Here is a 72,089-nt window from a genome sequence, read left to right as displayed (position 1 = left end):
GAAATTAAATTCCCCAGCTGCCATGGTGGGATTTGAACTCATGTCTCCAGATCATTAGTCCAGGCCTCTGGATTACTAGTCCAGCAACATAACCACGATGCTACCGCTCCCTCATATGACATTGATATGTGGTTGATCCTGATGTATCTTCTAAGGTTGGCCCTAAATAGTTATTCACTGCAAGCTCCTGGTTCATAATTCACCATCATATGGAGGCTTTAGAGTTGGGTGGAGTTGGTGACATGCGTATTGCCTTTGAATGTTTACCATATTACAGCAGGGCTGCAACTTATCATTGAAACTATTGGTACACTGACATCTTAAAAGCCCTTCAAACATAAAATCTAGCTATATCATGTATGATCAAGGAGCCTTTTTGATTACTTTTTGTATCTGTGCACTACATTTTAGTCAATTGTCTACATGGACATCACAATCCCTTTGCTCCTCCACAGCTCTTAGTCTCATACTATAAAGAAAATATTCTAATTTGTCTTTCTCAGTGGATCCAAACTGGATAGCCTGACACTTCCCTATATTGAACTTCATCTGCCACAGTTTTGCCCACTTACTTAGTCTATGTCCTTTTGTGACATTCTACTCCTATCCAAACAACTTACCGTGCCTCATAACTTAGTACCATCTGAAAACTTGGATATACAACTCTTTATTCCTTCATCCAAATCATTAATATATATCTTCTCTTCTTAGGCAATCCCTCGGAGTTGAGGATGACTTGCTTCCACACTAATATGAGTTCTCAGGTGGCTGCTGAGTCCAATGCAGGACCTACAGTCTCTGTCACAGGTGGGGCAGACGGTGGTTGAAGGGATGGATGGGTGGGGTGCTTGGGTTGTCGTATGCTCCTTCTGCTGTTTGTGCTTGGTTTCCACATACTCCCGGTGAAGAGACTTGAGGTGTTTGGCGCCTTCCCAGATGCTTCTCCTCTGTTTTGAACGGTCTTTAGTTAGGGATTCCCAGGTGTCAGCGGGGATGTTGCACTTTTTCCAAGGAGGCTTTGAGGGTGTCCTTGAAGTGTTTCCTCTGCCCACCTGGGGCTAGCTTGCTGTGTTGAAGCTCTGAGTAGAGCACGTGTTTTGGGAGTCTAGTGTCGGGCATGTGGACAATGTTGTCCATCAGAGCTGATCGAGCATGGTCAGCTTTGATGCTGGGGATGTTGGCATGAGTGAGAACACTGACGTTGATGCGCCTATCCTGTAAATGGATTTGCAAGACCTTGCGGAGGCAGCGTTGATGGTACTTTTCCAGTGCTTTGTGGTGTCTGCTGTACATAGTCCATAGCAGGGCGGGTATCACTACTGCTCTGTAGACCATGTCCTTGTTTCTGGGTTTGAGCTCCTGGTCTTTAAACACCCACTTCCTCAGGCGACCGAAGGCTGCACTGGCACACTGAAGGCGGTGTTGGACTTCAGCATCGATGTCTGCTCTTGTTGACAGTAGGCTCCCAAGCTATGGAAAATGGTCTACGTTGTCCAAGGCCTCGTCATGGATCTTGATAATCGGGGGGGCAGTACTGTGTGGTGGGGGCAGGTTGGTAGAGAATCTTTGTCTTACGAATGTTTAGTGTAAGGCCCATGCTCTCGTACTCTTCGATGAAGGTATTGATGATGGTTTGGACTTCAACCTTTGTGTGTGCACAAATGCAAGCATCGTCTGCACACAGTAATTCAATGACAGAGGATGGGATGACCTTGGATCTGTACTGGAGGCGATGGAGGTTGATCAGTTTCCCGTTTGTTCTGTAGATTAGCTCCACTCCAGCAAGGAACTTATTGAAGTTGAGATGGAACATTGCAGCAAGGAAGATCGAGAAGGACGTTGGTGCGGTGACACAGCCTTGCTTGACCCCAGTCTGCACGTGTATTGGGTCTGTGGTGGATCTGTTGGTCAGGATCACGGCTTGCATGTCATCGTGAAGCAGGTGAAGGATCGTGACGAACGTTTGAAGGCAGCTGAATTTGAGGAGGACACTCCATAATCCTTCTCGGTTGTCAGTGTTGAAGGCCTTTGTGAGGTCAAAGAAGCCATGTACAGAGGTTGGTGCTGCTCCCTGCATTTTTCTTGAATTTGACTTGCGATGAAGATTATGTACATTGTGCCCCTTAGTGGTCCGAATCTGCATTGGGAAACTGGGGAGGAGCTCTTCAGTCACAGGGAGAAGGCGATTGAGGAAGATTCTTGCGATGACTTTCCCTGTGGCAGACAGCAGGGAAATCCTCTGTAGTTACCACAGTTGGACTTGTCACCTTCTTTGAGATGGTCACGATTACAGCTTCTCTGAGATCCCCTGGCATGCTCCCCTCCTTCCAAATAAGAGACATTTGTTCATGGATTCATGCCAATGGTGCTTCTCCGCCTGTTTAGTGCTTCGACGGGGATTCCATCTGCTCCTGAGGGTGACCTTTTCAACCTCATGCCGGGCTGAGGTTGTGCTGAGGTGGTGGCGGGTGGCATGCTGTGGGATGGAGTCGAGGACACTCCTGTCGAAGACAGAGTCTCGGTTAAGGAGATCTTATTATATATGGTGAACAGGTGAAGACCCAGTACAGATCCATGGGGAACACCACTTGTCACATCCTCCATACCCCCCCAATCAGAGAACAAACCCATTATTCCTAATCTCTGTCTCCTACCTCCCAAGCAATTACAGACCCCTACCCACCCTGCTGGTGATCTAAAAAAATTCAATTAGATCAGTCAGATATGACCTACCCTTCATAAATCCACACCCATTCTCATTATCAGCTGATTCCTTTCTAGGTGCTGAGTCACTCACTGAGAGATTGCAGTACCTTCTCCACAATTCATGTTAAACTGACAGGTCTGCAGTTACCTGAGTTCTCCCTCGTTCCCTTCTTAAACAATGGAGTGACATTCAGACTTTTCCATTCCAAAGGCACGATTCCTGAATTTAGAGAGCTTTGGAAAATTATAACTGATGCATCTGCAATTTCCTCACCTATCTCTTTAAATACCTTCAGATAGAAACCATCAGATCCTGGAGCTTTGTTGAGTCCCACTATTTTCTCCATTATCATTGAAAAAAAACTTATATTAAATCCATTAAGTTCCTCCCCTTAACTTATTTTTAGGTTCACTTGTGTTGTTTGTATTTTGTCCGACAAAACAACAGTGATTAATATAAAGAGACAACGGTAGCTTAGTGTCAATGGCAAAACCTGAGGGGCGGAAGTTGGGGGGGGGGGGTCTGCGGAGTAACCGTTGCGATGATGTCGTCACGGTGCTGTGTCACCACGGCTCCCCTACACTTAAAGGGGAGAGCCTTTGCGTTTTTAAAACTTCGGCCCACTGCACCACCAGGGAGGGTTTCGACCGGGCCAGCGGCCTGGCACCCGGGGGAGTGCCAGGGTTCCTGTTGGCGGCCCGGCCAAACTCGGGGGCATAATTGTCTGGCCGACCTGGCAGTCAGCCGACAAAAAAAAAACATGGTGGCCGCGACAGTGTGCCCTTCCCTCCACCGTCATTGCAGAAGGCCACAGCCTCACTGGACCACCGGCAAAAAACAGGTTTTGGCACCGCCGGGCAGCCGAAGATTTTCAGAGGGGAATGTCGCCATCGGGGGTCGTGGGGGGGGCGGGGGGGGGTTGGTAGATCAGCTGTGCGCGCGGTGATAACGCTTAACACGAATCGGCAGCAGCGAAGCGGTAGGACGGGGATTGGGGCACCGTCGGGAAACCTCGGGAGGGCAATCGGGCTATCAACGGCTGTTCCACGAAAAGTCAGCAGCCACTCCACTCCGCAGCATGGCCGCAGGTTTGCGGTGGGAACGGGCTTTAAGGAGAGGGGCAATTTTGGCCCGCTGAAGTTTGTAGGGTGATGGCAAGACTGAATTCCAGTTCTGAGGTGCAGGGGATGAATGAATTACAACATGCTACAGCGAGCCGTGTATCAATGCAGTGAGTATTCACAGAGCAGTAAGAGTGCATGGAATATATTGATATTGCTGATGCACAATGATGTTCTTGTCCGTCTCTATTGTAAGTGATTGTCTGAGCTTTCAAATCTTACATTGCATGTTTGTTTTTTAAAAAGTTAAACTGCATCAATCAAAATAGCTTGAATAAGACTTGGTAGCAAGACGGGTACAGTGTGAATCTCTCTCTCTCTTAGGCGGTCCCTCGTATCGAGGATGACTTGCTTCCACGCCAAAAAAGGATGAGTTCACAGGTGTTTCAATGAAGGACCTAATGTTCCAGGTCCTGAACTACATGTTGAAGGGTGGAAGATGCCTGTGCGTAGATTTTTTTAACGTGTGGTGACCGTTGCACACCAGCCATCACACAGGCTTGACAGAGCTAGGTCTTGGTCCAGTGGCAAGGGTTAACCAAGACAACTGGAGACCAGCTCTGCTGCACGGACCTAGTGCGCGCACATATCGCAGTGTGGGCTGGCCCGTGCTGCCCCTGGGCCCTGACCTCTTCTGGGCCCCGAACTTGCGCCTCTCCTAGGCCCCAATCATGTTGCTTTACAATCTCTCGCTGCTTCTTCGTCCCGACCTCGCCGCTCCTTCGCCAATCTCGCCGCTCCTGCTGTACCTGCCCATGCTCCAATCAGCGGCCTGGATTTTGGTGACGTCCAATCCAGCCGCCCTCTTCACATCCGTCGCCCTGACCTTACAGTGGCGTGCTGCTCCTTTTATAGCCCCGACCTGCCGCATCCACAAATAGAAACAATGTTTGATGTACTCAAATCAAAAGTTTGCCTTCAGGCCTGCAACAGCTTTTTCCTCCGCACAGAAGGATATGGTAAAACATTTGAAGTAAAATTGCTTCAGGGTTGTTTTGTTGCACAAGTCTGAGTTGTTGATTCGCCAGGGTTTATTCGGGAGATAGATGGCGGTCACCTTGCAAATAATTACTGCAGAAATTCACTGATGTTATTATGCTAATGATCAGCAAATGAACAGCAATAATCGTGACTGTGTGGATATAACAGACCATTTATCAATTCAGGGTTTTGGCTTTCTGAATATAATTTTAGCTGTTTACTGAGTACTTTCTCAATGTTTATTACAGCAGTGACTGTTGCTTAGTCTGTGCTAGATTGTAATTGCCACTGTTTTATTGAGCACTTGTTAATGATGTGAAGCATATTGAGAAGTGCATATTTGAGAGAGTAACTCTTTCATATGCATGAGGAGGATGGTGAGTTTTGATATCATGCTTCTAAAACATGGCCAAGAGGCAACCCAAGGCATGAAAGCTACCATGGCAGAAGAAGACAGGTTATTTCTGACACACAGGAAGGACTGTCTGGCTTTTCAATACATAAACCAAGAGGCCAATGTATTATCAGGATGCTTCTCAGCACTTTACAGCCCCAGGAGGGCAGAGAAAACTCTTCAAGGACGTCCTCAAAACCTCCCTGAAAAAATGTAACATCCCCACCGACTCTTGGGAATCCCTGGCCCAAAATTGCTCAAAGTGGAGGAGAAGCATTCGAGAATGCTTCGAATACTTCAAGTCTCTTTGCAGGGAGAACGTGTTAGTCAAGTACAAACAGCGGAAGGAGCGTACAACAAACCAAGCACCCCACTCACCCATCCCTCCAACCACCGTCTGCCCCACCTGTGACAGAGTCTGTAGATCCCGCATTGGACTCTTCAGTCACACCTGAGAACTCATGTTAGTGTGGAAGCAAGTTATCCTCGACTCTGAGGGACTGCCTAAGAAGAGAAGACACCTAGTAGCAGTGTAGGTGAAAGAACATGGTTTCCTGTGTGCACATTGTACAAGGAGACAGTGTAGTGGCCAATGACTTAAAGCCTATTGCAAACATGCATTGTTAATAAAAGCAATTGCTCAGAGATATAAATATTGCTCTCATTACTTTTTAATATAGAATTACTTCTGTACAGAAAAGCTATACTTCACCTTATACAAAAAAAACAAAAAACTCAGCAATGTTAGTTAACATGCTTTACAAAGCCCCATTTTCTATTTGAGGAAAAGGCCATATGTGGGCCTGGAGGGAAAAATAGCTGTTGCGTGCCCATTGAGGCCATCACGGGTATGCACCAGGGCGCTCGTGTTTCCATCTGTCCTCTTCCTTGGACTGGCTCGTTGCAGTTGATCTTTCAATGGCACAATTGTAGCAACCAAGGAGCCATCCTTGCATTCTGTCTTCACTTTTAAAGTTGGGGAACCTTTGGGCTGGATTTTGTGGGGATCAGCAGGCTCAATCAGTAGCGGGCCGGGTAGGAAAGTGTTTGTTCCCAGCGGGTCGGGACCCTGCTGTGAACCTGCCACCATGGGCCTTTCCCAAATGTCGGGTCAGTCAGCGCTGAGCAGACCTGACACACAGCGGCGGAGGAGGCAATTAAAATCATTAGTGGCTCGTTTACAGCCACTTAACAATTCTTTTTTTCCCAGCTTTTTAGATTTGACAGGTCGCCCACCGGTTTCCCGCTGCATGTAGACCTCGTCTGTGAAGCTGAGGCGGGAGGTCACTTGCCATTGTTTCAGCTGATGAGTTGACAGCTTCAAATGTCAAGTCAAAGCTCCCTGCTGATTGAGAAATGATCCCTTAGTCACTAGCTTCTCTAAACTGCTCTTCCACTACAGATTGAGGATGCTGCAAGTCTTTACACGTCTCTATCCAGTCTGAGCACATTACCTCTCCCACTATTGACAGATTGCTTTTGTCATCTCTACTTCACCTGCCATCTATTCCTTTAGCATGGGTGCACTTGAAACTCTCTCACCTTGATCTTCAGAATCCCACCATGATCAGCCCCAACACCAGCAGCACCAGGCATCACTAGCAGCAACAGCAACCTTCTCCACAATCAGCTGATGCTGCACAGGACACAGGGCATCAGCACCCAACCACTTTGCTGCCCACGATGCCAGGGATGACCTCACCATGGTCAGATTTACTTCTCTTGACGCTGCACACCCTGGCTGCCACATGATGCACCAGGTTGGCACCACCCCACACCAACACCATAAAGCATCCCTGCAATGCCCAAGCCATTCCTTTCACACTCATCACTATTGCGGGGGATACCGTTATGTTTCACCATTCACTACAACTCACTCAGCCACTTCCAAAGGTGCACACAAATCTGTCCAAGAACGCAAAATGTTGAAAATAAAGGTTTCAATGTTTGACGCCACATTAACAGAAACTTTACATGAACATTGCAAAAAACACAAGTTGGTAAATTAGTGTGAGTAAGGATGTGCAGGAGTAGGGTAGGGAAGGTAGAGTGATGGGGTTGAGAGGCACAGCAGGATGAGGTTGAGTGTAACTTTGCAGTAACGTTTCGTGATCATTGAAACATTTGCGGCACTGCAGCCAGGTCCTCCTGACCACATCCCCTGATTGTGCCCTTCTGTGTGCTCTGACCCCCTCCATAAGCATCTGGAGGGAGTCGTGGAAGAGCCTGGGATCAGCCTTACACTTCTGTGCAGTGCTTGTCAGTGTTTGTAGCACCTCAATACTGTATAACACTGACAGCACAATTGTCAAACTGAATGTGGGCATGGTACCTGTAAGGAAACCAGCTGATGACGCATGATGTCACCAGACCCGCTTTCTCTAATTGGCCGGGAAGCGCGCTGGGCGGGCTTAACAAGCCCAATCATGGGAAATTCATTTCAGAGGCCAGGATGGGGCCAACAGCGAGGTTGGGACCCGCCTCTGACATCGCCCACCATGGACCCTCCGAGGTAAATAAAATCCAGCCCTTTGATTCCCTCAAGATGTGTGCATCATGAGCATTCCATAAAAATAAAGCAATTAACTTGCAGAATTTTACTGGTGGTTTTGTGCCATCTGAATATTGAGGGAGCTGTTGATAAGGGGAGGACATTGCCCGTAGGTGCATGAATGCCGGGGAACAGTTTTCGCTTGTGGTGGGCATTGCCTGTTCCTGATGGTCAGCTGGGCCGTCCGTATCAAGGGCCCCACCAAACTGGTGGCTACCTGAATGTCAGCGGGAGTGGAGTGGGTAAGTGTTGAGCCATGAGTTTTAATGCACTGCTGCTTTGATCCTGCCCAGCAGAGGGGGTGATCTGTGATGTCAGTGCCATCAATAGTGTCATGCACTCAAGGAATGCTGTGCAACTGAAAAACATAATAGGCCTGGCTTTCCAGCTGGTATTGCATGGTGGTACAGGACTTAATACCTGTAGAGACATTGTGAAAAAGGGCACCTGTTACTTCCATAAGGCAATAGTTGTAATGCATCCACCTGTGAGTATGCTCCCTCTATTTATTGGGGACTTGGCCTGGAGGGTGGTGCATAGAGCAGTCCCGTGCAATAAGTTTTTAAGTCGTTTCACGGACTCCCAGGCCGCCTGCAATTTCTGCAGTCTGGAGGAGTCCATGTTCCACGTTTTCCAATATTTGAAGGGGTTGCTCCTCAAATTCTGATTGCGCTTCAGTCCCACACGTCTGATCTTTGAGCACCCGGTGCGGAGGGGAGCGGGCAGGTCGGAAGTCCTCCTCGTAGGACTGCTCCTTGGCATGACCAAGGGGGCCATCAGCCGGTCCAGGCAGCGGGCGGTCGAGGGGGTCGTTCAGCTCGACTGCCTGCCTCTGTTCCACAGTTACATCTGAGCCAGGGTGTCCCTGGAGATGGAGCATACGGTGTCCACCGGTACGCTCGCGGCCTTCCACGAGAGGTGGGCACCGGAGGGACTGGAGTGCATCATCACCCCCGGCAACCCAATTTCAATTTGATCCTTAATGTCTAAAGTTTAATTTGTTTAAGTTTGTCAGTTTTAGTGCCCCTTTAATAAGGAGGCACTTGTATTAATGTTTCAACTTAAAATAGTTGTAGAGCTGTTGAGTTGGGAGTGGCTTACGTGATGTTCACAAATCTCAATAAAACCCCAGCCAGTTGGGTTCAGGGGATCCACGATGAGGCAGGTGGTTGTGAGCCTGGTGGATGAACCGGTAATGTGTAGTGTGATTGTTAAAGTTTTGCTAATAAACCAACGAGTTCTTAATAGCCATGTGTTGCTATGAATTCTTAAGCAAAGAACCCATGAAGCACATATATTACAATAGTGAATTGCATACTGACTGCTCTGAATGGTTTCTTGCTGGTGCCTGAAAGAATCGAGTGTATACAAGTTTAGTGCAGTGTTATTTTCAATTCCATTGAGAGGGCTGTCCATATGTTGCTTCTTAACTGCATATCTGGTTCCAGAAGCAAATTTAGGCCATAAATCACATCCCTGTTGAGGCACAATCTGGTTACGCGCTCTCCCTTACTGAGAAAGGTAGGTATGTCTGCAGTACTATCATTGAGCGGGTTGCCCTCTAATGCTCTTCAACCTCCTGGACTGTGATCTGCTCCCGCTCCTTCAAAGATTCTAGCAAAAAGACTTGATGCAAAACCCACACTACTGAGCTCGCTGAAAGATACTCTTTCATTAATTGTTCCATAAACTACCTCCTGCTTTACCCACTCCTCGAACTCTGCCCGCTCTCTGTACTACTTCCAACTTCAATTCAGTGAAATCATTATGATGTGCAAGTCAAGTAAATCCGATACAAATAGTGCACATTTCCCAGTAATTGTTAATTAACAAACAAAAACGATGTTAATGCTGGATTAATGGCCCCAAGTTTCACCATGATTTGCTCCTGATTTTTAGGAGCAACTGGTGTAGAACGGAGTATCTTAGAAATCGGAATTCTCGACATTTAGTTTGCTCCAGTTCTAGTCAGTTAGAACAGTTTCACTTTGGAATAGAATTTTTTCTTCAAAAGGGGGCGTGTCCGGCCACTTGCGCCTGTTTTCAAAGTTTCGTCAGTGAAAACTTACTCCAAACTAACTTAGAATGGAGTAAGTGAAGATTTTTGTACGCTCGAAAAAACCTTGTCTACACTTTAGAAAATCAGGCGTAGGTTACAAATTAGGCGTAGGGAACGAGGTGGGAGGGGGGGAGGGGGGGAAGGGAAGTCATTAAATTCTACAATCAATCCTTAGTTATACTTATACAAATATTATACAAATAAATCAAACCTGAATAAAAATGTATAAGCAAAGAAAATATGAAATAAACCATCTTCCTACCTGTGTGAAACAGCAGCAGCATTCGAGCTGTTGTGCTTCAGGCAGGCCTTTCATGTTGGAGACAGGCCGGGGTGTGGCGTCAGTGTCTCGACGGCAGCGGTAGGCGGGAAGCAGCCTTCGAGCTGAGCTGCGGTGCTTGAGGCAGGCCTTCACTCCCCGCGAAGATGCAGCACCCGGACGGACTTGAGGCCATTCGGCCATGGGATTGCAGCGGCGTCAGTGGCTGGCCGGGAGCCGAAGAATGAACACAGGACACACGCAGCTGATTAAGATTCTTTAGGCCGTTCGGCCACGCTTATGGGGCGGCGTCAGTGGCTCGAAGGCAGCCGAAGAATCAGGAGCGGAAGGACGGACGTGAGGCGATTCGGCCATGAGATAGCAGCGGCGTCAGTGGCTGGCCGGGAGCTGAAGAAAGAACACAGGGCACATGCAGCTGATTAAGATTCTTTAGGCCGTTCGGCCACGCTTATGGGGCAGCGTCAGTGGGTCCAAGAAACAAATCTTCACTTTTTCTGCAGTCCTTTTAAAAATGGCCGAGTGCCAATGTTTGTTTGAGACTGCGCGTGCGTGCACGCTCCAACACGCACGCGCAGGGTTGCCGGCACCACGAAGGCTAATTTAAATTGTACCCGCCCCCTGCTACTTAGAAAATCGGCGCGAGTGTTAGGCTCCGCCCCCTGCTGCAAAGAGCGCGCCGCGCCAAGCAGACATCGAGCTCCAAGGAGCTCGAGAATATCGGACTTTTTTTTAAGCGCAGTTTTCGGCGCGACAAACAGGCGCCCAGCTCAGAGGTGCGCCGTTTTCACCGCGGGACGAAACTTGGGGCCAATAAGTTACATGTAGTTATTCACAGGAAAAATATTTGGAGCTATGAACCCTACCCAGTCTATTAATGCTAACTAATAAAATTATTATATCTTAATGCACAATTAGCATGTGTAATAACTCTAACATTCACAGCAAATTAAACCTTCTTATCTCCAGAATCACTTGAAGTATGTTCGTTTTGGATTTGTGCTGGCTCGTTTCACGCACAGAATAGCCTGCTTACATCTATGATATCAATTTCAGACCATAACCTCTGCCCATGTTCTTTTCCCTTTCCACTTTTTTTTTACAAACCCCTCCTTTTCTCTGTTTCCCATGGCAACTGCTGATGATACCGCCATTCACATCCTATCTCGACTCATCTTCTGTTTCCCAACTTGTGCCATTACCATCTCCTTTTGCCCATCATCCCTTTTGTCTCTCTAATCTCTCCTGCCATAGACCCTATCACAGACCTTCCCTTTTGTTCTTTCCTTCCCTCCCCCTTTCCCTGCCCCGGCATTTGTTTAAGAATCTGTTACATCTCGAACTTTCCGGTTCTGACAAAGGCTCACAGACCCGAAACGTTAACTCTGTTTCTCTCTCCACAGATCCTGCCTGACCTGCTGAGATTTCCAGCATTTTCTGTTTTTATCTATAATATCAATACTGTTCAGCGGTTGATGATTGTTTTTGGTGAAGGGAGATTATATGCCATCAAGAGGTAGTCAACAGCGTTTTACCGCTTTAAACGTATTATGGGTAATAAGTCAGGCAACAGAGGGCACAGCACGACTTGCTGCAAAACATTCTGGGAATTTCTGGACTCACCAGGTGAAGTGGAAGCTGCTGCTCAAATACTACAGAAAATAATTTGCAGAAAAGCAGTGAAAATACTGGTTTCTGAGCAGATCCGATTGATGATAAATTGTCTGCCACAACAAAATTATTTGATCTAGTCATAAGGGGTGTTGGGGTGCGCGGACACTGTCATTTTGACATCTCTACTCAGTCCGTGTCTAACTGAATTTAACAATACCTGATAGCATAGCACCTTGAGGGAGTGATGCACTGTCAGAGGTGCCGTCTCTCAGGTGGATCCCATGGCACTATCTCGAAGAGAGCAGGGGAGTTCTCACCTGGCCAATATTTGCCCTTCAACCAGCACCGAAAAGCAGATTGGCCCAAATTTTATGGTAAGTGCTCAGAACGGCCCCACAAGTTCCGGGGTTCCATGTGCACTGTACATGCGTGAAACCCCGCAACCTGAGACCTGCCAAATTTCACATTGACAGATCCTTCGTATCCGCTGCAAGATCACCTCGCTGGCACAGAGTTAGAAACATAGAAACATAGAAAATAGGTGCAGGAGTAGGCCATTCGGCCCTTCGAGCCTGCACCGCCATTCAATGAGTTCATGGTTGAACATGCAACTTCAGTACCCCATTCCTTCTTTCTCGCCATACCCCTTGATCCCCCAAGTAGTAAAGACTACATCTAACTCCTTTTTGAATATATTTAGTGAATTGGCCTCAACAACTTTCTGTGGTAGAGAATTCCACAGGTTCACCACTCTCTGGGTGAAGAAGTTTCTCCTCATCTCGGTCCTAAATGGCTTACCCCTTATCCTTAGACTGTGAGCCCTGGTTCTGGACTTCCCCAACATTGGGAACATTCTTCCTGCATCTAACCTGTCTAAACCCGTCAGAATTTTAAACATTTCTATGAGATCCCCTCTCATTCTTCTGAACTCCAGTGAATACAAGCCCAGTTGATCCAGTCTTTCTTGATAGGTCAGTCCCACCATCCCGGGAATCAGTCTGGTGAACCTTCGCTGCTCTCCCTCAATAGCAAGAATGTCCCTCCTCAAGTTAGGAGACCAAAACTGTACACAATACTCCAGGTGTGGCCTCACTAAGGCCCTGTACAACTGTAGTAACACCTCCCTGCCCCTGTACTCAAATCCCCTCGCTATGAAGGCCAACATGCCATTTGCTTTCTTAACTGCCTGCATGCCAACCTTCAATGACTGATGTACCATGACACCCAGGTCTCGTTGCACCTCCCCTTTTCCTAATCTGTCACCATTCAGATAATAGTCTGTCTCTCTGTTTTTACCACCAAAGTGGATAACCTCACATTTATCCACATTATACTTCATCTGCCATGCATTTGCCCACTCACCTAACCTATCCAAGTCACTCTGCAGCATCCTCCTCGCTGCTCACACTGCCACCCAACTTAGTGTCATCCGCAAATTTGGAGATACTACATTTAATCCCCTTGTCCAAATCATTAATGTACAATGTAAACAGCTGGGGCCCCAGCACAGAACCTTGCGGTACCCCACTAGTCACTGCCTGCCATTCTGAAAAGTACCCACTTACTCCTACTCTTTGCTTCCTGTCTGCCAACCAGTTCTCTATCCACGTCAGCACACTACCCCCAATCCCATGTGCCTTAACTTTGCACATTAATCTCTTGTGTGGGACCTTGTCGAAAGCCTTCTGAAAGTCCAAATACACCACATCAACTGGTTCTCCCTTGTCCACTCTGCTAATTACATCCTCAAAAAATTCCAGAAGATTTGTCAAGCATGATTTCCCTTTCACAAATCCAGGCTGACTTGGACCTATCATGTCACCTCTTTCCAAATGCGCTGCTACGACATCCATAATAATTGATTCCATCATTTTACCTACTACCGTTGTCAAGCTGACTGGTCTATAATTCCCTGTTTTCTCTCTCCCTCCTTTCTTAAAAAGTGGGGCTACATTGGCTACCCTCCACTCCATAGGAACTGATCCAGAGTCTATGGATTGTTGGAAAATAACTGTCAATGCATCCGCTGTTTCCAAGGCCACCTTGTTAAGTACTCTGGGATGCAGACTATCAGGCCCTGGGGATTTATCGGCCTTCAATCCCATCACTTTCCCCAACACAATTTCCCGACTAATAAGGATTTCCCTCAGTTCTTCCTTCTTACTAGACCTTCTGACCCCTTTTATATCCGGAAGGTTGTTTGTGTCCTCCTTCGTGAATACCGAACCAAAGTACTTGTTCAATTGGTCTGCCATTTCTTTGTTCCCCGGTATGACTTCCCCTGATTCTGACTGCAGGGGACCTACGTTTGTCTTTACTAACCTTTTTCTCTTTACATAGCTATAGAAACTTTTGCAGTCCGTCTTAATGTTCCCTGAAAGCTTCCTCTCGTACTCTATTTTCCCTGCCCTAATCAAACCCTTTGTCCTCCTCTGCTGAGTTCTAAATTTCTCCCAGTCCTTGGGTTCGCTGCTATTCCTGGCCAATTTGTATGCCACAAATGTGCTATTTGCCCAACTACTGCCCGTTGCCGCTAGTTTGCGGCGGATTCAAGTGGCCGCTGATTTCTGGTCGAATGGCCGCCGCAAGCTATATTCAGCTCGGGGGTTTTTCTGGTGGTCCCCTCCGTCTCCTTCTGCCCCGCCGCTGCTGACCAGCCATTCGTGCACCGCCTGGACTCTCCACCTCCTGCAAAATTTAGTGAGCAAAATCTTATTGACGCCGATCGGTGTCCTTGACAACTTCTTCTGTCGGTGCACCGTGTATGCTCTCTCTCTCTGCCCTGGCTGTGCTGCGGCCATTAAAGGCGAGGGCCCAATGCCGCGGCCGCCACTTTATTTTTTTTTTGCCGGCCGACTTCCATGACGGCCGGACTATTGTGCCTGCAGGTTCAGCTGGGCCACCAACGGGCAGCCTGGCACCCCCTCTTGGGTGCCAGGCCGCTGGCCCGGCCGAAACTCTCCCTGGTGGCCCAGTGCCCGATCGCGACTGATGGACGATTCTCTCCCCTTTAACGGAGGCGAGAGACGTGGTGACGCAGACGCGCAGTGACGTCACCACCGCCCCGCCGCTGAGTGACAGCGGAGGAGAATCCGGCCCGCCTCCACACCCGCCCCTCATCGGCACTTACCGCCGCACTTCCGCCCCCTTTATGACCGACTTCCTGGCCACTTCAAAAAAAAGACAAAGAGGTGGATTTCGCAAAAGAGGGGACCTCTTCCGAAATGGCGGTTAAAACTCTTAAGAAAAGGTAGGTGCGCCAGCTTTCCAGCCGGACTGAATTGGTCCCCCATGTTTCGTCTGCAACAATGGGACGCGACAGAGAAGATTGCTCAATGGGTGTTATACCATGCAGTTAATGAAGCAACAATAAGTCTCAAGGGACTGCCTATTGCCTTGGTTAAAGTCGAACAGTGTTGTCATAAAGATTCTTCTCCATTTCAAGTTAATGATTCTCTCGGTGAATTTGCTGGCTCCTATTAGTTTTCAATATTGGTTATATATTGACAAATTGGACATGTTAAGTTCAATGAAAAAAGTACTTTAACTGAAGGAAATCATCTTTAGTAGCTCACTGTTCCATTAACTAAACCATTGGAGGTATCAACAATACCCAATACACCTCCCTTATCCGGCACCCTCGAGACCTAGCCTGTGCCGAATTAGACATTTTGCCTGATAAAGGGTCAGCCCGAGGGGAGGGGGCCTGAGGTCGGGGAAGGGGGGTAGGTCAATGCCCCCGACGGGCTGAGTGTCGACGGGCACCAAAGTCGGGGTGGAGGTCGGCCGCATTCTGCGCATGCGCCCCCGGCCACCAGAATCATGCCGGATGAGGGGTGGTGCCGGATAAGGGAGTCCCGGATAAGGGAGGGCCAACCTGTATCCTTGTGAGCCAGGCATTGAAAGGTCTTCCTTGGTCAACAGTGCTTGGTGTATTCCAATGACATTGACTGTGTAATTCAAGGAGTCTGGGAGATGTCTGGCAAATTTCACCAAGCTGAATTTGATATCCAATTTATATTGCAGAACCGCTTCCAGTTGGGCTACTCTGACATTAAATATGCAATAATATAGCATCTTTCATGATGTCCCAAAGCACTTTACCACCAATGAAGTATTTGCAACAGTGAGTACACTTTAAATGTAGAGAGATGCAGCAGCCAATTTATGCACAGTAAGGTTCCACAAACAGCAATGAGATTTATTTGGGTAGCCCGTGTCTCTGAGCAGCCACCCTCAGGTTCGGCATGGTGACTGGAAGATTGCTGGCACAGTGGACTGGCCCAGGGTGAAGGCATCATGACTGCTGCCAGGAAACCGGGCATTCACCATCATGATGTGCTGGGCGTGGTTGCACACCAACTGCACATTAAGAGAGTGGTCTTTGTAGTTATGGTACATCTCAGCATTGATGTGTGGCACCCACAAAGCCACGTGTGTGCAGTTGATGGTGCCCTGCGCTATGGGGAAGCCCAATATCCTGGCAAAGCCACATGTGTGTTCCTCCTGCTTCTCTCTGTTTAGAGAGAAAACAATGAAGTCCCTTCTCTTGGAGTACAGAGCCTCTGTGACCTCCTAGATGCAGCGATGGATGGCGAACTGTGAGATGTTAGCTATGTTGCCTTTTCAGCCTGTAAGGATCCAGTGGCAACAAGATTCAGGGCCACGGTGACCTTGAGGGCCAGTGGCAGAGCCTCGTCACCCTGCTCTGAGTCTGCAGACCTGGTTCCAAGAGGTGGCAGAGTGTGTGACCATGTCCTTGGTGAAGTGGAGCCTCCTAATACACTGCTCCTGGCTTAGGTGCAGATAGGATAAGTGCTTCCTGAAGTCCCTAGATGGGTAAGGCCTCCTTCACAGAGCCCTCATCCTCTTCCTCCTCGCTCTGTGAGCAGCTTGGCTTTGCTGCCTCTGCTCCATCTCCTTTTCATGCTGCAGCATGAGGGCGAGGGCAGGTAGAGCCCCTGTGACCTTCCAGTTGCAGCCAATGCCCTCCCAATGTCCAGCAGCACTCCCTCACACTTTAACAACGTTATAAATGTCCTCCAGCAAACCAGTATTGCTATCGACTCTTCAAGAGCCAGTACGAGAAAAATAATCAACTTACCTGCAAGTTGGATGTATCCCTTTAAATAGCGCTGGTTGGCGGGGGGGGAGGGGCGGTGGGGATGACCTCCCTCACATCCCTGGTGTGTGACCTCCCTCCTCGATTGTTCTTGTTGCTTCTACCCTGGGCTGTTATTCGCTGGTTTCCCAGCACTGGCTGGTTTTAAGCTGCTCATTGTGCAGTTTGTCGACTTATGAATTGTTTGAGAGATGAAACAACGAGGACATTCTTGAATCATAAAATTCCCGAACAGACTAGAACAAAATTCTGGAAAGCATTTTTGACCGTTGTGTTTCAACGAAAACATTGATATGACAAAAAAATTTGGGAAACAAATAAACTACAATTAGGACTAAATTCCTGATGAAGAATGCTAGGGTCATTTAGAACCAAAGAGCAGTAGAAGTTTACAGCAGAGAAAGAGATTGTTAAGCCTATCATGTCTGTTATGGCTCTTTGCTGGACTAATACAGTTCCCCACGCTCTACCCATTGTCCTGCATCTGTATACAGTGTCAATTGTGACTCAGTGATTAGCACACTCAGCTCTGAGTCAGAAGGTTGTGGGTTCAAGTCCCACTCCAGGGATGTGAGCACATAAATCTAGGCTGACACTCCCAGTGCAGTGCTGAGGGAGTGTCCCGTCTGCTCTCTCACGTGGACGTAAAAGATCCCGTGGCACTATTGCAAGGTAGAGCAGGGGAGTTATCCCCGGTGTCCTGGCCAAGAGTTATCCCTCAATCAACAGATTATCTGGTCATTATCACATTGCTGTTTGTGGGAGCTTGCTGTGTTCAAATTGGCTGCTGCGTTTCTCACATTACAACAGTGACTATGTTTCAAAAATATTTCATTGGCTGTAAAGCGCTTTGAGACGTCCGGTGGTTGTGAAAGGTGCTATATAAATCCAAGTCTTTCTTTCTTTTTCTTTTCTTCCTCTGCTTTAAATATTTATCCATTTATCTTAAAAGATGCAATGCTGACTGCCTCAGGCAGTCCCTGTGGCGAAGCATTCCATGCTCCAACAAGTGTCTGCATAAAGACATTCCTCAAATGTACTGCCTGCAGGAAACGATCCAGTCCAGGTGGAAGAATTTGCAAAACTACCCTTTATAAATAAAATAGGACCATAGGGATTGCCAGAGGTTAAGGAAGGGCCACTGTGACCTTGATAACCAGAGGCAGTGTGCGTGTATCCAAGTGCGAGGCTCGTGTTGTGACTGCAACAGGTGATCTAACTTGGTGATGGCCTCCTTGGAGAAGTGAAGGCACCTTGTAAAGTTAATGTAGAGGTGCTCCTTGAAGAACCTCAGTGGGTATGGCCTCCTACGTAGTGCGCCCTCCTCCGTCTCTGCTGGCAGCTGATCCTGCTCTATGGTGCTTTCCCTTCTCCCTCCAGCCCCGAAGGCAGCCCGAAGAGACAACCCACGACTGCAGCCAAACTATTTCTCAGGCAGCCATAAACAGCGCAACACCAGCAAAATCTTTCTTTGTTTTGACAAAGTAAACATTCCAGAGCGATAAAACACACCAATAGGTGTCCAGAAATTAACCAGTTAGCCTGAAATGATAAAGCAGCAACTAACCTGCAAATTCTGCACAATGGCTTTAAATAGCACTGGTGAGCGGTTCTTCCTGTCGGTTAGCATCATATTGTGCTGTGTAAGTTTAGCACAAGGTGAGTGAAACACTGGGCAATCAAGTATGGAAAATGATTCTGCTTTTTAAATATTCCCGACGGGCGTTCCTGCCGCCAGTGCATCTACCTTATCCAATATGGCGGGTGATGCACTTCTGGCCATAGGTCTATGCGCACTTCCTGCCTGCCATATTGGGTCCTTAGTAGCCCGGTTATGCGACCGAATTTCTCGGATGTTATCTGGTCATTTAACTCATTGCTGTTTGTAAGACCTTGTAGGTTGAAAATTGGCTGCCACGTTTCCCTACATTATAACAGTGATTGCACTTCAAAAGTGTCATGTATGTACTTTAGGGATGACTAGCCACTAGATGGCATCACTGTTGGAGGCCATTGGGCTGCACGCAAGTGTGTGCAGCCCAAGTATAAAAGGCCAGCCATTTTGTATATTAGTCACTTTGAGCCTTAAAAAAGCAGAGGCAAGGTTATACCTCTTGGAGTTAAACAGTGCTCAGTCTACCAGTTATTGCATACACAACAAAAAGTACTTCCATTGGCTATGAAGCACTTTGGGATGTCCCAAGGTTGTGAAAGGCGCTATATAAATGCATCCTCCTCCAGTTCTGCCACCTCCAGTGTGATCCCACCACCAAACACATCATCCCCTCCCCTCCGTTTTCAGCGTTCCCTCCGTGACAACCTGGTCCACTCCTCAATCACCCCAACACCCACTCCCTTTATCACAGCACCTTCCCATTCATGCACAAGTGAAGCAGCACCTGCCTTTCTACTTCCTCCCTTCACACTGTCCAGGGCCACTATGCTGTTCCAACAGATGTAAGTTCGAGGAACAGCACTTCATCTTTTTATTAGGAACTTTTCAGCCTTCTGGACTCAACATTGAGTTTAACCATTTTAGATCATATAATCATAGAATGGTTATAGTATGGAGTAAGGCCATTCAGCCCATCGAGCCCGTTCTGGCTCTTACCTAGTCCCACTCCCCTGCCCTTTCTCTGCAGCCCTGCATACTTTTTCCCTTATATATTATGGGGAAAATTGCGGTCGGAGGCTTCCTTTGTACGAACGTCTCCGACCTGAAAAAAATCTACGAAAGTACCTGCCGGTCCCGGAGGAACGTAGAATCCTGGTCAGAGGCCTAGATTCGCTGCGCAGCGCACGGGGAGATATCTTCAAGGTCCGTACATACAAGCTGGAGTCACGTGGGCCTGGACCACCAATCACAATGCAGTATTCTCATTGATAAAAATGCGAGCTCTGTTTGTACGGATTCCTATTACTATCAATGAGAAAACCCCATAAACACCGAAACACAGCATAATAAATAAATAAAACACCTCACATATTTAAAATTAATTGAAATTAAATGTAATTAAATGTTTTAGAAAACATAAATACTGTTTAAAAAATTTTTTTCATGTACTTTATTAGTGTTAAAAAAAAAGCTTACCTTAATGGACAGGGTTTTTAATATAAAAATGAGTGATTAAATTTTATTTTTATATGTTTTAAAAGTGTTTTGCTGGTAAAAGTAAGCCATGCGCCTGCCTTTACCAAGTGTAAAAATTTGAAGGATATTTGCTGGGCATGAGTTGGGCAAATAGCCCAATCTCTCCCGCGCGGATGTCCTTCTCCCGGGGATGGGGAGAATCTGTCTGGAAAAATTTTGACAGATCGGAAAAACCGGCTTTTGCTGCATGCACATCTCATCCCGAAAACCGGCTTTTGCGAGGGCCTTGCCGGGAATGTGCGCACTTCGTACGCACCCGGCGAGGACGGAATTGGCCTGCCCATTACTTCTGCTCCTACTTTATTCAGATGGCAGCTCTGGATGATTCTGCCATTCTCATTTACACCTCGCCTTCAGTTTCTTCAGTTGTCCTATTATCATCTCCTTTTGCCTTGTACAATCATACCTTTTGTCATTTAATCTCTCCTGCCCTCCACCCTATCACAGACCTTCCCTTTTCTTCTTTCCACCCCTCCCCCGTTTCCTTGCCTCTGCATTTGCTTAAATGCCTGTTACATCTCTAACCTCTTCCAGTTCTGACCAAAGGTCATCAATCTGAAACATTAACTCTGTTTCTCTCTCCACAGATGCTGCCTGGCCTGCTGAGCATTTCCAGCATTTTCTGTTTTTATATAAATGCAAGTTCTTTCCTTAGTTACATTTATCCAAATAACATCAATCACTGCACGTCAAAGTAATTTACTTCATGTGACGCACTTTTCTGAGGGGTCGTGAGCAACTATATAGATACAAATTGCAGTTGCTAAGAAAATTGTAACGGTTTTTGGATGCTTTTACAATTTCACTAGAAATATAGGGCTAAAATCTCCACTTTTTTGCATGCTTAACGCCCACTAAACGCCCATTTTACAGCTGAAATGACGTATAACGCCCATTTATCGCCCATTTAGCCACAAAATGGAAACTGACGGGCATTTTTCGGAAACTTATCGCTGAACGTTACTTTCCCCAGGTGCTTAACGCCAAGCTACAATAATACCACCCGCCCACTTTTTTGGGGCGGAATCATCAGAATGGGCGAAATCAACGTTCATAATATCACCCAAAGTTACTTTCCGCACTGATTTAACACCGAGATTCAATAATACTGCCCACCCACTTTTTTTTGTTGTAAAGTGCATATTTACCAAAACTAGCGGCCCAGCATCACTTTCACCACCTCGCACACATATCGGCCACAATATCTCTCGCCCCAAAAAACGCTCAGAGAAAGTGGGACTAACCGGAACTAATCACAGCGTTATGGACACCATGTTCTACATCACATGTCGCAACCTTTAAAAGGTGGTTGCTGTGCTTCAACCTCGGGGGAGTTCAGATGTACTCTGGAGGTTGTTGGAGTTGATGTGAACATCTGTACAAACATCTTGACCATACTGTGGAATTGAATAGGTGTCTTCGTTGGGACATTCATTCTTTGTGACCAATCGATGGAAAACAGAGAGCTACTGCAATGGGGCCTGTCCTTTCTCACCCTCTCTTGATGACCAATTACATGCAGCAGACTAGAGATCGCTGAAGGTATGCTCCACAGCATTATGTGCCCAATGTAAGACGTGCCAGACTGATGAGGGGGACCAGATGATACACCCCCCGCAAGTACAGGGAGAAGCAGTCTTATCTCGACTTGCCTGACACCACCTGCCTTCGGAGCCTGCGCTTCCACAAAGAGGTTATCACTGAGGTATGCCAGCTAATAAGGGGAGATCTGCAGCCTGCCAGCACCAACAGTACTGTAATGTCTGTCGAGGTCAAAGTCACCGCAGCACTGTTGTTCTACGCCTCGGGTTCTTTTCAGGCCACAGCTGGCAACATTTGCGGACTTTCTCAGCATGCCACATATTGCTGCATTAGACAGGTCACTGAAGCCCTGTACGCATGCAGGAGGGATGTGATCAGCTTCCCTATGACCAGGGAGGCACAGAGTGACAGGACGCTAAGATTCTTCAGAGTTGCAAACTTCCCCAAGGTGCAGGGAGCAATAGACTGTAAGCGCATCGCAATGCGGGCACCTTTTCAGGATGCTGAGGTTTTCAGGAACCGCAAGGGATTCCACTCCCTGAATATCCAATTGGTTGTCGACCATCAGCAAATTATACTGGCAGTGAATGTTCAATTTCTGGGCAGCATCCATAATGCTCACATCCTGCGTGTGAGCACTGTATCTAACTTGTTTAACAATAAGCCACAAGGTCAATGCTGGATGCTTGGGGACAAAGGATATAGCCTCGCCACCTGCCTGATGACCACCCTGTGTGACACCCACACCGAAGATGAGAGGCGATACAACGAGAGCCACAGAGCCACTTGCAATATCGTGGAGAAAACCATTGGAGTATTTAAGCAGCACTCAGGAGGCGAGCTCCAATACTACCCTGAGCAGGTAGCTCAATTCGTGGTGGTGTGCTCCATGCTGCACAACTTGGCTATCAGGAGGGGACAAGAATTGCCTGATGAGTCTGACAGTCCACCTCACCAGAGAGAGGAAGAGGAGGACGTGGAGGCGGACGCTAACATCGGCCCAGACAATCAGGCTGACGCTGAAGCCATGCCCCAGCCCCTCTGTAGACCACATGAAAGAGCCGGTGGTGGCATGATAACTGCAAGAGCCTTACGTCAGGAGCTCATTAATGATCGCTCTGCCTGAAAGAACGTTGGTGTTATTTACAAAGCTGACACACTGCTGGGTGTGCAGATGATACATCAATGGTGGGCATCACCTTGGTGACAGTTAAAGTTTAAGTTGATTGAAATTAAGTGTAATTATACCCTTTGATGTTAAGGAATCACCAGCGTGTAACGGTGCAACTCTTTGAGCCAATGCGTAACAAGGTTTTGTTAAATAAAAAACATTTAAACCGAACATTTGTCTGAAATCATCAGTATTTCTGTAAAAACCAATCCTTCCCCACCCCCCCCCCCCACCACTTCTCTTCCCCACCTCTACCCCTTTAACCCCTCCTGACTCCAAGCCGCCTGGCCGAGGAGCTCCTCAGGCGATGCTTCATTGGGCGGGGGGAGGGGCGGGGGGGCGATGACGGCCGAACCGCTGCTTGGACGGATACGGGAGAGGACGGTCCCGAGGTGGGAATGTGCTCCGAGCAGTGCCGCGCTCCGGGACCACTGGGAGCCCTCTGCCACCTGTGTTCCTGGCTACCAGCTCCAGGGCCTCCTCCATCCCGTCCATGTTATATCTTATTTGTTGGACAAAAACTCGGTGCCAACTATGTTCTTGGTGCTTAGTGGGCTTTTTTCTGCTGGTGAATCTCCCTCATGCCTCCCACAACAGCCAGACAAGCACACACCACAGCCACACACACCTTCAGTGCCTCTGAGCTCCCTCTCTCTCTGTCTCCTCTTCTGCGCATGTCATGATGACCCTTGACCTCTTGAATCACGAGAATCGAGCGTTGCCATGCCGTTGCTAAGGGCGACACTTTACGGCAGAAGGTCAGCGAGATTTAACGCTACCGCCCATTTCATGTCGCTCGCGGTAACACCCATTTTCAAAAATGGAGACTAGGTGCTTTGAGAATGGGCGAGAAGCCGGCGATCTGAAAACCCTTTTTTACTGCCCACACCAGAAATAACGTCCATTTTTGGGTGATAAGCTCAAATATGGAAAATCTAGCCCATAGAATGCAGAAAACATCTTCCGGCCACATTTATAATATTACTAACACAGAGTGACCAAATAAGGGGGCCGAAATTCAGTTACGCCAGAACACTGGCACACCTATGAGTTTTTACCTGGTTTTAATAAGGTGGTCGGATGATCGATTTTCAGGATTTTGAAATTTTTTCAAAGTCCCACCGGAAGTCAGTCATAGTGAGGGTGGGAGATCGAAAGGAAGGGGCTGAAGTTGGGGCGGGACCGGGACTCCACCGCTGTCAATCAGCGCGTGTGCGTCACCACACTGTCTTCTCTCCGTTAAAGGGGAGAGAATCTGTCATTCCAGATCTTCGGCCAGTGGACAACCAGGGAAGGTTTTGGTCGGGCCAGTGGGCTGGCACCCAAGAGGAGGTACCAGACTGCCCGTTGGCGGCCCGGCCGAACCCGTAGGCACTACCTTGCCGACGGATCGGGAAGATGGCCGGCAAAAATAAAGACATGGCAGCTGCGGCAGTGGGCCCTCCCCTTGAACGGCCACCGCGCTGCCAGGCCGCACACACTCCGGATAAAGAGCACCGACAGAAATAGTTGTCGGGGGCACCGAGCGGCGGGGCATCGATTTTTTGAGCTGAATTTCGCTCGGTGTCCTTTTAAGTTGAGGGAGAGCGACGGTGTGCATTCTGATGATGCACTTGCGGCGGTCATCAGCATCAGGGCAGAATTGGGTCCAGGCCGAAAAATCCCCGACCTGAATTTGGTAGGAGCGGCCATTTGACCATAATGCGGTGGCCACGGGCTGCGCATGGCCGCTGCAAACGGGCAGTAATGGGTCTTTCTGAGACCCTGAATTTCAGCTCCAAGGTCTTCCCAACATCATCCCCCATCTCATGGCTCTCTTTTACTTGTTTTCCTGTCTGGTTGGTTGACGTAATTCATAAGAACATAAGAACATAAGAAATAGCAGCAGGAGTAGGCCATACGGCCCCTCGAGCCTGCTCTGCTATTCAATAAGATCATGGCTGATCTGATCATGGACTCAGCTCCACTTCCCTGCCCACTCCCCATAACCCCTTATCCCCTTATCCCCTTATCGTTTAAGAAACTCTATTTCTGTTTTAAATTTATTCAGTGTCCCAGCTTCTACAGCTCTCTGAGGCAGCCAATTCCACAGATTTACAACCCTCTAAGAGAAGAAATTTCTCCTCATCTCTGTTTTAAATGGGCGGCCCCTTATTCTAAGATCATGCCCTCTAGTTCGAGTCTCCCCCATCAGTGGAAACATTCTCTCTGCATCCACTTTGTCAACCCCCTCATAATCTTATACGTTTCAATAAGATCACCTCTCATTCTTCTGAATTCCAATGAGTCGAGGCTCAACCAACTCAACCTTTCCTCATAAGTCAACCCCATCCCCAGAATCAACTTAGTGAACCTTCTCTGAACTGCCTCTAAAGCAAGTATATCCTTTTGTAAATATGGAAACCAAAACTGCACGCAGTACTCCAGGTGTGGCCTCACCTATACCTTATATAACTGTAGTAAGACTTTCCTGCTTTTATACTCCATCCCCTTTGCAATAAAGGCCAAGATACCATTGGCCTTCCTGATCACTTGCTGTACCTGCATCCTTTTGTGTTTTATGCACAAGTACCCCCAGGTCTCGCTGTACTGCGGCACTTTGCAATCATACGATGCTAAAAGTTAACTCTGCGATCAATGTTTCAAAAGTTATGTGGAAAATTGAATTATTAATGATCCTTTGATCCCACTGTTAATCCCCTGTAAACACGGATTCACAGTCAATGCACAGGAGACCATTTCTTTTTTTGGTTGACACAACGATTTAGGATTTGCTTTTATCATAGTTTTAGCAAGGCCTGAGAGGACACGCTGGTCCAAATCTGGTTATGAATCGCTGCGTAAAAGCCCTGCATAATTTATTCATGAAAAACTTGGCTTGAAAATTTACCTTCCACAATGATAATACACAGTAAAAGATTAATACTAATTGCAGTGCTGCTCAATCACTTTTAACCATCTATCGAGGTATCTGGGACACAACACTTTGAACTAAATGCCAGAAAATCACAATTGAACATTCTTAAACGAAATAAACACAGAAAATGCTGAAAACCTCAATGGTCAAGGCAGCGTCTGTGGAGAGAAACAGAGTTAACGTTTCAAGTCAGTGACCCTTCGTCAGAACTGGAAAAAGTTTGAGATGTAACAGATTCTTCAGGAAGTGCAAGGACAGTGAGAGGGGGAGGGGAGGAAAGAACAAATGGGAAGGTCTGTGATAGGGTGGAAGGCAGGAGAGATTAGAGAGACAAAAGGGATGATGGGCAAAAATGTTTTGCTTTTTGCCTATCATTCCTTTTGCCTCTTTGTCACTTCTACCTTCCACACACCCTATCACGCTCCTTGAAACCCATCTCTTTGACCAAGCTTTTGGTTATCTGCCCTAATATCTCCTTATGTGGCTCAGTGTCAAATTTTGTTTAATATTGCTCCTGTGAAGCACTTTGGACATTTTACTGTGTTAAAGGCACTATATATTTGCAATTTGTTGTTGCTATGTTTTTAAAGCGGTTAGATGGTGCGGCCTTAAAGGAACAGGCCAGATTAAATATCGTGCTTTGCACATTAAAATGCTCCTCTCCTTGTAAAACAGCATATCCTCGACTATATTATGATCAATGATTGGTGAAAATGAATCTGCTATGGTTAAAATTAAAGGTAGTATTTTTTATGTGGGAGAACACTATTTTGCAAAGTACACTGTGCAATCTGTTTCTCTCGCCAAGCACACAGTCACGACCCATGTCATCAATTGCACGTCAGAGCAATGTAGTTGGTTGTGTGAAAGACTGAGGTGCTGAGCAAGGACACTGCACACTGGGGATGATTTGCTAGTTCCAAGGATGCAACATGAGATGGGATAGGAGCCGATAGTCACTGGGGGAATGAAGGGATTGGAATAAGATTCTCCAGCCTCGTTCAACTGGGGGGATTGTACTTTCTTTGTTTTAGTTCATTTCAACCTTCGATCTTCCAATGCGAATAATCTTGCCTACTTCAATATAAATGAGCTCAGTCTGGGATTCATTTTTAATCTCCTCTCTTCTCTAATCAGTAATTCTGATCTGTAATCCTGCAATAGCTTCTTGGAACAGATGCTGACCCGTAAATTAAGTGAAACTCTTTAGTAAGTATTTAATTAACTGGCCACAGGTCGGTGAAAATGTAAATGCCACACTGAGTGCATGTATTAAATGATTCTTTCTCCAAGCCACAGCAGTCTTACTTACTGTACTGTTTTAATTTTACATTTAACTTTAAATTTGACTAGCTTTGTTGATTTGTTATTTCCAACAGGGATGTGTGTTTAACGGACCACTCTTTTATCTTTCCTCCACTCCCAGACAACCCATGTTTTTCTTTACCGAGCCTCAAGAGTTCAATTATCTGAGCTTCATGGCTGTTTGTCGAGAACTGGCGAGGCAGAAAGTTAGCTGGTACAGACTTCCCGTGGTTCAGTTGCTGAGTACTCGCATATCGCAGTGTGGGCTGGCCCGTGCTGCCCCTGGGCCCTCGGCTCTTCTGGGCCCTGTACCCTCATTTGCCGCACCTCCTCCACGATCTCTCGCCTCTCCTCCGCCACGATCTCCCACCACTCCTCCGCCATGATCTCTCGCCGTTCCTCCGCCATCATCTCTCGTCGCTCCTCCGCCATCATCTCTCGTCGCTCCTCCATCACACACATTCACCGCTCCTCCGCCACGATCTCTCGCCGATCCTCCACCACAAAATCCACACACAGGCATCTTCCACCCCTTCAGTTAGAGTTCAGGACTGGAATATCGGGTCCTTCATTAAAACATCTGTGAACTCGCGTGGAAGTAAGTCATCCTCGTTCGAGCGACCGCCAATGAAGATGATGACTCTGTCCACTGCGGCACTTAAGCTATTCGGACAATCGTTTCTCCGGTTTCAGCCCTGGTCTTTGCTCAGTTAGTTGATTTCAGTAGGGTTTCTATAACTGGCCCAAGCATTTATGGGTTGAGCTCAAGAAGAGAAAAATTAGCCAGGGCTCCTGCTTCTTACTGCTGTCCAAGGACTTTGCTGAAAAATATAAGTGTATGGACAACAAGCAAGAACAAGATCAAATTTGACTGAATTTTGCATGATCAATTAGCTAACATTACAAGCTAAGTGTTCTTTTAGGTTCAACTTCACCTATAAACAGATTCAGTGGGTGAAATTGTCCTGCGGCCGATTGGGGGGCGGTACTTCCTGCCCCGGCTGCTGAATTGAACTTAAAGTCCCTCAGAGGAAGTGAGCACAATCTCGCACGCTCCACTTTCTGTAGGGGTGGGGCCAGCGGCGATAACGGAGCGCGATCGGCAGCGCGATGCAAATACTCCGTATACTTTTCAACACCCATCCCCTTCGCTTAAAGGGGAGGGTCGCTGCGCACTCTGCAAGGCCTCTGATGACCTCCACTGGGCCACCAGGGCAACGTGGTACTGGGGCTGCAGCCCGACACCCAAAATGGAGTGCCGCGCTGCACGATGGCGGCCCGGACCACGCTAGGGTGCAAGTATTGGCGCCGACCAGAGAGTCGGCAAAACCGCCCAGATGGTGGTGCAGAGCACTGGCAACCTCCACTTTAACCTCCGCTCCGCGAGCGGATGTTGGCCCAGCTTCGTGACCAGGGGAAATATCCGTCGTGTGGTGGAAAGGGGTTGGCGCAAGGTGCTGAGAGGTCGCCGTGCACACCGATGATGTCGTCGCCGGTTGCACACCGGCCCTAGGCGCTACCCGCGAGGCGAGGTGCTACCATGACAACGCCTCCGCCAGCTGCTGGGCAATTTCCCAGGAGCCAGTAGCCCCCCGGTGAAAAGTATTTCGCGCCCCGTTAGCACGCCCTGGAGGCGCTAACAGGTGGCGCAAAAAAGGCGCAATCTTGACCCCTCAGTTTCCCCTACAATTACCGTCCAATATCTAATCCTATGATTGCGTGACCTGTAACAAAGAAAGTCCTTACTCTGTGAATTGAATACTGTAATCTCGCAGGTGCTCCAGTAGTGCTTTTCTTACCCTCATGTACTCTAATGTAACCAGGCCAATTATAAACCAACACCGTGGGTTATTTTTCACAACACAGTTCCAGCTGTGGGTCAGTGGGCAGCACTGCCCTGCTTCTGAGTCAGAACGGTTGGGGGTTCATAGTTCCTCTCCAGAACACAACGTTGCACACAGATTGCTGTCATGATCTTGAGCACAGAAATCTAGGCTGACATTCCAGTCAGATGAGACATTATACCAAGACCCCTCAGGTGGATGTAAATGATCCCATGCTACTATTTCGAAGAAGAGCAGGGGACTTATCCCCGGTGTCCTGGCCAATATTTATCCCTCAAAAACAGGCTCAGGGGTCATGATGCATGATTAGCCCATGCCCCTTGATTAAACTGCAGGGAGGACATCTTTTTCGTGCTGAGCAATATTGCTTGCATCTCCAACAGCAGCTTGGAAGGTGCCAGATGCACAGAAGTTCAGAGCCACAGTCACTTTGACAGCCCCAGGCAATGCGGTCTTTGCCGTTCTCTGAGGTTGGAGTTGTGGCGGCACCAGATGGCAGATTTCAGTGAGGACCCTTCAGTGAAGCGCAGACGTCTCAAGCATTGGTCGTCGCTGAAGTTCGTGTACAAGAATTGATCCCTGATCATCCTCTGTGAATGTGGCATTCTGAGAGCCCTTCTCCCCCTCCTCCTCCCTCTTCTGGCACCTTGTCCTGCTCTGTGTGGCCTCTGCTCGTTCTTCCACTCATGCCCAATGCCAAGAGGAAGGCCTACTAGTCCACCCGTGTCTGGTTTGTGCGGAAGGCTTGAAGTCAGCAAAGAAGTCCTTCAGCATCTGCCACATCACTCCCTGTGCACCATCGAAACTTTAAGCGAAAATGCGCAAAATTGCAGCAAAAGCCAGAAGAGATAGACCAGCAGCTAATCTGTAAGTAGTTAATGATCCCTTTACATTGCGCTGATGAGTGGTCCTTCGTGCTGCTTAACATCATGTCCAGGAGTGCGAGGTTAACAGAGGGCATAGGCTGGCGCTTGAAGCCCCAAAGTGGCAGATTGCTGTCATGATCTGGCCGCTAACATTTATGAAGATGGCGTCCACACTCTTCCCGTCGGAAGTGTGCGCGCACACCGCAGAACCCAGAAAACGGGCGCTACAGAGCCCAATTTCTCCCCCATGACCTCTCCACTTCTCTGGGCTTGGGAATTGGTCAATCTAGCTGCCAATTAAACCTACCACCCTACTGGATGTGAGGTTCTGGCAGTCACCTCCTCCTAGTTAGCTCACACGAGTGAAGCCACTCCAACATGTGATGTGTGTTTATTCACCAGGATATCTTAATGAGCTCCCATTGTCTTAAGCTGATGTGATAGATGAGAAAGACCATCCTTGTCAGATCGTTCAACTGCATCTTGTTTGCACTCTTAGACTGTGGATTTAATCTCTTGCAAACCAAATTTAATCTAATCATTACACAAATCATTACACAATAGACACCTCAAGTCGCTGGAGACATATCACCAATGATGTCTCCGCAAGATTCTACAAATCCCCTGGGAGGACAGGTGCACCAACATCAGCGTCCTCGTCCAGGCCAACATCCCCAGCATTGAAGCACTGACCACACTCGAACGGCTCCACTGGGCAGGCCACATAGTTCGCATGCCAGACACGAAACTCCCAAAGCAAGTGTTCTATGCAGAGCTCCTTCAAACGAGCCAGAGGTGGGCAGAGGAAACGTTACAAGGACACCCTCAAAGCCTCCCTGATAATGTGCAACATCCCCACTGACACCTCAGAGTCCCTGACAAAAGATCGCCCTAAGTGGAGAAAGTACATCCGGGAGGGCGCTGAGCACTTCAAGTCTCAACGTCGAGAGCATGCAGAAATCAAGCGCATGCAGCGGAAAGAGTGTGCGGCAAACCAGTCCCACCCACCCCTTCCCTCAACGACTGTCTGTCCTACCTGTGACAGAATCTGTGGCTCTCGTATTGGACTGTTCAGCCACCAAAGAACTCACTTCAGGTGTGGAAGCAAGTCTTCCTCGATGCAGAGGGACTGCCTATGATGATGAATCATTACGCAAATTGCCCTAAATTCTCATTTATCAAATAGTCAAAAATTCTGATCCATGACAGCAGTCAATTCCCAGATGAGGCTTACAGATTATAAATGGCCACTTGAGTGGGGAATAGAAGAAAGAAAGACCTGCATTTATATAGCGCCTTTTATAGAATCATAGAAATTTACAGCATGGAAGGAGGCCATTTCGGCCCAACGTGTCTGCACCAGATGACAAAGAGCTACCCTGCCTAATCCCACTTTCCCCAAAGCCGTTTTGTTGCGTTTTGCCAGAGTTACACCCGTTTTTCTAGGCCACAACTGCTCCAAAAATAGATGTGCCAAGTTTCCCCGTTCTATTTTTTGAAATTGGTGCCTCGAAGCCTGTCCTGTAGCCTCGGGGGGAGGAGCCTAATGTCTGCACCGAAAAAACGATGCTGCCCCTTTTGCGCATGCGCAAAAAAAAAGGACGTTTTTGACGTGATTCCTATGGGTGCGAATGCGCAGTACAGCTCCCGGTCTGCAATCGACCATTTTTAAAGAGCCAGTTGTGTGTGTGAGAACTTTGAGTGCTGTGTGAAAACTTTAATTATCATTGGAAAAATCGGAGCTGTAATACAAGAAGCAATGCGGTGCAAGGACCAAGAATTTCTTACAGGATGAAGTGGAGGCACTAGTTACTGTGATTGAGGGCAGATGGGAGGAGCTGGATACCAGCAGAGGTCACATAAAAGTTCCACCCAAAGAAATGAAGAAACGCTGGAACCAAGTTGCAGAAGATTACTGTGCAATGGTGACCACCCCGAGGTCTGGGGGCCAGTGTAAAAAGAAATAGCAGGACCTTGGTCAAGTAGTTAGTGTAAGTAATGTTTTCATTTTTCAATGAACATAAGAACGTAAGAGCAGGAGCAGGCCATACGGCCCCTCGATCCTGCTCCACCATTCAATAAGCTCATGGCTGAGCCGATCATGGACTCAGGTCCACTTCCCTGCCCACTCTCCATAACCCCTTATTCCCTTATCGTTTAAGAAACTGTTTATTTTTGTCTTAAATTTATTCAATTCACAGCTTTCACAGCTCTCTGAGGCAGCGAATTCCACAGATCTACAACCCTCTGAGAGAAGAAATTTCTCCTCATTTCAGTTTTAAATGGGCGGCCCCTTATTCTAAGATTATGCCCTCTAGTTCGAGTCTCCCCCATCAGTGGAAACATCCTCTCTGCATCCACCCTGTCAAGCTCCCACATAATCTTCTACGTTTCGATAAGATCACCTCTCATTCTTCTGAATTCCAATGAGTAGAGGCCCAACATACTCAACCTTTCCTCATACGTCAACCCCCTCATCTCCGGAATCAACCTTGTGAACCTTCTCTGAACTGCCTCCAGAGCAAGTATATCCTTTCATAAATATGGAAACCAAAACTGCACGCAGTATTCCAGGTGTGGTCTCACCAATACCCTGTACAACTGTAGCAAGACTTCCCTGCTTTTATACTCCATCCCCTTTGCAATAAAGGCCAAGATTCCATTGGCCTTCCTGATCACTTGCTGTACCTGCATACTAACCTTTTATGTTTCATGCACAAGTATCCCCAGGTCCCGCTGTACTGCAACACTTTGCAATCTTTCTCCATTTAAATAATAACTTGCTCTTTGATTTTTTTCTGCCAAAGTGCATGACCTCACACTTTCCAACTGTTATGTCTTTAGATGCTCTGTTAATGACTCCACGAGGCAAAGTATTGCACTTGAACTGTAGTGACCTTAGTCCGTTTAATATAACTCCAGAGTGAGGATACCACATGGCGGACTCCCTTTTATATCTGGGTACCTGTGGTGTACAGGTGACCCCTGGGCCTCCACCAGTTGCACCCTCTGGTGGTGCCAGCATAGTGTATACTGTGAACCTTGTTGATGATACCTCCGGTAAACAAGTCTCCATCTTATGCAACTATACAGTGACTATACGGAGAGAATATCTATAGTGTACATATATAACACCAACATTATACTCCATCTGCCAAATTTTTGCCCACTCACTTAGCATGTCTATGCCCTTTTTCAGATCTTTGGAGTCCTCCTCACACATTGCTTTTCCTCCCATCTTTGTATCATCAGAAAACTTGGCTACGTTACACTCGGTTCCTTCTTCCAAGTTGTTAATATAGATTGTAAATAGTTGGGTTCCCATCACTGACTCCTGCAGCACCCCACTGGTTACTGATTGCCAACCTGAGAATGAACCATTTATCCCTACTCTCTGCTTTCTATTCAGTAGCCAATCCTCTATCCTCTATCCTCAATCCTCTATCCATGCTAATATATTACTCCCAACCCTGTGAACTTTTATCTTGTGCAGTAATCTTTTATGTGGCACCTTGTCAAATGCCTTCTGGAAGTCCAAATACACCACATCCACTGGTTCCCCTTTATCCACCCTGTGGAACTGCAATTATAAATGTGACCAACTGCATATGTCCCACCCAGCAGAAAGACACCCTCTCTAAAAAGATATATTTTCATCTTTGTAGAGAAAGCTGGCACACAACTAAAGGGAAAGAACTCGAACAGGAGGAGGCCCGGCAAATCTGCACCCACTGAAACCCTTGGAAGACAGGGTCGCTGCTTTGATGGGTCCTGCCTGGAGAAAAGCAACCACCACTGCACAAGCTGGGCCCACACTCGAAGGAGAGGGTAAGTCCTGCAAATTCCGCTAAATGTTAAGTACTGCGCGGGCTAGCCATGCTTCGGTTCATGGCGATGTCTCTGTCAGCTACGATTCGGTCAATGCAATGTGCTATCATTCATCGTGGTCCTTCAAATCAGCCTGCTGCCTGCACTGTGTGAGCCTACTCATGACACCCAGCCCCCTCCTCTGCTGCTAACTATTTGTCTGTTCTGTTATATTTTGCAGAACTTGAAGCCAACCCTGACGATGCAGAAGGATATTCAATTAAGGACGAGCCTGAGGAGGAGAACATCTTCCAATCCCACCTTCCAGACCAAGAGCATGGGGGGGTGGGGGGTGAGGGGGAGGGGATGGATGAAACCCCCACTGTTGTACTCACTTTGGAGGAGGTGTAGGTGCCGCCCATTCAGGTGCTAGCCCCTTCCCTGACTAGTGGTTTGAGTGTTGGCGGGACATTCCATGGTTTCCCACTGTCCGAGGCTGGGGATTCCAGTGGGGTGCAGCGAGGCACACCCATGGTCCCACTGTCCGAGGCTGCGGGTCCCAGTGGGATGCTGCGAGCCACACCCAGGGTGAGGAGGGGAAGGAGAGCTCAGCAGCATGCCCCTGAGGTGCAGGGTCTAACAGATGTGGTTCATATGATGGCAATGAGTGCGGAGAGCATTGACCTTACCCTGGTCACTCCTGGACACCATCAGTGGGGTGGGTGATGAGGTATCAGGACTGTCGGGAGAAGTAACAACACTCTCATGAGAAATGGGAACGCTGTCCAGGAACATGAGGGAGGGAATATCTCAGTCATCAGAAACAATGTCGGTGCACATGATGGAGGGAATGTCGCAGGTCGTTCAAACACTGCCAGTGAACATGAGGGAGGGAATGTTGCAGGTCGTTGACACACTATTGCTCAACATGGGGGAGGGCATGTCACAGGTAGGTGAGACACTGTCGGCGAACATGAGGGAGGGAATGTTGGAGGTAGCCTACGGGCAGCGGTGGTGGAGTCACCAAGACCAAGCGCAGCGGGCCGTCTTAGAATAAGGTGGAGGAGAGATGGGTTTCTTTGCTGCTGTTGTTGTTGTTATTATTGTTGTTACTGTTGTAACTGTTCTCAAATTAAAAGTTTTTTGTAAGTTATGTAAATTTACAAGTTTAAAAGTTAGTAAGTAAAAGTGAGCTGAAAGTTTTTAAGTGATCTTAGAGTTTGTAAGTGATCTTAAGTGAAAACTTTCAAGTTTGATACAAGAATATTTTTATTAAAGTTAAATTAAGTACAAACAAATGCTTGTTAAACTTCTGAATAAAATACATTTTAAATTATAACTGAATCATTTACATTATTTGTTCCATTATTAACACAACTTTTGGAACTCAAGAAGAATAATTTCCATCATTTTTCGATTAACACAACACAAAATTACGGAACAGGTCCAAATAGTAAACATGGTCCATGTGGAATAGTTACCGCTGAGCCTTCAGGCAGTAAAGCGTTCACGGATGAGCTGTTGGCGCAAGGCTTGAGCAATCGTTAAAGGGGCATGACGGCCCGCCCTCCTCCGCCGTCGTGCTCCAGGTTCTGATAGTTGCATGGCTTTTGTTATGTATGTAAACATTAGCAATGTGTAAGACTTGCCACCAGGGGGTGCACCTGTGGGAGACCCTAGGGTCACCTGCACACCTTGGGCAAGCAGGTATAAAAGGCAGTCTACCATGCTGCCTCCTCACTCTGGAGTTACAATAAAGAGACCAAGGTCACAACAGTTTGAGCTTAAGATATACAGTCTTGTGGAGTTATTCTAAACATAACAGCTTCCTCCTCCTCCTCCTCATCATCATCATCTGCATCTTCCTCATCTGCATCAGCCACTCTCACCTTAGGTGGGTCTTCTACCAACAGCTGCTATTGCCTCATGATGGCTAAGTTATGCAGCATGCAGCACACAACAGTGAACTGACCGACAATCTCAATGGAGTATTGCCAGTAGCCTCCGGAATGATCCAGGCATCAGAAATGTTGTTTCAAGATGCCAATGGTCCTCTCTATGATACAGCGTGTCGTAATGTGCGATATGTTATATTCCCGGTCAACTTCCTTCCAGGTCACGTGTAGGGGCGTCATGGGCCAGGTGGCGAGACCGTACCCTTTGTCTCCCAATAACCAGCTTTGCCCTTCTGCCTGCTGCTGAAACGTGGCAGATAAAACACTCTTGCACAGGATGAATGCATCATGGGTGCTCCCAGCATATCTTGCATCAACTGACATGATGCGATGCATGTCGTCATACATGAGCTGCACATTAATGGAGTGAAAGCCTTTTCTGTTCCTGCACATCTCGGAATCCTCCAAAGGTGCTTGCAAGGCGATGTGGGTACAATCAATACATGACATCACTCTCCTCTGAGCCTTTAGTACAAATCGCCTCTGCATTGACTGTGCTCTGGGCTTAGTTCTATGTGGGCTCTATCTGGTTGACCCTTGGCGGGTTGTTTCAATCTTGGGTGAGTGGTTGGTGCAGTAGCATGCTGGTGGTTGCTGTTTGTGTGTGCCCCTGACCAATCCATTCTACCACGCCCCCCCCTCCCCCCGCCCCCACATATAGATTATGCTGGAGGCTCATAGCATTCATATGCATTCAAGTTCAGGAAAACATTACATTTGTGGTTCCGTTGTGAGACAAGTACGTAGACTGGTGAGATACATTATCGATGCAGTGACCGGTGCGTGATTCCCCTTGAATCCCCTCTAAACCGCCTACCAATTACTTTAAATCTATGTCCCCTGGTTATTGATCTCTCTGCTAAGGGAAATAGGTCCTTCCTATCTACCCTATCTAGGCCCCTCATCATTTTATACATGACCGGCGGACGTCCCAAAGCGCTTTACAGCCAATGAAGTACTTTTGAAGTGTGGTCACTGTTATAATGTAGGAAAGGTAGCAGCAATGTGATAGTGAACAGATAATCTGTTTTTTTAATGATGTTGATTGAGGGATAAATATTGGCCAAGACACTGGGGATAACTTCCCTGCTCTTCTGCGAAATAGTGCCATGGGATTTTTTTTACATTCACTCGAGAGAGCAGACAGGGCCTCGGTTTAACATCTCATCTGAAAGACCGCACCTCCGACAGTGCAGCACTCCCTCAGTACCGCACTGCAGGATCAGCCCAGATTTGTGTGTTCAAGTCTTTGGAATATGGCTTGAACCAAAGACACAGTTGCTTCCAACTGAGCCACAGTGAGAGAAGGGGAGAAAATTGAATGGAAAAAATGAAGAATAAAATGCTAGCTGGCATGAATCTATATATTAATCTGAAGATCTGAAGATTCTTTTTGCGTCTGTCCTGTCTTGCTTGAAAGAACATGAAAGATACAAGAAAGGACAACATGTCTATGTCTCCAAAACAAGATGTGTAGATTTGTTTTATAGCCAGACATCTCCAGGGCAAACAGTTCTCAATGTGAAGTTACAAAGCACATACATTTTAACAAAAGAATAAAGGGCATTTATCTGAAAGGGCTGAAAATATAATACAAGATTGAGACAAATTATATTTACATATGCTATATTCTGTACATTAGTGTAATTTATTTTCTTTAGTCATTTTTCAATATAAATAGAGTTTTATGGAACTGGATGACATTTGGTCAGTAGGGAACTTATCTATGATTTATAAAGTATCAAATCTTTTCTGCTTTTTCTCTGAAACTATAGTAAAGTGTGACATAGACTCTATAAAAGAATGTGAGTGATGGTTTACCAAAAATAAACTACAGTGTGGAACTAAATGACTCACTTGTCCTTTGGAATGTAGATTATAGATGATACATAATGAAGAGACACGGGAAGCAAGTGCAAGAATTACTTGTCGCAGAGCATTTCTTATGTATCATGTACCATCCATCTCATGTAATGATTCAAGGACTTCAAGGAGAAATGGGCTGAACTGAAAACTCATGAGTGATAACATTGTTGCCGAGTTATTGCCAATGGCGGAGTAGATCGTAGGATGGATTTTCCTGGGGAGTGGTAACAAGAGGGAAAAATGGGTGAAGCGCACTCTTACGGCACTTCATCTGAAACCAAGTGATGGCAACCAAATTTCCTGTTCCCCCTCATTTCCATAAAGGGGGCACTGCAGTGCGACAAACTGGCTCTTCAGTGGGGTGCTACCAGGGCCTGGGCAAACCGATCCAAATGGGCCTACAGTTATGTTTGTTCATGTTCATTATATGATTCTGATCCTGAGTATGAAAACATAGGCCAGTATATTCAACAATGAAAGCATATACTCTGTATCAAGTAAGTAAATATTCTGGTTCTGGTAACATTGCAATATTATATTGCTGTACATATATGCACATTTCTCTCAATAAAATGTGAAATAAAACAGGCTAGTACATATTCTGTTCTATACATAGGTACATTAGTGTATATAGGTACTTCTGCATATAGATAGGTACATTAGTGTATATAGGTACTTCTATATAGTGGTACATTAGTGCATATAGGTACTTCTGTATAGAGATACATTAGTGTATATAACTACTTCTGTATATAGGCTCATTAGTGTATATAGGTACTTCTGTATATAGGTGTAAACAATTGAGTGTATTTTCCTTGGTCTTGTTTTTCCTCTCTTATTGTCTATTCTATTCAGCCTATTTGGGAGGCCTTATTTTTTTTTCCTACATTTATTTGGTGGGCCTATGTTCTTTGGTGGGCTTGCGGCTGCAGCCCCATCTGCCCCGTGGTTAATCCGTCTCTGCAAGCCTCAAAGGCTTGCAGTGAGGCTGCTTGCTTTGGAGGGGATTTTGCTTTGGGTATCTGTGGTGAGTTTTTGACTAAAGTGCCAGCTAAAGTATGTTACCTGCTGTCAAGAATGGACTCCCACCTTGAGGACACCTCCTTCAATGACAAAAACCAGGAGTTGCTTCTGCAAGAGGTTGAAAGGAGCAGGAACGAGGGAAACCACATAAAACTCAAGGCAGGATATAAATGATGGACCTTTGTATTATTTTTCATGGTTATATTTTCGCTTTGTTTTGAAATACTATCCACCTGGGGTTCTGGTGGACGGCAAAACTCCCATGGAATTTTGAATAAGAACCAAGCTCTTAAGCAGGGCAATATTCTTCCCTCAGTCAAAGCCACCAAAAATAGATTCGCCTATATGTGGGATCAGGTTGTGTGCAAAAAATACATAACAATAGTTATAAACACACAAACATACGAAAAATGACGGACAGGTAAAGACCATCTGGTCCATTGAGCCTGTCCCACACAATTGCGATACCTTGTGTATCACAACAGATACACTCCACCCCACCCCAAACCATGTGATCTCCTGGGAGAGGCAAACATAGAAACATAGAAAATAGGTGCAGGAGTAGGCTATTCGGCCCTTCGAATCTGCATCACCATTCACTATGATCATGGCTGATCATGCAACTTCAGTATCCCATTAGCCGTAAGGGACACATCTAACTCCCTTTTGAATATATCTAACGAACTGGCCTCAACAACTTTCTATGGTAGAGAATTCCACAGGTTCACAATTCTCTGAGTGAAGAAGTTTCTCCTCATCTCGGTCCTAAATGGCTTACCCCTTATTCTTAGTCTGTGACCCCTGGTTCTGGACTTCCCCAACATCAGCAACATTCTTCCTGCATCTAACCTGTCCAATCCCTGTTTCTATGAGATCCCCTCTCATTCTTCTAAATTCCAGTGAATATAAGCATAGTCGATCCAGCCTTTCTTCATATGTCAGTCCTGCCATCCCGGGAATCAGTCTGGTGAACCTTCGCTGCACTCCCTTAATAGCAAGAATGTCCTTCCTCGGATTAGGAGACCAAAACTGTACACAATATTCAAGGTGTGGCCTCACCCAGGCCCTGTACAACTGCAGTAAGACCTCCCTGCTCCTATAATCAAATCCTCTCGCTCTGAAGGCCAACATGCCATTTGCCTTCTTCACCGCCTGCTGTACCTGCATGCCAACTTTCAATGACTGATGTACCATGACACCCAGGTCTTGTTGCACCTCCCCTTTTCCTAATCTGTCACCATTCAGATAATATTCTGCCTTCCTGTTTTTGCCACCAAAGTGGATAACCTCACATTTATCTACATTATACTGCATCTGCCATGCATTTTCCCATTCACCTAACCTGTCCAAGTCACCCTGCAGCCTCTTAGCATCCTCCTTACAGCTCACAATGCCACCCAGCTTAATGCCATCTGCAAACTTGGAAATATTACATTCAATTCCTTCATCTAAATCATTAATGTATGTTGTAAATAGCTGGGGACGCAGCACTGAACCTTGTGGTACCCCACTAGTCACTGCCTGTCATTCTGAAAAGGACCCATTTATTCCTACTCTTTGCTTCCTGTCTGCCAACCAGTTCTCTATCCACGTCAATACATTACCCCCAATGCCATGTGCTTTAATTTTACACACTAATCTCTTGTGTGGGACCTTGTCAAAAGCCTTTTGAAAGTCCAAATACACCACATCCACTGGTTCTCACTTGTCCACTAGTTACATCCTCAAAAAATTCTAGATTTGTCAAGCATGATTTCTCATGCTGACTTGGACTGATCCTGTCACTGCTTTCCAAATGCGTTGCTATTACAGCGTTAATAATTGATTCCAACATTTTCTCCAGTAATGATGTCAGGCTAATTGGTCTATAATTCCCCGTTTTCTCTCTCCCTCCTTTTTTTAAAAGTGGGGTTACATTAGCTACCCTCCAGTCCATAGGAACTGATCCAGAGTAGATAGACTGTTGGAAAATGATCACCAATGCATCCACTATTTCTAGGGCCACTTCCTTAAGTGCTCTGGATGCAGACTATCAGGCCCTGGGGATTTATCGGCCTTCAATACCATCAATTTCCCTAACACAATTTCCTGGCAAAAAAACAGATAAGAAACCGAGGCTAATTTGGGAAATAAAATCTGGGAAATTCCTCTGCGACCCATCTACGCGATCGAAACTAGTCCAGGAGATCACTCTGGCCATTAAAGTCCCTGCAGTACCTACCCTTCTGTAAAAGTTAATCTTTGCCGCAGCCAGAAACAAATCCAGCTTTAGCTTGAGGGAATTCAGTGAGTCTGCATCCACCACATGAGAAGGCAGCTTGTTCCAGAGGTCTACTATTCTCTGGGAAAAGAACTAGCTCCTGACGTCTAACCTAGATCAAATGCTGGGACATAAAGTTATGACTATTAGAGTTATAACAATAGTAATAATGTATGACTATTATGTGCAGGTCTTGCTTTCATAGTGTTGGGGCAGAGGGGACGAAGCTTTATTTTCCAGCGTGGCACACTGTACTTGACCTAGGAGTGCTTGGTACTGACACTGGGGTCCTTTAGTGGAAAAGTATTCTATTCTCCAGACCTTGATGAGTACAAAAGAAAAGTTTAAAACTTTGAACTTGCAAGTTTTTTCTTCTTATAGCTTATCGGTCACACCTATTTATATCAATGGTGATAGCATAGGTATTTAAGATACGTTAAAATATTCATTCTATCATTAAAGTATGACCCATTAATTAAATAAAAACTGAGGCAACTGAAAAATCTATTCAGAAACACTGCATAGCCCTTACGTCATAAATACCATTTGATTTTATGTTCAAAACTTGCAAATAAGTCATCCTTCATGTATAGAGACTTGGGAAGGCATTTTAATTTAACATTCCTGGAAAAGAAGCTCCCATGTTGTTTGAAGAATAATGACATTTTTAATTTCATTTTGTTGGCCCTAAAGTGACACAGTTTCCATAACGATTTTAATTAGGTTTGTGTAATGCCAGAAAGGTATACTCCGTGTCAATTTTATTTTGTGCTTGTGTGATTTTCTTTAGGCCATTTATAGTACAGGTATTCCCTTTATATATCGCCTACGTAATCAATAAAACTTCTTTGGAGTTCACAACCATTTTTAGAGAGCTTGCTTGATGGTTCAGTGGGCCACAGGACCATGTAATATATTACTGAGCCTCATCAAGTAGAATGTGGCCGGGGATTGGCGGGAGGAGGGATGATCATGGCCGGCCTCGTCATCATCATTGGCGCATGGTGTGGGGACGGTGTGGGGGTGTGGCCGGGGGGTGGGGTGGGTGGTGGGGAGGTCTGGGTGCAGCAGTCCCCGCCTCTGTTTAACTGCCGGGTTTCATGAATTGATGTGCCATGAATGTGAAAACCATCCACAGGCAGATAAGCACAAAATGGATGGGGAAAAGACGATTCCAGCCTCATTACAATATTTAAATTGACATCCTGCCCCCTGGAAGCGGGTTGGTCGTCCGCACCCCATCCCCCTGCCGGCAAAACGGGGGATCAGGTCGGGAATCCCATTTTTAACATGTGCCAGACCCACCCGTTTCTTTTAGGGGAAAATTCCGGTCGTGCATTTATATAGCGCCTTTCACACCCACTGGGCATCCCAAAGTGCTTTACAGCCAATGACGTACTGTTGAAGCGTTGTTACTGTTGTAATGTGTCTGATGAACAGTTCCAAGAAAGCTAACACAGATCCCGAAGGGCTGACAATTCAGAAGGCAACCAAAAACTCCACACAGCCCTGGATATGGGACTATGATCACGGCTACTGCTTTACAGTGATAGAAAACACAACATTCTATTTTATTGCATGGTATTCTTTGAATTTCATTTTCAGGATCACGTTTTACAATTTGCACCTTTTTTCTGTGAAAATGAAACCTAAAGGCCTCACCTATGACATGGAAATAAAGTGGTTCTGCTGTGAATGCATCAAGACATGAGCTTTTTTAAAATTTGGATTGGATGATGTGGAATCGGTATAGGTAGAGCTGCGGAATACCAAAGGGCAGAAAACGCTAGTGGGAGTTGTGTACAGACCACCAAACAGTAGTAGTGAGGTTGGGGACAGCATCAAACAAGAAATAAGGGATGTGTGCAATAAAGGTACAGCAGTTATCATGGGCGACTTTAATCTACATATAGATTGGGCTAACCAAACTGGTAGCAATGCAGTGGAGGAGGATTTCCTGGAGTGTATTAGAAATGGTTTTCTTGACCAATATTTGAGGAACCAACTAGAGAGCTGGCCATCCTAGACTGGGTGATGTGTAATGAGAAGGGACTAATTAGCAATCTTGTTGTGCGAGGCCCCTTGGGGAAGAGTGACCATAATATGGTAGAATTCTTTATTAAGATGGAGAGTGACACAGTTAATTCAGAAACTACGGTCCTGAACTTAAGGAAAGCTAACTTCGACGACATGGGGCGTGAATTGGCTAGAATAGACTGGCAAATGATACTTAAAGGGTTGACGGTGGATAGGCAATGGCAAACATTTATAGATCACATGGATGAACTTCAACAATTGTACATCCCTGTCTGGAGTAAAAATAAAACAGGGAAGGTGGCTCAACCGTGGCTAACAAGGGAAATTAAGGATAGTGTTAGATCCAAGGAAGAGGCATATAAATTGGCCAAAAAAAGCAGCAAACCTGAGGACTGGGAGAAATTTAGAATTCAGCGGAGGAGGACAAAGGGTTTGATTAGGAGGGGGGAAATAGAGTACGAGAGGAAGCTTGCTGGGAACATAAAAACTGACTGCAAAAGTTTCTATAGATATGTGAAGAGAAAAAGATTAGTGAAGACAAACGTAGGTCCCTTGCAGTCGGACTCAGGTGAATTTATAATGGGGAACAAAGAAATGGCAGACCAATTGAACAAATAATTTGGTTCTGTCTTCACGACAGAAGACAAAAATAACCTTCCAGATGTACTAGGGGCCTGAGGGTCTAGAAAGAAGGAGGAACTGAAGGATATCCTTATTAGGCAGGAAATTGTGTTGGGGAAATTGATTGGATTGAAGGCCGATAAATCTTCGGGGCCTGATTGTCTGCATCCCAGTGTACTTAAGGAAGTGGCCCAAAAATAGTGGATGCATTGGTGATCATTTTCCAACAGTCTATCAACTCGGGATCAGTTCCTCTGGACTGGAGTGTAGCTAATGTAATCCCACTTTTTAAAAAAGGAGGGAGAGAGAAAACGGGGAATTATAGACCGGTTAGCCTGACATCAGTAGTGGGGAAAATGTTGGAATCAATTATTAAGGATGAAAAAGCAACGCATTTGGAAAGCAGTAACAGGATCGGTCCAAGTCAGTATGGATTTATGAAGGGGAAATCATGCTTGACAAATCTTCTGGAATTTTTTGAGGATGTAACTAGTAGAGTGGACAAGGGAGAACCAGTGGTTGTGGTGTATTTGGACTTTCAAAAGGCCTTTGACAATTCCAGGGATGGCTGGACTGATGTATGAGGAGAGACTGGATCAACTGAGCCTTTATACACTGGAGTTTAGAAGGATGAGAGGGAATCTCATAGAAACGTATAAGATTCTGACGGGACGGGGCAAGTTAGATGCGGGAAGAATGTACCTGATGTTGGAGGAGTCCAAAACCAGAGTACACAATCTTAGGATAAGGGCTAGGCCATTTAGGACTGAGATGAGGAGAAACTTCTTCACTCAGAGAGTTGTTAACCTGTGGAATTCCCTGCCGCAGAGAGTTGTTGATGCCAGTTTATTGGCTATATTCAAGAGGAAGGTAGATATGGCCCTTATGGTTAAAGGGATCGAGGGTTATGGAGAGAAAGCAGTAAAGGGATACTGAGGTGAATGATCAGCCATGATCTTATTGAATGGTGGTGCAGGCTCGAAGGGCCGAATGGCCTACTCCTGCACCTATTTTCTATATTTCTATGTTTCTATGGGATGTGGGCATCGCTGGCAAGGACAGTATTTATTGCCCATCCCTAATTGCCCTTGAGAAGGTGGTGGTGAGCCGCCTTCTTGAACCGCTGCAGTCCATGATGTGAAGGATCTCCCACAGTGCTGCTAGGGAGGGAGTTCCAGGACTTTGACCCAGCGACGCTGAAGGGAACGGAGCCATAGTTCCAAGTCAGGATGGTGTGCGACTTGAAGGGGAACTTGGAGGTTCCCATGTGCCTGCTGCCCTGGTCCTTCTAGGTGGTTGAGGTCGAGGATTTGGGCGGTGCTGCCGAAGAAGCCTAGGTGAGCTGCTGCAGTGTATTTCCATAGATGGTGCACACTGCAGTCACGGTACATGGGTGGTGGAGGTAGTAAATGTTTAAAGTGGTGGATGGTGTGTTAATCAAGCGGGCTGCTTTGTCCTGAAGGGTGTTGAGCTTCTTGAGTTTTGTTGGAGCTGCACTCAACCAAGCAAGTGGAGAGTATTCCATCACATTCCTGACTTATGCCTTGTAGATGGTGGAAAGGCTTTGTGGAGTCAGGAGGTGAGATATTTGCTGCAGAATACCCAGCCTCTGACCTGTTCTTGTTGCCACACTATTTATGTGGCTGCTCTAGTTATGTTTCTGGTCATTAGTGACCCCCAGGATGTAGATGGTGGGGGATTCGGCGATGGTCATCATCATCATAGGCAGTTCCTCGGAATCGAGGAAGACTTGCTTCCACTCCTAGAATAAGTCCTTAGGTGGCTGAACAGTCCAAATACAAGAGCCACAGTCCCTGCCACAGGTGGGACAGACAGTCGTTGAGGGTAAAGGAGGGTGGGACAGGCTTGCCGTGCGTTCCTTCAGCTGCCTGCGCTTGATTTCTGCATGCTCTCGGTGATGAGACTCGAGGTGTTCAGTGCCCTCCCGGATGCACTTTCTCCACTCAGGGCGGTCTTTGGCCAGGGACTCCCAGGTGTCGGTGGGGATGCCGCACTTTATCAGAGAGTCTTTGAGGATGTCCTTGTATCGTTTCTTCTGTCCACCCTTGGCTTGTTTGCCATGAAGGAGTTCCGAGTAGAGCGCTTGCTTTGGGAGTCTCGTGTCTGGCATGCGGACAATGTGGCCTGCCCAGCGGAACTGATCAAGGGTGGTCAGTGCTTCAATGCTGGGGATGTTGGCCTGGTTGAGGACGCTAATGTTGGTGTGTCTCTCCTCCCAGAGGATTTATAGCATCTTGGTGGTGTTTCTCCAGCAACTTGAGGTGTCTACTGTACATGGTCCATGCCTCTGAGCCATACAGGAGGGCGGGTATTACGACAGCCCTGTAGACCATGAGCTTGCTGGTAGATTTGATGGCCTGGTCTTTGAACACACTTTTCCTCAGGCGGCCAAAGGCTGTTGAATCTCCTCATCAATGTCTGTTTTTGTTGATAAGAGGTTCCCGAGATATGGGAAATGATCTGCGTTGTCCAGGGCTGCGCCGTGGATCTTGATGACTGGGGGGCTGTGCTGTGCGGTGAGGACAGACTGGTGGAGGTCCTTTGTCTTACGGATGCTTAGTGTAAGGTCCATGCTTTCGTATGCCTCAGTAAAAACGTCGACTATGTCCTGGAGCTCAGCCTCTGAATGTGCACAGATGCAGGCGTTGTCCACATACTGTAGCTCGACGACAGAGGTTGGAGTGGTCTTCGACCTGGCCTGGAGGTGGCGAAGGTTAAACAGCTTCCCACTGTTTCTCTAGTTTAGTTCCACTCCGGCGGGTAGCTGTTGATTGTGAGGTGGAGTATGGCAGCGAGGAAGATTGAGAAGAGGGTTGGAGCGATAAAGCAGCCCTGTTTGACCCCGGTCCGGATGTGGATTGGGTCTGTAATGGATCCGTTGGTAAGGATCACGGCCTGCATGTCGTCGTGGAGCAGGCGAAGGATGTTGATGAACTTTTGGGGGCATCCGAAACAGAGGAGGACGCTCCATAGACCCTCGCAGTTGACAGTGTCAAATGCCTTTGTAAGGTCGAAGGAGGCCATGTATAAGGGCTGGTGCTTCTCCCTGCATTTTTCCTGCAACTGTCACGCTGCAAAGATCATGTCCGTTGTGCCTGTAGTGGACAAAATCAGCACTGTGATTCCAGGAGGAGCTCCTCAGTCACAGGGAGAAGATGGTTGAGGAGGACTCGAGCGACAACTTTCCCAGTGGCTGATAACAGGGAGATCCTCTGTAGTTGCCGCAGTCGGACTTGACCCCTTTTTTAAAGATGGTAATGATCACTGCATCTCTGAGATCTCCCGGCATGCTCTCCTCCCTCCAGATGAGAGAGATGAGGTCATGTATCCACGCCAACAGCGCCTCTCCGCCATGCTTTAGCACCTCAGCAGGGATTCCATCCACTCCCGTAGCCTTGTTATTCTTGAGCTGTCTTATGCCTGTGGTAATGGGGCAGTGATTAGACTTTCGCTTGTTGGAGACAGTCATTTCCTGACACTTGTGCGGTGCGAATGTTACTTGCCACTTATCAACCCAAGCCTGAATGTTGTCCAGATCGTGTTGCCTGAGGAGTTGCGAATGGCACTGAACACTGTGCAGTCATCAGCGAACATCCCCACTTCTGACCTTATGATGTTGTGACTTAATATGCAGGTATACCCAATCTATCTATCACTTGTACTCAAGGGGAAAATGGAAGTACAGAAGAATGCATTTTTTGCCGTGGCCAATCTGGATCTTCATGGAGAGGTTGTGAGAACAAGAGACGAGAATTTCTACCTGAGCGGTCTGGTGCGCGATCTTCCTGCCAGGGAATTTGGATTGTTGACATTTTTTGGGGTGTATTTTAAAGCCAAAAACTATTCTGGAAACGTTACAGATATTTTAAATATTAAAACAAAGTAGTACATGTAGTTATAAATTTGATTTTTGTATCAGTGGTAATACACAGATAGTAATTTACTGTGGAATACCACTATTATGAATATAGGAATGATCTATTCCACAATAACTGCAGCTTATGTTAATAACGCAGACACTGTAATGCTAGAAATGATAAAATCTTGTGCAGTACAGATGCATTAATTCAAAACAACAACTTGCATTTATATAGCGCCTTTAACGTAGGAACACATCCCAAGAATGAATTCAAAGAAGGGTCAGGTGAATGTTAATCCTATTTGCTGAAATTGTGGCAGACGTGGGAACTCGTGTATCTCACCTTTACATGTCAGATTTGCTGGAAGTTGCCATGATGCATTTATCATTGGGAATTCTGCTCTCCCTGAGCTATTCTGGGAGGATAATCAAGTGACAGGATGGATTGTGGTGATAATTCAAACCCCTTGCTATCCTGGCTAATGACCCTTCTGTAATTCACAACACCAGCTGAAGAACACCAACACAATTACTTACTCTGAGGACTCTCGGCACAGATGCACTCGAGAGTGAATAAATGCTGGGATTTTCCTCTGACATCTCGATTTGTTAATTTGCATACCGTGATTCAGTGAATCATAGGCCAGGAATTTGCATACGGCGTCAACCATGAGTTAGAAGTGGTAGCGGGAAAGTCAGCCACACTCTTTTTCTGAATATTGGATTGTTTTTCCCACCCCCCAAAAAGAAAACAACTTACTTAACTTTTAGTTGGATTTAGAAAAGTGGCAAATGCAATTTGCAAAACCAGTTGTGTGTGTGTGTGGCATGCATGATGTTTTTTAAAATTTGTTTATGGGATGTGGGTGTTGCTGGCAAGGCTGGCATTTGTTGCCCACCCCAATTGCCCCTTGAGAAGGTGGTGGTGAGCCGCCTTCTTGAACCGCTGCAGTCCGTGTAGTAAAGGTGCTCCCATAGTACTGTTAGGTAGGCAGTTTCAGGATTTTGACCCAACGATGATGAAGGAACGGTGATATATTTCCAAGCCAGGATGGTGTGTAACCTGGAGGGGAACTTGGAGGTGATAACGTTTCCATGCGCCTGTTGTCCTTCTAGATGGTGGAGGTTGTGGGTTTGGGAGATGCTGCCGAAGAAGCGAGATTCTGCAGTGCACCTTGTAGAGTGTACATACTGCAGTCATGGTGCGACAGAGGTGAAGGCTAAACTGGAGCATGAACTGACCACACTCCACACTGTATACAAGAAGGAAAGGCTCATGCAATTTAAGTTTTAGGAAGTAGTCACCCAATAGGCAGAGAAATCAGGAACAGGAAAAATGGGTGACCACTTGTAAGGCTGGAAGGAAAAGCAGAGAGGAGCAGAAAACTCCTATGCATCTGAAACTGTCCAATCGTTATTCAGTGTTGAATGCCTGTGATAAGGTCAAGATCGGACACACAGCGGAGGGTACCCATAAGCAATGCCATGGAACTGTGGAGCAAGTGGTTAGCCAAGGGGACAAAACAAAAGGGGAGAATAGGTGGGTGGTAGTAGTTGGAGATTCAAGTATTGGAGCGATAGACAGCCTTTTTTATAGCCGCGACTGAGTCCCAAATGGTGTGTTGCCTCCCTACTGTCAGGGTGAAGGAGCAGGTGGAAAAAAAAGAGGCAACAGCCAGAAGTCGTAGTCCACTTAGGAAACAATGATGCAGGAAATAGTACGTGGGGTCTTGTAGAGGCATTATCAGCGTGGCGGCCCCGACCCGCGAGAGACCATCAGCGGCAGGTCAGGGCCATAAAAAGAGCGGCGAGCAGTGGCTCCTGGACAGCGTGGTGTCATGTCACTTCAGGGAGCAGCGCGAGCTGGTGCAGGAGGGCAACGGCAGCAAAGAGGGACGTCAGCAAGGTCCAGGTCGGTGATTGGAGCGTGGGCAGATGCAGCAGGAGCGGTGAGATCGGGTCAAGGAGCTGTGAGAGACTGTGGAGGGATGTGATCAGGGCCCGGGGGAGGCGTGAGTTCGGGGCCCAGGGGCAGCACGGGCCAGCCCACACTGCGATATGTGTGGGCTGGCCCGTGCAGCAGAGCAGGTCCCCAGTTGTCTTGGGTAATCCTCGCCACTGGACCAAGACATAGCTCTGTCAAGCCCGTGTGGTGGCTGGTGTGCAACGACCACCCCACATTAAAAAAATCCAAGCACAGGCATCTTCCACCCTTCAGGATGTAGTTCGGGTTCTTCATTCAAAACACCTGTGAACTCATCCTTTTTTTGGCGTGGAAGCAAGTCATCCTCGTTTCGAGGTACTGCCTATGATGATGGATTGTGATATATATAGCTCCACCCAGGGGACTACAGTGGCATTGCAGCTAGTGCTGTTTTTACAAGAATAAACAGGCAAGGTCAACCTGACAGGTTTCCTGAAGTTATCAGCCATCTTAAAGCCTGTGTGTGTTTGTGAGGTCGTACTGAAAATATAACATTGGCAATGAAGGGCAGGTGGTTCTTCAATTATGAAGAGGTAGGGTCAAGGCTCAAGAGCAAGATTTCAATGGTAATAATGTCAGGATTAGGATAGAATTAGGATAGGAACAGGAGAAGGCCATTCAGCCCCTCGAGCCTGTTCTGCTTCTTGTGCCACATGCTGGGCAGGTTGGGCAAGGACCTATTAGATTTGTTAATGCTTAGTTTGACTAATGGAACAAGCGGGATGGTTTCAGATTCCAATAACATTGAGACGAGCTGTTCAGGAGAGAAAAACTTAGTGATAGGAATATGCTACAGGCCACCAAATATAAGAACATAAGAACATAAGAATTAGGAACAGGAGTAGGCCATCTAGCCCCTCAAGCCTGCTCCGCCATTCAATAAGATCATGGCTGATCTGGCCGTGGACTCAGCTCCACTTACCCGCCCTCTCCCAGTAACCCTTAATTCCCTTATTGGTTAAAAATCTATCTATCTGTGACTTGAATACATTCAATGAGCTAGCCTCAACTGCTTCTTTGGGCAGAGAATTCCACAGATTCACAACCCTCTGGGAGAAGAAATTCCTTCTCAACTCGGTTTTAAATTGGCTCCCCCGTATTTTGAGGCTGTGCCCCCTAGTTCTAGTCTCCCCTACCAGTGGAAACAACCTCTCTGCCTCTATCTTGTCTATCCCTTTCATGATTTTAAATGTTTCTATAAGATCACCCCTCATCCTTCTGAACTCCAACGAGTAGAGACCCAGTCTACTCAAACTATCATCATAAGGTAACCCCCTCATCTCCGGAATCAGCCTAGTGAATCGTCTCTGTACCCCCTCCAAAGCCAGTACATCCTTCCTTAAGTAAGGTGACCAAAACTGCACACAGTACTCCAGGTGCGGCCTTACTAATACCCTATACAGTTGCAGCAGGACCTCCCTGCTTTTGTATTCCATCCCTCTCGCAATGAAGGCCAACACTCCATTCGCCTTCCTGATTATCTGCTGCACCTGCAAACTAACTTTTTCGGATTCATGCACAAGGACCCCCAGGTTCCTCTGCACCTCGGCATGTTACAATCTCTCCCCATTCAAATAATATTCCCTTTTACTGTTTTTTTTCCCCAAGGTGGATGACCTCACACTTTCCGACATTGTACTCCATCTGCCAAACCTTAGCCCATTCGCTTAACCTATCCAAATCTCCTTGCAGCCTCTCTGTGTCCTCTACACAACCCGCTTTCCCACTAATCTTAGTGTCATCTGCAAATTTTGTTACACTCTGTCTCCTCCTCCAGGTCATCTATGTATACTGTTAACAGTTGTGGTCCCAGCACCGATCCCTGTGGCACACCACTAACCACCGATTTCCAACCCGAAAAGGACCCATTTATCCCGACTCTCTGCTTTCTGTTCACCAGCCAATTCTCTATCCATGCTAATACATTTCCTCTGACTCCGCGTACCTCTATCTTCTGCAGTAACCTTTTGTGTGGCACCTTATCGAATGAATTTTGGAAATCTAAATACACCACATCCATTGGTACACTTCTATCCACCATGCTCGTTACATCCTCAAAGAATTCCAGTAAATTAGTTAAACATGATTTCCCCTTCATGAATTCATGCTGCGTCTGCTTGATTGCACTATTCCTATCTAGATATCCCGCTATTTCTTCCTTAATGATAGTTTCAAGCATTTTCCCCACTACAGATGTTAAACTAACCGGCCTATATTTACTGCCTTTTGTCTGCCCCTTTTTTTAAACAGCGGCGTTACATTAGCTGCTTTCCAATCCTCCCCAGAGTCCAGAGAATTTTGGTAGATTATAACGAATGCATCTGCTATAACTTCTGCCATCTCTTTTAATACCCTGGGATGCATTTCATCAGGACCAGGGGACTTGTCTACCTTCAGTCCCATTAGCCTGTCCAGCACTACTCCCCTAGTGATAGTGATTGTCTCAAGGTCCTCCCTTCCCACATTCCTGTGACCAGCAATTTTTGGCATGGTTTTTGTGTCTTCCACTGTGAAGACGGAAGCAAAATAATTGTTTAAGGTCTCAGCCATTTCCACATTTCCCATTATTAAATCCCCCTTCTCATCTTCTAAGGGACCAACATTTACTTTAGTCACTCTTTTCCGTTTTATATATCTGTAAAAGCTTTTACTATCTGTTTTTATGTTTTGCGCAAGTTTACCTTCGTAATCTATCTTTCCTTTCTTTATTCGTTTTCAAGGACGACATGAGGTTAGAAAACAAAAGGAAGTCAATTCAAAAGCTCAAGTTGATTTTAAGGGCATGAGTGAATAAATGCGAATCGTAAAATGGAAACAGATGTTGGATAGAAAAGACGTGGAAAGAGAGTGGAACAGTTTCAAAGGGGTTAGTTTTTAAGATGCAAAAGGAATATATCCCTGAAATAAGTCAAGGACACAATAAAAGAGACCGTTTGGCATACTAACAAAGTTGTACAAAGCATGAGGGATTTAGAAAAAGCATGCAACAGTTTTTAAATGTCCAGGTAAACAGGATAGGGAGATCTATAAAGATAGGCTGAGGAATGGTAAGAAACTGATAAGGGCTGCAAAAGTAAGATTACGAGTAAAACATAGCTGGAAAGAAGCATTTTTCTAGTCTGTCAGGAGTGAACAAACGATGCAAAGGAGGGTTGACCCACTAAACAAATGACAAGGGGGAAGTGGTGTCGGATGGTAGAGTAATTGCTGAAGTACTGTTATTTTTCCACAGAGTTCACAAAAAAAATGTGGGGGGAGAAATGCCAGAATTAGGGGTACAGTTTAAAGGTGAATAGAGACTGAAAAATGTCAGGGCTGGATTTTCCAGTCATTTGCGCTCGGTGTTTCGCCCTGGAGCGGTGTGAAAGGCGGCGGTAAGGTCTCCAGCGCCCCGTCGCGATCCTCCGGTCAGGTTTTGCAGCAGCGTGGAGCAGCACCACCCGGAAGATTTTCGTCCGGTGTGCAACGCCCCTGGTTGCGACACCGGCGTGAGTTTGAGCTCCTGCCCGACCCGTACGCCCCGAAGCACGCCCGCAATAACCGCCTGGGAAATCAGAGCGGTCCAGCCATACACCGCGGTGGCAGTGAGGAAGGTAAGGTGCTCCGAAGGTAAGTGCCAGTGTCAGTACTTTTAATTGTTTTTTGCGATTTGTGTTGCGGTGGTTTGAGCAATGTTTTGGGAATGTTTTTGTGGTTTTTTAAAAAGTTTGGGAAAGTGTTTGAAAATATTATGAGCAGTACTATAGGGGCATATCTTGAGGGGGAAGAGCTAATCCGAGATAGTCAGCATGGTTTTAGGAGTGGGAAGTCATGCTTGACTAATTTATTAGATTGCTTTGAGGAGGTAATAGAGCTGGTTGTTAGGGGAGAGGCAATAGTTATTGTGGTGTAGAGTTTACACTTCGGGTGATTCCGGTGAAAATTGTGCCCAAAATTGTGCCCGTTTAAAAAAGTGTTTATTTCCGTGAGATTTCACTCAAATTAATTTGCATATCGCTGAACGCAAACTCTGCCATGAACCAGCGCAATCGGGCAATGTTTTGAAACAACATTTTTAAAAAATTTGCTTCAAAAAATATTCTTTGATATATTTAAGACTGGTCACTTGGTGCAGTATATACAAAACCGTTTCCTAGTTATGTTGGTGCACAATAGGCTGTTCCTTAGTAATTAAACAAAAAAGGCAGCCTTCAATATTCCCCTGAACAGGTCTCACTATTCATTGTGCTGTGCTGCAGGCTTCACAACTTGGCCATCATGAGGGCCCAGGCTTGCCAGTGGGGATCACAGGGCCACCTAAGGAGGAGGGGGAGGAGGGGTAGGAGGAGGAGAACCATGAGCCTGGTGATGCCCCGAATGAACAGCAACACGACGAGGACCAGCAGCATCCACGGAGGAGGCCGCGTGCCAATGTTGGCGGTGGCAGGGCTATTTGTCTGCGGCTCAAAAGGGAATGCTTCGCTTAAATGGAGTGTGCTGAGGGATGCAGCTAATAATGAGCGTGTATTGAGGCATGATAATGCCACCTCTCCGTTACAAGTCAACAGGCATACACCAAAAGCTGAAGGAAACTTTCAATGTTACATTTTATTGGAAACACATCCCTCAAACAACCCCCAAACCCCCACCCCATCAAAGAAAACACAATGGGGCACCCATCCCTTCAACATTTTTTCTACATAGGGCCCATGGCCACACCTTTCATCAGTGAGTCTTACTTAGGCATTTCCCGCCCCTCTCCCTCGCCTACTGCTCTTCCTCAGTGGGTCCTCAGTGTCTGCAGCAAGGCCGTTTGAGGGCTGCTGTGTGTCTGAGGGAGACGGGACAGATGGCCTAGCTCGACGCCCTGGACCAGCTCTGGGCCTGGAAGGCCTGGCTGCTGACAGCCCCGCCTGAGAATGGGCGGCAGCAGTGTGGGATGGCTGGGGTGCAGACCGTGGCAGGTGCAAAGGTGGAATGGCAATGTGGGGAGACCGAGTGATGCCCTCCTGAGAGAGGACATCGGGTTCCATCTTAACTGATGGCCTGCCACTCCCCCGGGGCAGAGCCTCAGCATCCGGAGCAATCTGGTGGAGCGCAGGTTGTTGGCCTACTTTGGCACCGTTACCTCCCTGATGGACTGATGGGGCCTCAGACATGATGGCAGCAGTCAGTGCTTGCATGGCATCAGTTTGACCCTGCATCAGAGCAGACAGCGCATTGATGCCAGTTCGCACTGACGACATGGCAGAATGCAAATGTTGGCGCTCAATGGCTACTGCCGTGGCCCACGCCATCATGTCTTGGATCCCATGGTCACTTCTGGCATCCATCATCCGTTGTAATCGACCAAGGCTGGGCTCGATGGGTTCCCGAATCGCAAATGCCAACGCTGAGGTGGACTCCGCCACATTTAACGCAAATACATCCACGCTCGGCGGGATCCTCACCAGTGCACCCATGAGCTTGCGGTGCATCTGCATTGACTCCCTGGACATAGCCTCCAACACCAGGTCCTCATCTGCCTGTCAGTGAGCAGGACTCATGGACCGACTCACCCTCCGGAGAGCTGGCCCCCGAGCTTCCCCTCGCGCCGGGCATTGCTGCAGGCCACTGGGGCCAGGAGCCTCAGCCAACCCTGGGAAGACGGCCCCGTCCACCGATGTAATCTCCCCACTCACTCCCAATGAGGACGTGTCACGCTGTGCCAGCACACTGCTCTCCACCTCCTCCTCCTCATCTTCCCCGGCATCTGAAGACGTCGGCCGACGGGCAGGCTGCCGCTCTTCTGGCTCATCGTCTGTAAGCACAAAGCAAGAGAAGTGCGGTTATCAGCTGGGGAGGGCGCAGGAAGGAAGGGGGGGGGCGGGGGCGGGGGCATCGTTATTTCGGTTGCAACATCTTGCAAGGCACGTGGCCTCAAGGCTATGGAGACTCACACAAAACGCTCATCTCATTCACATACCGTCACTGTCGAGTGGGTGGTGTGCCTCCCACGACTGCAGTGCCCATGAGGGCGGACACTCGCTCCTCCTCGTCGGTCACGTCCTGGAGCTAGGGCTGGCCCTCTCCCCGATGATGCAGCTCGAGCATATTGTGTGCGAGTTTGACCTGCAATAACAAAAGCAAAAAGTTGTTCGTGGCTGTGTAGGTGCTGGTGTGCCACATATGTCTGCAGTAGGGTACTCGCGAGCAAGGTGGCCAAGTGAGCTTATCAGCATTCCATCCTGCGTAGCATCGCACAGTGGATGTGTGAACGGTGGGTCTGGGGTACAAGCAACTACCAGTAAGTATGAGGCTCAGGTCTGGGACCGCATATGAAGAGTTGAAAGGTGCTGGTAGGTGGACTCAGGCTGAGTGAGAAGCTAGAAAGTGAGAGACGCTTGGATGGTGACATGAGGACATGTCCGGTGGGGCGATAGCAAGGTCTCAGGCTGGCTTCAGCAAGGAGGAGCATGGCCTGGTAGAGATCGAGAAGAGGTAGGCACTGCAAAGTCTTTATATTGTGTGAGAGAGTGAGGTTCACAGGAAGGCACTGGAAGGTGAATGGAAAGGGTACTCACCCTGACAGCCACGGTAAGGCCGTTGAATGTATTGCGACATTGGGTCACTGTTGTGAGCACCGCGCTCTGGGCTGTAACATGCTCAGCCACCTCCCTCCAGAGCCTTGTCCAATCCCGAGGTGCTGGCATTCATTCCGCACTAAGCTGGAGGCGCTCCAGTGACTCTCCACTGCCTCCAGCAAGGCATCAAGGGTGGTGGGTGAGAAGCTGGGAGATAGCTGGATCCTTCTTGCTCTTCCATTTTCGCGCTCTGAAGACCCTGTGGAGCTGGAACTGCGCATGAGCAAACTTGAGTTGCCGTGCCTTTAAAACTCAGCTATTCCCAGGGTCTGACGAGGAGTCCCGCGCACGTGCAGTGGGTCCACCAAATGTACCGACCAAACTTCCTTTATCGTTCCCCCCCCGTCAGCTGTAGTGCACACCGGCTGACTTAGTGCCCCTGTCAGCTCTTCGACAGAATCTGATGAATTTCTCAAGGCGCTAAAATTACGCTCCGCCTGGGTTACCACCCAAAATGAGGCGCGACCGAATTTCTCCCGCCTTGACTTACCAGCTCCTCATACCTCTTTACTCCTACCTGACCCTGCAAAAGAACAAAAGAAAATGTTTAAGCTGCCCCATTGCGGACTCCACCACACTCATTTTATCTTCAGAATAAAGTTCTGTACAAAGGAGAGAAATGTATTCCTTACCACAGAATTGCATTTGGATCAGGGAACATGATACAAGTACAACATAGCATTGCCACAGGGCAATAAAATGTACTGTGATGAATAATTCTGTTTGCATTTCAAATTAGGTTAATCTGCTTGAGTGCCGGAACTCAAAGCATCACAAACAACACATTTAAAAAGCACATGAAATATATTGACTTTGTGGTTGTAAAAACATCATAAAAATTAATATTTTATAAATGTAATGAAATTCAGATCACTGCTACAGCAGAGAGGTTTAATGAAATGCAAGCCTTTGTGTACACAGAAGCTTGATGTGCAGTTTTGCTACTAAGGGCAGCCCTTCTGAACCTTGTCCAAGTGGCAAGGGCTAGAATGTAGATGGTGAAGAGGAGCGATCCAGCAATGGACTGTGTGAGCAGAGGAAGAGAAGACATTGGCAGCAATATAGTGCCGACATGGAGCCAGGCAAGAGTGGAACCAGGAGAAATAGTGCCGCGACAATGGACCTCAAAGTTGAAGGAGAGTAGTGGGGAGGTAGCAGCAACAACAATAACTTCCATTTATATAGTGACTTTAGCACAGTAAAATGTTCCAAGGTGCTTGACAGGAGCATAACCAGACAAAAATTGACATCGTGCCAAAGAAGGAGACATTAGGAGAGGTGATCAAACGTTTGGACAAAGAGGTAGGTTTTAAGGAGTGTCTTAAAGAAGGAGGGAGAGGTGACGGGTCGAAGCAGTTTGGGGTGCGAATTCCAAAGGTTAGGGCCTATTCGGCTGAAGGCACGGCGATGCGCAGGCTGATGATGTCACGATCTTGGGGCGAAGGAGATCGCGGTGCAAGGCCGTACCGCCGCCGCAAACCTCCCGCCGAATATGGCGGGAGTCGATGTTATCGCCGCGCCCGGTCGGAACCCGGTTAGCAACCCGTTATTGCCCCCTGGAGGCGATAATGGGAGGTGCTAAGGAGGCCAATTTCTAGGCCCAAGGCTTTGGTGGACTGGGAGCCAACATAGGTCAGCGAGCACAGGGTGATGGGTGCACAGGACTTGGTGCGAGTTAGGACACAGGCAGCAGAGTTTTGGATGAGCTCAAGTTTATGGAGAGTGGAAGATGAGAGACTGACAGGAACAATTTGGAATAGTCGCGTCTTTAGGTAACAGAAGTACGGATGAGAGTTTCAGCAGAAGATGGGTTGAGGGAGGGGTGGAGACCGACGATATTACGGAGGTGGAAGTTGGCTGTCTTGGTGATGGAGAGGATATGGGGTCAGAAGCTCAACTCGGTCAAATAGGGTGCTGAGGCTGCAGACAATCTGGTATAGCCTGAGAAAGTGGCAAGATAGAGGGTTGGAATCAGTGGCTATTAACATTCTTTAATTGTTAAACATTCAAAGAGAAAAAAAAGAGACATCATTAAAATTTTTAAATTATGAAATGAATTATAAGGGTAGAATAATTTAAAAAATAATGAGTCACAAAATCAATTAGAGCTGTAAATGGACAGACATATAAGGCCCATTATGAAAGTTTAATTTTGCTACTCCTGTCTGAGAGAACTACTTGTAAATACTTTGCATTTCTGGGGAATAGGTGAGAGAAATGAGGCAACACTCTCGAAATGGAAGCATTTAAAGTTGTTCATTAACAGCATTAGACTGGGTCTACCTTCGGGGTCAAAGCTTAATGGAATAGTCATGCATTTTATTTCCTGGGGAAACACTTATGCTGGTGTTTGTTCTTGTTTCACATTCACTAGTTTAACTTTAACATCGGTCGTTGTGCATGACAATTTTTCTACCTCTTACAACAATGAGTGCAGATTTCAGATGCCTGCGAGGTAAGTAAATCAGTTATTTGAAAGTCCATTCGTATAACATAGTAAAAAAATCTTCACATTTCAAAGCAACCAAGACTTTTCGCTAAGAGTGAAGAACAAACGTCAGCCTCCGAATGAGATGAGTGGTGTTGAACTAAGTGTGGTTGCGGAGAAATTAAACAATTTTTCTTTGTAAGTAATTTTAATTGAAGAAGCTAATAATACTCCTATCATTTCCAGTCGGTCTTGTTCTGTTTGGACACTTTGACAGTAACTACGCTGCCGGCTTGAAACCACTCGCACAAAGCTGAGGGGTACGAATTCGGGACCGCCGTTTTTGAGGCGTTGTCACCGCCTGAGTGTTGATTTTAGCGCTGGGCGTTAGGTGCAAGCTCAAAGTGCCAAATTCAGTTTTAACGGCCAAAGATGAGAGAACAGCGCTAAAAAGTGGCCTTGCACACTTATCCTCAGGCGCTAACATGGCGGGAGCTCAGGAGGCCGACTGAATTTCCCGACGGCAAGCGAGCTGGAAAAACGGGGAGAAAGAAAATGATAACTCCTCCGAGCCACACCCAAACTTCCCCACTGGTACAACCAATGAATAAAAGATGAAATAAATAAAGAAAACAACATACCTTGCTCTCTGGGCGATGCCGCCCAAGCCTGGTGATGTTCCCTCCACCTTTCCTCGGCTGTACGAATGCCTGCCTGTGAGGCCTCCGTACAAACCAAATATGGCAGAAGCGGCGCTGAGGGGGCGTTGCACACTGGGTGACATCACCACGTGGGTGGTGTTAGAAGGCACAACGTTAGCTCTTGGCACCACCGCCAATGATCAACTCAATTTGCCGGTAGGTGTGGACGCCGCTCATCATCAATTACCGGGCGGCGCAATCATGGGAATTTCTGCCCCATAATCTTCTAAATCAGCTGTGAACTACAAATAGGTGTCAGCTAATCATCTGAGACAGCCTAAAGTGGGGCGTGGTGTACAGAAACATAGAAACATAGAAAATAGGTGCAGGAGTAGGCCATTCGGCCCTTCGAGCCTGCACCGCCATTCAATAAGATCATGGCTGATCATTCACCTCAGTACCCCTTTCCTGCTTTCTCTCCATACCCCTTGATCTCTTTAGCAGTAAGGGCCATATCCAACTCCCTCTTGAATATATCTAATGAACTCGCATCAACAACTCTCTGCGGAAGAGAATTCCACAGGTTAGCAACCCTCTGAGTGAAGAAGTTTCTCCTCATCTCAGTCCTAAATGGCTTACCCCTCATCCTTAGACTATGTCCCTGGCTCTGGACTTCACCAACATCGGAAGCATTCTTCCTGCATCTAACCTGTCCAGTCCCGTCAGAATTTTATATGTTTCTATCAGATCCCCTCTCATCCTTCTAAACTCCAGTGAATACAGGCCCAGTCAATCCAGTCTCTCCTCATATGTCAGTCCATCCCGGGAATCAGTCTGGTGAACCTTCGCTGCACTCCCTCAATAGCAAGAATGTCCTTCCTCAGATTAGGAGACCAAAACTGAACACAATATTCCAGGTGAGGCCTCACTAAGGCCCTGTACAACTGCAGTAAGACCTCCCTGCTCCTATACTCAAATCCCCTAGCTATGAAGGCCAACATACCATTGGCCTTCTTCACCGCCTGCTGCACCTGCATGCCAACTTTCAATGACTGATGTACCATGACACCCAGGACTCGTTGCACCTCCTCTTCCTAATCAGCCGCCATTCAGATAATATTCTGCCTTCCTGTTTTTGCCACCAAAGTGGATAACCTGACATTTATCCACATTATACTGCATCTGCCATGCATTTGCCCACTCACCTAATCTGTCCAAGTCACCCTGCAGCCTCTTAGCATCCTCCTCACAACTCACACCACCACCCAGCTTAGTGTCATCTGCAAACTTGGAGATATTACACTCAATTCCCTCATCTAAATCATTAATGTATATTGTAAATAGCTGGAGTCCTAGCACTGAGCCCTGCGGCACCCCACTAGTCACTGCCTGCCATTCTGAAAAGGATCCGTTTATCCCGACTCTCTGCTTCCTGTCTGCCAACCAGTTCTCTATCCACGTCAGTACATTACCCCAATACCATGTGCTTTAATTTTGCACCCAAATCTGTTGTGTGGGTCCTTGTCAAAGCCTTTTGAAAGTCCAAATATAGCACATCCACTGGTTCTCCCTTGTCCACTCTACCAGTTGCACCCTCAAAAAATTCTAGAAGATTTGTCAAGCATTATTTCCCTTTCACAAATCCATGCTGACTTGGACCGGTCCTGTCACTGCTTTCCAAATGCGCTGCTACTTCATCTTTAATAATTGATTCCAATATTTTCCCCACTACTGATGTCAGGCTAACTGGTCTATAATTACCCATTTTTTCTCTCCCTCCTTTCTTAAAAAGTGGTGTTACATTAGCTACCCTCCAGTCCATAGGAACTGATCCAGAGTCGATAGACTGTTGGAAATTGATCACCAATGCATCCACTATTTCTAGGGCCACTTCCTTACGTACTCTGGGATGCAGACCATCAGGCCCTGGGGATTTCTTAGTCTTCAATCCCATCAATTTTCCTAACACAATTTCCTGACTAATAAGGATTTCCTTCAGTTCCTCCTTCTCACTAGACCCTTGGTCCCTTAGTATTTCCGGAAGGTTATTTGTGTCTTCCTTCGTGAGGACAGAACCAAAGTATTTGTTTAACTGGTCCGCCCTTTCTTTGTTCCCCATTATAAATTCACCTGAATCTGACTGCAAGGGACCTACGTTTGTCTTCACTAATCTTTTTCTCGTCACATATCTATAGAAACTTTTGCAGTCAGTTTTTATGTTCCCAGCAAGCTTCCTCTCATACTCTATTTTCCCCCTCCTAATTAAACCGTTTGTCTTCCTCTACTGAATTATAAAATTCTCCCAGTCCTCAGGTTTGCTGCTTTTTCTGGCCAATTTATATGCCTCTTCCTTGGATTTAACACTATCCTTAATTTCCCTTGTTAGCCATGGTTGAGCCACCTTCCCGGTTTTATTTTTACTCCAGACAGGGATGTACAATTGTTGAAGTTCACCCATGTGATCTATAAATGTTTGCCATTGCCTATCCACCGTCAACCCTTTAAGTATCACTCGCCAGTCTATTCTAGCCAATTCACGTCTCATACCATCGAAGTTACCTTTCCTTAAGTTCAGGACCCTAGTCTCTGAATTAACTGTGTCAGTCTCCATTTTAATAAAGAATTCTACCATATTATGGTCACTCTTCCCCAAGTGGCCTCGCACAACAAGATTGCTAATTAATTCTTTCTCATTACACCTCACCCAGTCTAGGATGGCCAGCCCTTTAGTTGGTTCCTCGACATATTGGTCTGGAAAACCATCCCTAATGTGCAAAGTTAGAGCACATGGGATTGGGGGTAGTGTACTGACATGGATTGAGAACTGGTTGTCAGACAGGAAGCAAAGAGTAGGAGTAAATGGGTACTTTTCAGAATGGCAGGCAGTGACTAGTGGGGTACCGCAAGGTTCTGTGCTGGGGCCCCAGCTGTTTACACTGTACATTAATGATTTAGATGAGGGGATTAAATGTAGTATCTCCAAATTTGCGGATGACACTAAGTTGGGTGGCAGTGTGAGCTGCGAGGAGGATGCTGTGAGGCTGCAGAGCGACTTGGATAGGTTAGGTGAGTGGGCAAATGCATGGCAGATGAAGTATAATGTGGATAAATGTGAGGTTATCCACTTTGGTGGTAAAAACAGAGAGACAGACTATTATCTGAATGGTGACAGATTAGGAAAAGGGGAGGTGCAAAGAGACCTGGGTGTCATGGTACATCAGTCATTGAAGGTTGGCATGCAGGTGCAGCAGGCGGTTAAGAAAGCAAATGGCATGTTGGCCTTCATAGCAAGGGGATTTGAGTACAGGGGCAGGGAGGTGTTGCTACAGTTGTACAGGACATTGGTGAGGCCACACCTGGAGTATTGTGTACAGTTTTGGTCTCCTAACCTGAGGAAGGACATTCTTGCTATTGAGGGAGTGCAGCGAAGGTTCACCAGACTGATTCCCGGGATGGCGGGACTGACCTATCAAGAAAGACTGGATCAACTGGGCTTGTATTCACTGGAGTTCAGAAGAATGAGAGGGAACCTCATAGAAACATTTAAAATTCTGACGGGGTTAGACAGGTTAGATGCAGGAAGAATGTTCCCAATGTTGGGGAAGTCCAGAACCAGAGGTCACAGTCTAAGGATGAGGGGTAAGCCATTTAGGACCGAGATGCGGAGGAACTTCTTCGCCCAGAGAGTGGTGAACCTGTGGAATTCTCTACCACAGAAAGTTGTTGAGGCCAATTCACGAAATATATTCAAAAAGGAGTTAGATGAGGTCCTTACTACTAGGGGGATCAAGGGGTATGGCGAGAAAGCAGGAATGGGGTACTGAAGTTGAATGTTCAGCCATGAACTCATTGAATGGCGGTGCAGGCTAGAAGGGCCGAATGGCCTACTCCTGCACCTATTTTCTATGTTTCTATGTTTCTATGTTAATACACTCCAGGAAATCCTCCTCCACTGCATTGCTACCAGTTTGGTTTGCCCAATCAGTATGTCGATTAAAATCGCCCATGATAACTGCTGTACCTTTATTCCCTAATTCTTGTTTGATGCTGTCCCCAACCTCACTACTAATGTTTGGTGGTCTGCACACAATTCCCACTAACGTTTTCTGCCCTTTGATATTCTGTAGCTCCACCCATACCGATTCCACATCATCCAAGCTAATGTCCTTCCTTACTATTGCGTTAATTTCCTCTTTAACCAGCAACATCACCCCACCTCCTTTTCCTTTCTGTCTATCCTTCCTGAATGTTGAATACCCCTGGATGTTGAGTTCCCAGCCTTGGTCACCCTGGAGCCATGTCTTCATGATGCCAATTACATCATATCCATTAACAGCTATCTGCGCAGTTAATTCGCCCACCTTATTCTGAATACTCCTCGCATTGAAGCACAGACCCTTCAGGCTTGTCTTTTTAACACACTTTGCCCCTTTAAAATTTTGCTGTAATGTGGCGCTTTTTGCTTTTTGCCTTGGGTTTCTCTGCCCTCCACTTTTACTTTTCTTCTTTCTATCTTTTGCTTCTGCCCCCATTCTAGTTCCCTCTGTCTCCCTGCATAGGTTCCCATCCCCATGCTATGTTTGTTTAACCCCTCCCCAACAGCACTAGCAAACACTCCCCCTCGGACATTGGTTCTGGTCCTGCCCAGGTGCAGACCACCTCCCCCTGAACCGGTTCCAATGCCCCAGGAATTTGAATCCCTCCCTTCTGCACCACTCCTCAAGCCACGTATTCATCTGAGCTATCCTGCGATTCCTACTCTGACTAGCACGTGGCACTGGTAGCAATCCTGAGATTACTACTTTTGAGGTCCTACTTTTTAATTTAGCTCCTAGCTCCCTAAATTCCTGTGGGAGCGGGGGTAACAAATATCACAGCACTAGAATGTAAGTTTGTCCGCAGGGGATTGAGTTAAGACAGAATCTATATAGCAAACGTTTCTTTATGCAGAAGGCTGTTGGATAACGGAAGCTTTGCCATAGAGGGTGGTTGAGGCCGAGACCACTGCATCTTTTAAGGGAAAATTGGATAAATGTTTGAATTAAAGGAAGATACAAGACAATGAAGAGACAGCAGGGTGGTGGGATTAGTTTTGGATTGTTGGCAGAGACATTATGGGCTGAATGGCCTCTTCCTATGCTGTGAATGTCTATGGCTCTATGGTTCCACGATTCTATCAAATAGCACTGGGAAGGCAACAATACCTGATCATACACCAAGTTACTGAGGATTTCAATGTTACGTATTGAGAAAAGCCAGTTTGATTGACCAAGAAAATGATTGATTCATGGTGATGAGAAATTTAAATTTGAGATGTTGCCAGACTGGGAGTCAGTGTAGGTCAATGGGCACAAGGGTGCTTGGTGAACGGAACTTGGTGTGGGTTAGGGTGCAGGCGGCAGAGTTATGGGTAAGCTCAAGTTTATGGAGGGTGGAAGATGGGAGTCCGGCCATGAGAGCATCGGTATAGTTGAGTCTGGAGGTAACAAAAGATTGGATGAAGGTGTCAGCAGCAGAACGGCCTGAGCTGTGGGTGGAGACAGGCGATAGAGGTGGAGGTTGGCAATATTTCCACTGGCTGTTGAGGTAATAACAGGAGGGTACAAATATGAGATAATCACACAAAGGGCTGGATTTTCGGCTTTGCTGATTTCGGGGCAGTAATGGCGGCAAGACGGTAATGTTTGCGCCCGGGAATAGTTTGCAAAATTGGGCAGCTGGGCCCTGAGTGTGGAGGGGGAGCGCTGAGGGAGGCGTTGTACACCTGTCTTAGGGCACTAGGCCGGCTGAGCATGCGAAAATCCCGAGCTAAACAGCCGACCTAGGAACGCCCTGAGAGAGGCCCAGGGGAGAAAAAAAACCTGAAAAAACCCCACCAAAAAAATTCCCAATACATAGAGCATGCCGCCACAACATAAATCGCCAAAAAAATACAAGAAAAAACAATGACACTTACCTGAGGTGGACATTACTTCCCTCACTGCATCCTCTACAGCTCAGACCACCCGCTTTCACAGACGGTCCCAGCAGGGGGCACTACGCGGCGCTATGGGTCGGGTGGGACTCAAATATCGAGCCGGTATCACAACCAGGGCGTTATAAGAACATAAGAACATAAGAATTAGGAACAGGAGTAGGCCATCTAGCCCCTCGAGCCTGCTCCGCCATTCAATAAGGTCATGGCTGATCTGGTCGTGGACTCAGCTCCACTTACCCACCCTCTCCCCGTAACCCTTAATTCCCTCATTGCTTAAAAATCTATCTATCTGTGATTTGAATACATTCAATGAGCCAGCCTCAACTGCTTCCTTGGGCAGAGAATTCCACAGATTCACAACCCTCTGGGAGAAGAAATTCTTTCTCAACTCGGTTTTAAATTGGCTCCTCCGTATTTTGAGGCTGTGCCCCCTAGTTCTAGTCTCCCCCACCAATGGAAACAACCTCTCTGCCTCTATCTTGTCTATCCCTTTCATGATTTTAAATGTTTCTATATGATCACCCCTCATCCTTCTGAACTCCAACGAGTAAAGACCCAGTCTACTCAATCTATCATCATAAGGTAACCCCCTCATTTCTCGAATCAGCCTAGTGAATCGTCTCTGTACCCCTTCCAAAGCTAGTATATCCTTCCTTAAGTAAGGTGACCAAAACTGCACGCAGTACTCCAGGTGCGGCCTTACCAATACCTTATACAGTTGCAGCAAGACCTCCCTGCTTTTGTACTCCATCCCTTTCGCAATGAAAGCCAACATTCCATTTGCCTTCCTGATTACCTGCTGCACCCGCAAACTAACCTTTTGGGATTCATGCACAAGGACCCCCAGGTCCCTCTGCACCACAGTATGTTGTAATTTCTCCCCATTCAAATAATATTCCCTTTTACTGTTTTTTTTCCCAAGGTGGATGACCTCACACTTTCCGACATTGTATTCCATCTGCCAAACCTTAGCCCATTCGCTTAACCTATCCAAATCTCCTTGCAGCTTCTCTGAGTCCTCCACACAACTCGCTTTCCCACTAATCTTAGTGTAATTTGCAAATTTTGTTGCACTACACTCTGTCCCCTCTTCTAGGTCATCTATGTATATTGTAAACAGTTGTGGTCCCAGCACTGATCCCTGTGGCACACCACTAACCACTGATTTCCAACCGGAAAAGGACCCATTTATCCTGACTCTCTGCTTTCTGTTCGCCAGCCAATTCTCTATCCATGCTAATACATTTCCTCTGACTCCGCGTACCTTTATCTTCTGCAGTAACCTTTTGTGTGGCACCTTATCGAATGCCTTTTGGAAATCTAAATACACCACATCCATCGGTACACCTCTATCCACCATGCTCGTTATATCCTCAAAGAATTCCAGTAAGTTAGTTAAACATGATTTCCCTTTCATGAATCCATGCTGCGTCTGCTTGATTGCATTATTCCTATCCAGATGTCCCGCTATTTCTTCCTTAATGATAGTTTCAAGCATTTTCCCCACTACAGATGTTAAACTAACCAGCCTATAGTTACCTGCCTTTTGCCTGCCCCATTTTTTAAACAGAGGCGTTACATTAGCTGCTCTCCAATCCGCTGCTACCTCCCCAGAGTCCAGAGAATTTTGGTAGATTATAACGAATGCATCTGATATAACTTCCACCATCTCTTTTAATACCCTGGGATGCATTTCATCAGGACCAGGGGACTTGTCTACCTTCAGTCCCATTAGTCTGTCCAGCACTACCTCCCTAGTGATAGTGATCATCTCAAGGTCCTCCCTTCCCACATTCCTATGACCAGCAATTTTCCACTGTGAAGACGGAAACAAAATAATTGTTTAAGGTCTCAGCCATTTCCACATTTCCCATTATTAAATCCCCCTTTTCATCTTCTAAGGGACCAACATTTACTTTAGTCACTCTTTTCCGTTTTATATATCTGTAAAAGCTTTTACTATCTGTTTTTATGTTTTGCGCAAGTTTACCTTCGTAATCTATCTTCCCTTTCTTTATTGCTTTTTTAGTCATTCTTTGCTGTTGCTTAAAATTTTCCCAATCCTCTAGTTTCCCACTAACCTTGGCCACCTTATACGCATTGGTCTTTGATTTGATACTTTCCTTTATTTCCTTGGTTATCCACGGCTGGTTATCTCTTCTCTTGCCGCCCTTCTTTTTCACTGGAATATATTTTTGATGCGCATTATGAAAGAGCTCCTTAAAAGTCCTCCACTGTTCCTCAATTGTGCCACCGTTTAGTCCTTGTTTCCAGTCTACTTTACCCAACTCTGCCCTCATCCCACTGTAGTCCCCTTTGTTTAAGCATAGTACGCTCGTTTCTGACACAACTTCCTCATCCTCAATCTGTATTACAAATTAACCATATTGTGGGCGTTGCACACTGACTCGCCTCTTCTGGGCGGTAATGCTCCGCGCCCCACTGAAACCGGCCCCGAAAACCCCAGTGGGGCGCTGGAAGCTGGCCGCCCGCCTGGAAGAACTCACCGCCGCCATTGCCACCCCTCCGGGCTGAAAACAGAAGCGGACAGGAGAAATAGGTGGTATTGTGTCTGTAAGCACTTATTGTGTCTGTAAGCACTCTAGTAATGACTTCACAAGGTAAGGTATTGTACTTGAACTGTGGTGACCTTAGTCCATTTATTACAGCTCCTGAGCGAGGGTACAGCATGGTGAGCTCCCTTTTATACCTGGTTACCTGTCGTGTACAGGTGAGCCCTAGGTCTCCGCCAGTTGCACCCTCTGGTGGTACAGGCATAGTGTATACAGTGTGAAGGTACATCCAGTGGTCTTATGTAACTGTACATTGAATGTACAGGGTATATACTTATATTATACATACACAACAGGTGGTCTTTGTGATGGAGCTGTAATGGTGTTGGTAGCTCAGTTCAGGGTTGAATAGAACATTAAATTTGTGAATAATATGGTTCAGCCTGAGATGGGAGAGGAGGATGGAAGCAGTGGAAAGGAATATAAAGTTTGTGGCGGGGGCTGAAGGCGATGACTTTAATCTTCCCAATGTTTAGCGGGTTATCCAAGGCGGGATGTTGGACAGGCAGTCTGACAACCCTGACACTGTGGAATGGTCCAGAGAGGTGGTGGAGAAGTAGAACTGGTGTTGTCAACTGACTCCATGTTTGTTATGTATTTAACCCCTTGTAACCTGTATGACACCTGACCACCAGAGGGCCTACCTGTTGGAGTCCCAAGGGATCCCAGCATCCCTTGGGAGCACAGTATATAAACAGGCCGCCCACAAGGTACCTGCACTCTGGAACCTTAATAAAGGAGCTAAGGTCACACTTGCTCATTACACAAAGTACTCAGTCTGACCATTTATTATGAGTGTAACAATGTCGTCAGATGATTTTGTGAAGTATGTAGATGAGGAAGTGGAGGATACCAAAGATAGATCCTTAGGAGACTCTGGATGCAGGTTTGGGATAGATACAATCTAAGAGCGGGACCAAGTGAGGGCAGGCCCACTCAGCTGAACAACTGAGAGAGGTGTTGAAGAAGGATGGTGTGGTTAACCGTGTGACAAGCTGCAGAGAGGTCAAGGAGGGATAATGAACCATGATCAGAGTCATAGGAATGTAATTTGTGATGAAGGTCAGGACCATTTTGGTGCTAGGGCAGGGGTGAGAATCTGTTGAAGAGATTCAAGCAAAAGGAAAAAGGCACTGATTGGGAAGGCAAAACCAGTTATCCCAACCATGTGACTATGTCTAAACCACACAGCAGACTGGAGTTTGAGTAAACTGAGTGTGCGGAATAGCGATAGCTACTGAATAGGCTAATTTACAAACACTTGCACTTGATTACTCTGGGCTTTTTGGTTCAGATATGCCACTCGGTCCATTTTCTGACATTGCCACACACACACATCCATGGAGATTCCTCTTTTGCTGGATAAACTGGGTTATTTTGTGTATCATTCAGTTTTTTTCCTTCAGTAATGGTGATTGGTGAGCAAGAGGCCTCCCTTCTTGAGCCACAGTGCAGGACATCACCAAAGCTGAAAAGAGTAAGAGAGAAGATGAAATTAATCAAAAAGTTGAGGTAGGTAGGCTCCAAGATTGGGTTGTAAAGCCTGTGGAGTGTAAAAATAATGGAAGAATGAGGGAGAAAAGGGGGTAGAAATTCGGTCACGCCTCTGTTGCGATGTTAACCCAGGCGGAAGGGTAAATTTTGCGCCAGCAAATGGTTTGCGTCTGTCGCTGCAAAATTCACCTGAGTGTGGAGCGGAGCACTAAGGGAGGCGTTGCACGCTTCTTTTAGGGAGCTAGGCCGGCTGACCAACTGAAAATCCTGAGCTAAAGAGCCGGCCTCGAAGTGCTGTAAGAGAGATCTCAGGGAGAAAAAAAATCTGAAAAAACCCACCAACAACATTCCCATTAAATAACTCAATGCACCACAAAATAAACCACAAAAATAAAAAATTAAAACCAGGTTGACATTACTTACTTCACTGCGGCCGTTACAGCTTGGACTGCCTGCTTCCACAGGTGTTCCCAGTAGGGGGTGCTACGGAGCGCTAAGATTTGGGCATGATCCAAATATCGAGCAGGTGTCACAACCAGTTGTGCCACTTCCGGGCGGTAATTCTATGCACTTCCTCGAAACCGGCACCGAATGTCCTGGCGAGGCGCGGGAAGCCGCCCGCCTGCCCGGAAATGCTTACCGCCGCCACTGCCGCCCCTCCGGGGTGCTAACAGGGGCGGCAGAAGACCGAAAATCCAGCCCAAGGAGTTCCATAGCTTTGAGGTCCTCGGAAAATAGGCATTGGGGAAAGCGTGAAAGAATCTATGGCTGGAACTACAAAGATAGATGCGTTTTAAAAATTGTTTTATTGAGTAGTGTTTAATTCCTGGAGGTCATGTGGCGATGGGAGCTGCCTCCTGTTTATCGAGTGAGAAAGTAGATTCCATTTTCCTTCATGGTTTTGTGCATTCATGGCTCCCATTAATTCAGAATTCTGGAATTAGTGCCAGTCATTCATTATTGCAACTACCCTCGTTTCACAGGCCCCAAAGGCTAAACAGTATAACAGTAAGCTCACACTTAGTGTTGAGCCTAGTTGAGTGCAGTAACAAGGATTAATGAGGTCTCCTTGGCAGAATTATTTATCTCGGCCTTCTAATGAATGTGTTCTAACTCTTTTGCAACAAGGGTCCCAAGTGTGTAAAGCAGAATCACATTTGCTCACAGTTCACTGTGTCTGATCCTTCACTTGGGTTTGAGTCCACCTCAGAGAGAAAGTATTAAGGTTTTGTTTTCCATGACAGTGAACATTTACATGTAAAACAACTTCTGGAAAAACTAGGCTGACTCTCAGTGGGCAGCCTTTAAAGCTGTCTCGAGTTCTCCGACTTTCTTTAGAAATCTTGCTGTAAGAAGCTTGGAAGATGAACATAAGAACATAAGAATATAAGAATTAGGAGCAGGAGTAGGCCATTCGGCCCCTTGAGCCTGCTCTGCCATTCAATGAGATCATGCCTGATATTCTACCTCAATTCCACTGCCCTGCATTATCTCCATATCTCTTGATCTCCTTAATATCCAAAAATCTGTCGATCTCTGTCTTGAATATACTGAGCCGCCACAGCCCTCTGGGGTAGAGAATTCCAAAGATTCACCACCTTCTGAATGAAGAAGTTTCTCCTCATCTCAGTCCTAAATGGCTGAGCACTTACTCTGAGATTGTGACCCCTGGTTCTCGACTCCCCAGCCAGGGGAAACATACTCCCTGCCTCTACATTGTCAAGCCCTGTAAGAATTTTGTATGTTTCAATGAGATCACCTCTTATTCTTCTAAACTCTAGAGAATATAGGCCTAGTCTACTCAACCTCTCCTCATAGGACAATCCCCCCATCCCAGGAATCAGTCTGGTGAGCCTTTGTTGCACTCCCTCAATGGCACTATATCCTTCCTGAGGTAAGGGGAAGTCGAGTGATGATCTGAAACAGGAGACAGGCAATGCCAGCTTTACATTGGATCTGTTTCATTCACTGCGAAAACTACGGCATGAAACAGCAGCTGTTTCCCTTTTAAATATCTTGGCATCAATTGATACATATGGTTAATTAAGTATCCAGACACTAGGTAAAAACAGAAAAATGCTGGAAATGCACTGCCAATTGATCAGCACCGAAAGAGAAAGACAAGTTAATGTTTTAGCTGTAACCTTTCATTGGAACCAGTGCGGTCAGTCCAGAGAAGTCCTTTTATAGCGCGAACATGGATAAGGCAAGATGTGGCCAAGAAAACAAGCAGGGGGAGGGGAGAATAGGTAACAGTTACATCAATCCACCTCTTTCAGATGGGACGTGAAACTGAGGCCCCTTCTGCCCTATTTCGAAGAAGAGCAGGGGAGTTATCCCCGGTGTCCTGGCCAATATTTATCCCGCAATCAACATAACAAAAACAGTCTATCTGCTCATTATCACATTGCTGTTTGTGGGAGCTTGCTGTGCGCAAATTGTCTGTCACGTTTCCCACAGTGACTACACTCCGAAAGTACTTCATTGGCTGTAAAGCACTTTGAGACGTCCGGTGGCCGTGAAAGGCGCTATATAAATGCAAGTCTCTCTTTCTTTTTCTTTCTTTTCACCAAGGAACATTCAATGGATTGTCTATCAACAAAATGATGGAAAGAAGTAGAAACTATCATACACTATGCAAATTTCATCTCAAATGAGGAATAGGCCTTTTGTTAGACAAGGGTGTTAAGGGTTATGGAGCCAAGGCGGGTAGATGGAGTTAAGGTACAGATCAGCCATGATTTAATTGAATAGCAGAACAGACTCAAGGAGCTGAATGGCTGACTCCTGTATCTATATTACGATGTTCCTTCCTATGATTGATGTGCTAGAACTTGAGGGCTGATTCCATGATTGGGTGCACCCGGCAAGCAACACTTGGAGGGAGCACTCATTGGGAAATTGCACGCCCATAGCCACTGATTTTTAAAAAATCCATTTAAATGAACAGATGGATAGTAGGAGCTCTGAGCCCAGAATTTCCCAAGCAGCCAGGAGAGGCTAGGAGTGCCTGATGAGGTATCAGATCTGCCATGATCTTGTTGAATAGCGGAGCAGGCTCGAGGGATGAACTGGCCGACTCCTGCCTCTATTTCTTATGTTCTTTATGTTCTTATGAATCCTTTAAATGACAAAGGTGTGATAAAGAAAGGAGTGAGTCAGACATGACACTAAAATACATGGCAAAGGGCGGCTAGCAGATTTGCAACTCTTGACCTCATCGCCGTTCTCCCCTACTATCTCTGTTTTCTTGGGTATCCTCTGACTTATGGTCATCTTTTTGTCAAAGGGGAATTCCAAGTGCCAGTTGTGATGACGG

The sequence above is a fragment of the Pristiophorus japonicus genome, chromosome 18, assembly GCF_044704955.1.
Source record: "Pristiophorus japonicus isolate sPriJap1 chromosome 18, sPriJap1.hap1, whole genome shotgun sequence".
Classification (NCBI taxonomy): domain Eukaryota; kingdom Metazoa; phylum Chordata; class Chondrichthyes; family Pristiophoridae; genus Pristiophorus; species Pristiophorus japonicus.
Note: the sequence above shows the minus strand (reverse complement) of the source record.